This window comes from Theobroma cacao, chromosome 3, assembly GCF_000208745.1.
Source record: "Theobroma cacao cultivar B97-61/B2 chromosome 3, Criollo_cocoa_genome_V2, whole genome shotgun sequence".
In the NCBI taxonomy this organism is placed as follows: Eukaryota; Viridiplantae; Streptophyta; class Magnoliopsida; order Malvales; family Malvaceae; genus Theobroma; species Theobroma cacao.
The window spans coordinates 35545149-35606237 of NC_030852.1; the positions used below are offsets into that span (position 1 = coordinate 35545149).

The window sequence follows — 61089 nt, forward strand, 5'->3', positions numbered from 1 at the left end:
CATGGTGTCTTGTTGATCTCAAGGTTTTATGGGCATTGCAATGAGCAAGGGTTGAGACAATGAAATGCCTCATTTTCAAAATGAGCAGGGTAAAGACAACCCAATGCCTCAATGTTTGCAACATTTTATATGATTAATTTTCAATCTATGTGTTAGTGGCCCTTCTTCTTTATGGTAGCATTATGTTTGGAACAATTTGGACCCTTCCCCAACCCCACCAAGATGTCTAATACCAACTCTAAATAAGCATTTTCTGTCACCAATTATAATATTATTGTTAATACAATATTTATTAAACAATCAAGAGATTACAAAATCAGCAAACGGGTAATAAAACACAGACATTTACTGTTTAATTACTTTATTAATTTCTTTTCGAACTCCAAATATACTGTGAAAAAAGGAATCTGTGATCCCCATGGATTAAGTTTCTTAGACAAATGCTTGTCGTAGGATATGATAACAACATGATGGGATGAGTGAGATGTACTCAAAATTATATTTTTTGAAGCCAAAAAGGGGTTAACTTTGAGAGTCTAATGAATGTGTTTGCTGCTGATTGAATGTTTTGACTGTCTGTTAAATGAATCTGAGTTGGGACCCAAAGTTTATTCCGAAGGAAAGCCATGGATATTGGGAGGAGGATGATGACCCCAAAAAGAAGAAGCAATGGTAATGCTCATCGATGTCTCATAGCCCACACGGTGGGTTAACAAAAGTGCCAAAAAAGCTTTGAATCGTCTTTCTATACATGCTTCAACAGATAATTGTCTTTACCTTTTTCATGAAAAGAGGGCCAAAAACTTGCCTTGCGTGCTATTCAACTCAAATCTAGTATCAAAGTTCAATATACATTTCAAGGGTTTCTTCCTGTTTTTTTGCCATTAATATCAAACCTTTTTGAAATTGATCAAGCAAGGGAGGAAGATCAATACCCTCATCCTTCTCTTTCTCATTTTAAGTAAAGTTTTTTTATTCCATGTTTTTGCAATGTAATTTATAATACGAAACCCATCATTTTAGAGAAATTTTGTTCTAATTTAATGTAAATTTCAATTGAGATTGAGTGCGGTTATATTAAATTTAAGAACTTTAATAAAATCTCTCTCGTATTCTTTTCGGAATTTGAGAATTGACCATGAATAGTAGACTCCACCCATGCACCCAAAACCCATGAATTGCAATCCAAGCACTTACCAATGGCAGAGCAAGCATGGACATGAAATCATTGTCTTAGGAACCCAATAATTTTTTTTCCAATGTTAGTAATTTTCTCTACCTTATATATCTATGCCTAATGGCACATGTTGGGGATGTGGTTAGGTATGCCAATCACTTGTGCGCCAAGTAATAAAGGGTTGATGTGGGAAGGGCTGACCTTTTCCTCTATAAAGCAAACAAACTCGACTGATTTGGGGAAAGTACCTAAAGTATGAATTAATTATAAACAAACTCAAATTTCAAAAAAAATTATAATAATTATAAACAAACTCGAATACCTAAATTATGGATGAATCATAGACAATTGTTCTAAGAAGGTTCCACTCTGTTCTGTTTGCTCTTTTTTAGAGATATTAATTTAATGCACTTATCATTATTCTTACTGTTTCCATAGGTACAAAATTTACTATTCATATTTTCTTAGATAAAATATATTTTATGAATTTAGCAACATTTGCCTTTTCTTATACCTTCTTTAAATCAAAGGTTGGCTTTTGATGTAATTAGGCCCAAATTTATATTCTGTATACATAAAACATTGTAATTAATTAAGAAAATAATAATAATAATATATAGATAGATAGATAGATCTGTCGTAAACTAAAACCTTACACGTCAACTCCCTACACGGGTGAATAACTTCACAGTGTTAGCATCGGCTTAATTAGACCCGTTAATTCGGCTTATTAAGTCATCAATTAAAACACCCTAGGATGATAATACACTAGTAAAAGAATTTAAAAGAAGAAGAATGAAATGACAAATAGCTTATATTAAAAAAAATTGGTGCATAAAGTTATCAAAAATTAAATAAAGTCAAAAGTTAAGATCAACTTTATCTGAATTTGGGAAACACCTAATGTCATTCCAGTTTGTAGATTTGATTAATTTGACAGACCAAAGTAATTTACCGACAAAAAGAGGTCAAGCAAATAGGACCAACTTGTGCCAATATTGCCTCAATCAATCTCCCCTTCAGCTAATTCATTCAACTTGCTCTACTCTTGCCTAAATAGTTACATTATATTTTGGGCTGTCATCGTGACGCAATCTTTACCTTAAACGTTTGACAAAATCTCAATTACAATAATTCATTAAACTCAACAAATCACAATTATGATAATTCATTAAGCTCGAATGTGAACAAATTATTAAGTTTGAATAATTAATAAGTCATTAAACTCGAATGTAATCATTACCATACACGTGTGAGATCTATTAATTAAACTCAAATTAAGTTTTTTTGGACTTTTTGCATTTCTCACTAAATATTGAATTTTTAATATTAATTAAATTAATGGCCAAAGTATAGAACGGGGCCGATTAGGGAAGATTTTTATGAACCTGTTTGATCTGATTTTTTTCTAGTTTAAAAGTTATTATGAAGCTCTTATGAAAAATAATAGTTTTTAAAATTAAGTTAAAGTTGTTTGATAAATTTTTTTTTATAAGTTATAATTTTGATTAAAATTATCGTAGAGGGCTTTTTTTAGAGAGTAATATTGTAATTATTTTTAACAGATGAAGATATTTTTAAAATAAAAATAAAAATTCTCTTGTATTTAAAAAAAAAAGAAAAAAAAGCTCCTTATAGGAGCTTTTCTTAAAGCTTTTTTTTAAAATATTACTCTTAAAAAAAAAGCTATTTTTAAAAAATATTCTCTTAAAAAAAATTATTTTTTAAGAGTTTTTTAAAATTTATGTTTAGTCTGATTTTTGCTTTTAAAAAGTAGATAAGTTAGAAAAAAATCAGACCAAACAAGCACTATATCTATATATCGAAAAGAAATGAGTTATGCCGTATTCAGTCTCTTGTCTGCAATTCAAAACCTAAAGACTTGACCGGCATTTCTTTATAAATCTTAATTAATCAATTAATACAAGATAAACGAAGAAAAATATTTCTAGGACTGTCCTCCTTTTTTGTTTTTTTTTCTCTTTTCCAATTTTTAGGCTTTGGGACTATGGTAAATCCAATTTTCAGCCCAAAAATGAGAAAAAAATCATATTTAATTAAAACATTAATACTTACTGGGGCCCAAGAAATAAGGTTAAAATTCATATATATATATATATATATATATATAAACAGGAAGATGATGAATGATTGTAGAAACATCAGATCAGGGGGCCAGAAATTACTGCTTACAAGGTGCAAGTAGCTCATGGAAAAAAAGGGCAAATGTTGGCCAAGTATTCAGCAAAACTGGGTCACGTCAATTTTTTTAGATTCAATCATTTGGGATCATAATTAATTATCCATGAGATTGAGATATACTATATGTCATGACAACACGTTTCTTTTCTTTTTTTTTTTTTTGGATTTTGGATAACTATTACTGAACAAAGAATGATCAGTCCTTCAACTATTTCCAAAGGAATATTAAAAAGTTTTTCAAAAAGTTGTCGGCTAATTAACTATAAAATTATTGGTACGACGAATTCTCTATACACACCACATGCTTTAGTTGAATGTACCATCGCAAACATTAACTATGTACTTACTTAACTTCGATACAAAAACATATTTAAAAAATAAAATATATCGTTACTCTCGTAATGCTTGAAAGTCTTAATTTAAATTTTAAAGGTGAAATATGTTATCTCCGAGAAATATATATATATATATATATATTGAGATTTAAGTAAAATTTATAAAATAAATTTATGGATCAAAAAAAAAATAGAAATCATTATAGAATATATAGAAAAAGAAGTGATAGTAATTGAAAGTTGCTATATATGGTCGATGTTGGTCTCAAATTAGAATAAAACATGAAGTATGTTGGGCAGTTGTGCATTTCAATGTTGTATGTATGTTTCATTAATTAATCACATGGCTTATGGGGGCATCATACATTCAAAGCAGAGCAAACCTGAACAGAGAAAAACCACTTACATAATTGCTCTTGGTCCCAATTATTCCATGAGCCCATTCAAATTGGTTTGGCAAATATATAATTAACTTTTCTTTTTGGTTTTTTTTCCTTTTTTTCTAGTTCAAAAATAAATTTTATTAAATATAAAGAGTTGATACATAATCATAATTTTCATAAAAAATATCATATGTAAATGTACAAACAAATGTAAAAAAATGAATGATTTAGTACTCGAAAAAAATTTTAAACTATTTAAGACAATTTAAATAGTTTTTTATTTTTTTAAATACATTTAATCAAGTGTATGTATTTTTATTTTAGATTAAATAAGCTTTTTTAACTCATGGTTGATTAATTGTCATTAATTAAAAGATCATTTGTCCTTTTATACTTGTATAGTACCAACATAGACAGTGAAAAATGCAATATGGCCATATCATCATATTACATCAACATGTCACATCATGATATATCAATGACACATGATATAAATGATAAATGATATTTTGAATAAATTAACAATTACTTATAAAAAATTATTTTATAAAAAATAAAAATTTAAAAACTTATTTAAATAATTTAAAATTTTTAAAGTATTATGTCGAAATGAATCATAACAAAGTCTTGAAAAGACATAATTTAAGCAAATCATACCAAATTAACTTTGTTACATAATTCTACTTACTGTTGTAAATGGAGATGGTTATATATTTATATATTTATTATCAAACTACACTTTTAGAATATTAATTAGTTAACAATTAATCAAGAATCTAACGTTTGCAGTTTCATTAATGCAGTAAAATGAAAAGGGTTTCATTAAAAAAAATAATAATAAGCGTCATGAATGGTCCTCCCCATAACAACAGAGCTGCAATGTCTCAACAATTTCAGCAAATTGAATAAACCCCCGCAATCTCCACATCTCTGTTTGGAAATTCATCACGTGTCTTTTGCTTTATCATTTTTAATTTTTCTTCTAAAAAGAAACTTCACACCCTCTACATACATACATATATATATATATCAAAGTTTTAATTTCTCCTCAATATTCTTTCCATTGCAAACTCCAATCCCTATTTTTAACTATTATTTTGTCATATTTTATTAAAGGGAAAGATGGGTGATATGGCCAAAAATAGTTGATCTCTTCTTCGGGCTTAAATTAAAATAACTACCGCATTTACATTTCCAAATTTGATGTTTATTGTTCCATACACGACAAAAACTCTTAAACAAACAGCTACGAGTCACCACACCTGTTCGATTGTTCGGATAATTATGTTAATTTGATGATTTTGTAATTTATAATTGATTGTTCGCATGTTATATATCTTAATTTGCCTTTGAAAATTTTTAATCTTTGTGCCATTTTCGGGTTTTTTTTTTTTATAAATTAAAAAGTTATAGAATTCGTACTAATTATTCCGTTAACAAAACGCATTTAATAACAAATACATCATTTGAACAAATCAGAAAAACCATCTAAAAGGGTTACAACGTTTTCCAATTTGGTGAAGTCAAAGAGAGAAAAGGGGGTTGTCATTAAAATGATAATTATTTAATTAAATTGGTTAAAAAAGGGTTTTGAGGAGGGGGAAGGAAATTAATTTGCACATGAAAAAACAGGGAAAGAAATCGTGGAAGCCAAACATGTCCTTGCAAGATAAGGTACATGTCTAAAATAGACTGTTGTCTTTGAAGATGATTTACTCCACTCAACATTTTGTCCATGGAACATTTGGGCAGCGACCGGTGTCTCGGGGGGTGGCCTTTATATGAAATGACCTGTTTACCCTTGGAGTTGAGTGCCTCTACCCTCGGGTAGGGGAAAGGGTTGTTTTGACTTTTCCCGGCTCCCATTAGGAGGGCCATCTATGTAACTACCCAAAATTATTATAGCTTTCAATTTCTCACGAGAAAAATGTACGTATCTATGGAAAGAGAAAGTGAAATTGAGAAATTGAATGGTGGGCCCGGAATTTGCAGAAAGTAAAAATTTGGGAATTAGGGTTTTCATCATGCCCAAATGAGTGGTTGGAATCAAGGCATTAAGAGACACCCTTATGATTTGGGGAATAGTGTACAAGATCTTGTGTTGTGTATGTTTTCGTCCGTAAAGAGCACATATTACCTGAACAGTCTCTTTTTCATATTATAACTTTATTTTTAAAAATTTCTTATATTAAAAAATATAAAATATATCAACATCAAAATTTTTATCTTAATTTCCGAAAAAAATAAAAAAGAAACAAAAAAAGTAGTATTAATTTTAGCACGAATTACCATTTAAATTGGATCAAAATAAGTAAGTATACGTAGCCAGAAACCATAAAACATTTTGATATCTGAATCAAAATTTTTGGCATTAGATAATATATAGTGCATTTATACAATAATAAATTACACAATTTTGTAAGCTTTTTCTTTGTAAATTTAGTGAATAGAGGAATGGTGAAAAGGAGGAGGAGCCAGGCAGGGTTGAGTTTTGAGTTAAAAAGAAGGGTGCGTGTGGGTGTGGGCGTGGGGTTAGAAAGGTTAGTATGAGTTGTTGAGTTTGAGGGACAAATGCACACGTTAAAGTATTATAACACATAAAATCTTCCCTCTTTTTTTTTTTTTTCTTTTTCTCGTCCCAAAGAAAACAAAGGGGGAAAAGAGAAAAGAAAGATAGAAAGCAAGAGAGGAAAGGAAGGGAAAGGAGTAGTAGTAAAAAGGAATCAAGTCCCTCAAAAACTTAATTTACTTTTTCTTTCTCATCTTTTTTTTTTCTCCCTTTCTCGCCCTAGTACCCTACCCCCCACGTCCACAAAAGAAATACTACCTCTCTCTCTCTCTCTCTTTCGTCTCTATAGCTCTCCCTCAAGTGTCATTTTCTCACATATACTTCACACAAAAGAAACAACCATTCACTTCATACCTTGTCATTTCTTCTCTTTCTCTCTCACTTCTCTCTCTCAATCTCCAATCTCTGCAACTACTCCCTTCCCAAAAGAAAAGAAAACTTGATCAAACCCCATCTCAGAGAAAACCCCAGAATTTTTTCACCTGAAAAGTACCTTCAAATTCTTTGCCCTGGATCACCCCCTCTCTTCAAAGCTTCATATATATATATATATATTATAGATAAATAAGACCTAATCCTTTTCGTGGATATATACTTCTTATCCACATCATCAGTACAAGGAGAGCACAGCAAGAGTAAGGAGGAGAAGGAAGGAAGAAAGGGACCGACGGATATAAGCAGAGAGGGGGCCTTCAAACAAAAAAGTGTTTGTCTGGCTGTTAAAGATGGAGCTATTCCCAGCACAACCAGATTTATCCTTGCAAATCAGCCCACCAAACAGCAAACCCTCATCGACATGGAGGAGAACAGAAGAGGATATGGATTTGGGGTTCTGGAAGAGAGCTCTCGACTCGAGAAACTCGGTGTCTTCAATGGCGAAAACTGATAACTGCTTCGAGCTCTCTTTGTCGAATCCGAGGGTTTCAGAATCCAACTCCAACCACCTTCACCTTCTCCAAAACGGTGGCGCCAATTGCAATGGTAATCTTTTCCACACTTATCACCAAAACCAGTTCCCTCACCGTCACAACCAGCTGCAGCACCCGGTACTGTATCAACACCAGCAGCAGCAACAAGGGCTAGGACAAGAGCTTGGTTTCTTGAGACCCATAAGGGGAATTCCCGTCTACCAAAACCCTCCTCCACCCACTCCTTTCCCATTTGCTCAACAGCCTTTGGATTCGTCTTTAGCTTCCTCTCCTTCTTCTTTGGTTACTAACAATACTAGTAACACAAGCTTGAGCCCCTTTCAGTCTCAAGGGTTGATGAGATCAAGATTCATGTCAAGGTTTCCAGCTAAACGAAGCATGAGAGCTCCACGGATGCGGTGGACTACTACACTTCATGCTCGCTTTGTTCACGCTGTTGAGTTATTGGGTGGTCATGAAAGTATGCTTCATTTCTCTTTCTTCCTTCTTTTCTTTCTCTACTATTCACTTTTCAGTCTTTTTTTCCCTTTCACCATTGCTTCCTTTGATTTTCTAGCATCTTTGGGAACAGGGAAAAAAGAAGGATATCATTATGCTTAAGAAAATTGACTTACATATTATATTTACTCTCTTTTGGGGTTTTAGGAGCTACACCCAAGTCAGTTCTTGAGCTAATGGATGTCAAAGATCTTACCTTAGCACATGTTAAATCCCACTTACAGGTAAAACAAACTTTCTGATCCTCTCTGATATAATCTCAACCTGGTTTTCTAGCTTTTCTACTTGCAGGGGTTTCCTTTAAAAGAAAATAATTTTGAAACTATTTTAGTTTGAAGTTTCTGCAACTTTGGGTTTCATCTCCTTATCTTACTTCCTCAACTCAAGCTAATCATAGTACTAGTTTGATGCAGCGTTAATGGCGGTAGTAAGCTGAATTTTGCATATTTAAATAGCCTACATTACCGGAAGCTGTTAATACCATAAATTACAAATTCCAATGTTTCCTTGCAGAGGGTCTCTCAAATCCTCAGCACTTCTTTTTCTACTAGATCTGATGATTCTGCAAGCTAATAAACAGCTTTTTGCTTGGAAGAATGAACCAGCCCATGTAAAAGAAAAAAAATTCAATTAAAGAGAGAGAGAAAGAGTAAGACAAAGCCCAAGGAATTCAAAAAAATGAGTCATAGCCAAGCCGAGACAAGTTTTTCACTAAGTTCCATTATTTTTTTCTTTAAAAACTATTTTCTCTCGCACTCAGAGAGAAAAGTAAAAGGAAAACATATAACCAAGTACAAAAACACTATCATTTCTCAATGATATCTTCCTCAGTTGGGTTTCTTTTTAACCTCCCTTCCTTAACCATGGTTAAAACTCCTCCTTCTATAGTACCTCCATTTATATTTTACTGCTCCTCAATTCCCATTTATACATACATAAAAGCTTCTGTGCGGCTGCATAGTTTATCTCCATTCTTTTTTTTTTTTTTTACAGTTCGTACTTGCATGCACTGTATCTGTATCACACCTTGTCTTTGGTACTGAGAGAACAGTTTATTATTGGTCTACTTTCTGCTTGTTTACTTTATTTCTACATCTTCTTTAGCTACTCAAAGGGCTAAAAGAATTGATGCTAATCAAATTTATTTACCCTATACTTATCTACTCTAATGCCTTCTTATTTGTTCTTAATAATATCTCTTTTTCCTTTTTTTTCCCATGAATTTGCTTGCAGATGTATCGAACGGTGAAGACCACAGACAGAGCAGCTGCATCTTCAGGTTAGTACAGCAATATTCCTTCATCAGGTTGATTTTAGTAGTATAATGCATATAAACTTGTGTTTAATCACATAAACTTAATTGTTTAAGCAGGCCAATCAGATGCTTTTGAAAACGGATCATCTGGGGATACTTCAGAAGATTTGATGTTTGACATTCAAAACCCAAGAAGATCTGAGATATCGGTTCAGCAGGGAAGACCATCATCAAATGCTCATCAAGACAAGGAGTACCATGGCCTCTGGAGCAATTCATCAAGGTTTGTCTGCTGTGCTAACAATAACACTACTACAACTACTACTAGGAATGGTTTGGCTTGTTTATCAGTGTGTCTGTCCTTTCTGTTTCAGTTGTTTCCTACCTATATATTCCATTGTTTCGTAACTCAGAAAATTTCTTCTTTTTCTAAAATGAAAATAAAAGGACAAACGAATGATACTGCGATCGATGTCACAACAACCACATAGACCTAATGTAGTACGATCCTTCAGTTTTGTTTTGATTTATCATCTTGGTTCCCTTTTGTTTGATCGTTTGGCATTGCATTCATATATACATGCATTCGTCAGCACAGTCCTCTAATACAAGAATTAGATAACAGTTTATATCTTACAAAGTCGTATTCTCATTGGGAACTTTTGCTTTCTTGATGTAGGGCGGCCATGATAGTGATGAGAATGTTTGTATTAGAAAACTTCGATTTTGTTGGTTTATAAATTAAAAGACCCTTTCTCTCTCTCTCTCTGTGGCCTCGTCTAGGCATTCTCTCTCCACGATCACATGCAAATATATATACAAACATAGTTACATGCAAGAAAATCACAAAAAGAGGGGAAGGTAGTGATTTGGTTGCTTTGTTCTGTCTGTCGACGACCATAGTCCCAATATAAACTCAGAAAACTCCATGATGGGGTAATTATAATACTAGTGATGGAGGTCATGATTTCCCATGGGTGGGTGAAGGTAAAAAGGGAGAATCCCGGGATGACAAATCCACGTAAAAAATGGAGATATCTCTTTCCTTTGGATTTTGTGGGCTCAGATATAGGGCAAATAAATGGGACCTACAAATGGAAAACTTAGTGTCAAAGCTAAAACTCTGTGATGGCCCCATTAGTGGAAATCTTGGCATTAAAGCTACACCCTTTGAACCTTCTTTGTTGTGGTCTGTTGTTATGGGTAATGGGCAATCACATGGGGTTTTTTTCTTTCTTTTTTTTCACTTTATTTTCAATCAGGGCATAAAATGTAAAGTGTGAGCAACTATAAACAAGACAGCAAAAGATGGCTTTCTTTTCTCAGTTTGCTTTTTTCTTCTGCATGGCTTCCACTGATAGGAAATATTCTCTCATTGTGTTGGTTTCTAACAGGGAAGCTTGGTTGCATGGGAAACCAAAGGATTCTGCTCGAAACTTACCATCTCTCGAGGTACTAATTTCAAACTTTTATTTCCCCAAATAACCTTCACTTTGAAAACTTTTGTCCAACATTCTGATGCTAACAGTAATAGGATTGAACCGAATCAAAGGTAGCAGTAAAAAAAAAGAAGAAAGGAACAAACTACTTTTTTTTTTTCTGCTCTCTTCTTTCTTCTTCGAGCCATGCACATTTCAAATTGCCATTATTATTTCCCGGAATTATGACCTTTAATTTTGAGCGAAACGAAACAGAAAGCAAAACCCAAAAGCTGGTTTAGTACTAACACTGATTCACAGAACTCAACCATGTGGGCTGTTTAGTCATTAGCCTGAGAAAAAGAAAGGGTATTGTTTTTTTTTGGCTCTTTAAAGAACCCGCTCTCAGGCCTCATCATCAATTTTACTGCACTTTTTTCTTTATTATACCTTAAAACCTAATCCCTTGACCCAACAAGCTCATTCCTTTGACCTTGTAATAGATTCATGGTTTTAGATCAATCAGTTAGTAGGGTCAACATGATGGAAAAATGCAGCAGAAGAGGTCATAATTTTAGCGCTGAAGGAATAATAATGATAATAATAATGGAGAATGGTCTTGGGAGTAGCACACAAGGGGATGGACTGTAGCAGGCTTTGAAATGCTGTACTCTAGCTAGCAATGTCTCTTTTCCCATTTTTTTTCTAACATAAATATTCTATTATTCCCTGAGTCAAAGTGTCCTTTGATTCCCCCATATCCTCTCTCTCTCTCTCTCTCTCTCTCACACACACACACACGCTTCCCTTGTGGCTACTGCTCATACTAGTAATAATTTATTGTCTTAGCTTTATTTTTCTTTTCTGCAGAAGGATATGGATCCAAAGTGCTTGAGCTATGAGAGAATATCAGATGTAAGCTCATCAAGCCTTTCTGGGACAAGCCCCAAGAAGCCAAATTTGGAGTTCACCTTGGGGGTGCCACATTGATATAATTAAACATTTATAACTATTACATCTTTGTGTGTTGTACTACTCATTTTGAAATGATTTCATCTCTGAAGAAGAGGAAGGAAGGAGGGAGGGCAGCCGGTGAAGAGAATCAGGTACCCTCTCGGAAATATCAGAGAAAAAAAAAGAAAAAGAAAAGAAAAGGTAAAAGAGAGAGAGAGAGAGAGAGAGAGAGAGCTAAAGAAAGACAAGGAGACAAGAAAGACAGAAAGCAACAAAAGGGAGAAGGGTGGGAGAAAGAAAAAAAAAAAGGCACACGTCCTTCCTATCAAGCTCTTGTGAGAGATCCAAATCAACATATTATATTCCTACGTAAATATGAAATCTAATTGATTTTGTATGTTTTCCACTTAGAGACAGAGAGCGAGAGAGAAGAGAAGAAGAAGAAGAAGAAGAAGAAGAAGAAGAAGAAAAAGAAAGAGATAAAGAGAGAGAGTGACCTTTAACTATCTTTTAAAGTATGAAGTGATCCTTGGTAATTGTAATGGAGCACTTTTACATTTATAAAATATTTTTAGCACATTTTTACCAAAGAATGAGTTTTTTTTTTTTTTTTTGCTCTCTATTCTTTCCTAGGCAATGTCACATGCTTTGTCAACTTTTGTGAACAAAAGGTGAAAAAAAAAATACTAAAAAGGCTTTGAGATTATGAGCTTAGGGTGAAAGGAAATAAAAGGTAAAATTATTACCTTAAAAATTAATTGTGTAAAATACAAAAAGAAAGAGGAAAATGAAAAGCGAAAAGCTTTCAATTCCCTTTCTAAAAGAAATCACATATCATAAAGAAAAAAAATATCTTGTCAGAAGCAAAATGGGAAATTTCAAATTAAATAAAAACACCCTTGTTGATTTTTTAAAATACAGAGTAGAGTCGTATTAAGATAAGTGATCTTTTGAGAAATTCTTGTGTTATATTTTTTAAAAATATAGGTGATTTCGGTGTTATTTTTCAACGAACTTCATTGCTTAGAGTATTTCCGACGGGAAATTTTTTATTTAAAATGCTACAAATTATGTTTTTGAAATTTTTTTAGGGTTAGATAATGACGAAATTCTAATCCTTTGAAGGAAAGCAATATTTCTCGTAATCATTGCCCTTTGTCATTGCACTTTAAATTTAAGAATGGATAAAGCATAGACTTTGATGTTTAGCTTTTCGAAAAGATGATTTGAAGCCTTGTAAGTTGCAAAGGGAATTGCCATGTCTTATTGCCGAGGGGGAAGCTTCGTTGAAAGTGTAGCTAAAAACATTGTTGCCACAATAAAGGAGAATTAATCCTTTAAATCTGCTTTTAATCCACTCATGACCAAGGTCCTGGAATTTTTAGCAGTATTATTCCATATATAGCCTCTGGCATATAAGACAATCCTGCATGTTTTGCATGGAGAATTAATCAATTTATAAATCTTAGAATTTTGGGAAAGCCAAAATTTTCATATCAAGTTGCAAAAACGTAAACCCAAAAAAGATATATTTTTTAAAAAATAAATAAAATATTTCATTTCAATCATATATCATATTATATTAAGTAATTCGAAATTTAAAATGTTAGTCCCGGGAGTTATCCCTATATATAAATTATTACTTCGCCGTTGCTTTAATAAAATATTTGTTGTTCCTATTAAGACTTAACCAGTATCATATGATCAATTTGAAGAAAAAATAAATTTTATAGGTAAGTTTTTTGTGATTTTTCGGGATCGGAAAAAATGATATATAAAAACAAAGTAAACTTGCCTCAATTAGGGTTCCTTTTACAAGAATATATTGAAGGACTGGTAAGTCTAAAAGCCGAAAAATGTTGAAATCAACAGGGAGTGAAGAACCCCACAAAGCTCCTTTAAACACAAAAATCAAACAGAATGATTGGAAAAAAGCCGAGAAAAAAGTATATATAGAGAAGGATAGGGAATTTAAGACAAGAACATGTAGTCTTTCTGTGTAGAAAGATTCCTACCAAAAATTTGTTCTCTAGTCAGATGTTTCCTTCTATAAGCACAAAATTTTATGCCTTTGGCTTATACCTTATTAGGCTGAATAATTTTGTTTTCCAATTTGCGAAGGAAAGCCCCCCTCATGTTACAATGTTAGCTTTATCAAGTTATGATTACCAGGTAGCAGAAAAATGGGTCCAAATTATTTGCTGTTTGGTCACAATCGAGGGCAAAGGACCGCAACTTTGACGTGTTAAATGACTAAAATACCCTTAGAATCGAGCAAGAATATGGTGAGATGGAATCCTTTATGGAGCTAGGTTTGTGGTGAGAGATTAAGGGGTTTTAGGTCAGTCGGGGGAAAGAACCAAAGATTGATTTCGCCCCCCATACCAGTAGGTCCACAAAATGTTGCTAGTAATCTTTCAATCTCCTCCGGAATTCGTCAATCCTAAAACAAGTAAAGGCTACAAGACTGGCAGCTTTCAGATATGCAGGATTAGTGCAAGACAAGGTGACATCACTGGAGAAACCATGGTGGAAATTTATGGTAAGTTACATCCACACTTTCATAAGAAAGAATGCATGGTCCAAAAGCTTGAATTGTACAATAATGACATGCTTTTTTCCTTTCAACCATTATTCCCCTTACTAAAAAGACCACTCATGGGCTCAACGAGAGCAGAGCTTTTGCCAGGTTTTACTATTAGACAAACAAAATTATGTTAAATGAAGCAAACACCATTAGAGTAAACATTTTGCTTGGATTTCAATTAATTAAAACATCTCCTGAAAAAGGGTAACATCTAGATCAAAAACTCTTGCAAACTCTAGTCTTAAACTTTCAGCTAGATGAGCAAATGCCACAGCCTTTTTGAGAGGATACTGCATATAGGCTTACAACTTTTGTCTAGAAGGCAAAAAAAGAAAGGAAAATGGACAAGGTATGAAATCTCTCCCCCCTTGGGGAAAAATGGGAATAATTCTTTTGCCTTTGCCTTTGGTAGGTTGGTTGAGGACTTTAAGCTTAGCACAATTGGGTGAGGGAAGAAAAAGTGATTTGATGAAAAGCACCAAAAAAAAAAAAAAAAAAGAAAGGAAGGTGGGGGAGAGAGGGTGTTAAAATCCAGGAGAACAAAAGAAGGAATAACTTTTCCTTTATTTTTGTTTTCACTTTTTATTTGCTTTGCTGAGGTTTTACACAAAGGGGGGGTTTGGCTAAAGCTTTGCTGAGGCCCCATTGACACACACGAGACACATCCATCTCTGCCACTTGAAAGCCTTATGAATAGCAGCAAAGATATTAATGGAGCAGACAGATTAACAAATCAAATTAAAGTATAATTATTACTTGATCATAAAAAAACAATTCAAAACTGAGTAAGAAGGAAGAGACATAATGGGGGACTTAACTTTAACCAGACAACCCATAAGAATCAAATAAAGTCTTGGCCAAATAATATAAAAGCAACCAAAAGTTATTAGGATTTTAATAAATTTCAACCGTGCAACCTATAAAACATCAATTCATGATATTTTTACCAAGAAAATTTAAAGTGAATGTCCTCCCACTCACTCTCTACTATACATCTTTCCCCTACCCACTTGTTTTATTTGTTTTGGTAGACCCCATATATTTTAACTGCTCTAAACCTAATTAAACACCTGTAGAAGATTTAGAAACCCTGGTAATCATCTTATAAATTACGATTATAATCAAGCTGCCCGGCTCTATTCGATAACCTAAAACTTAAATTTATTACTAATATAATCACTTTGTTCTTAATTATTTATCTATGTAATTAAATTTTTATTTATCGGTACTTAATAATTTAAATTTAATGTGTGAAGAAAAAAACACCTTAAATTCAATTATCTAATGAACTGAATATTCATAAATAATGTTTATATTATGAATGATGATTAATCCAAGCAACCCCAAAGCATGATTGGATTCAAAATTGACTTAATTACTTGAAAGTTTGTTAGTTAAAATTAATAATCAAACTTAAACAATAAGTTTAAACAAGTAACAACCCTAGGAAACAACTTTGCACAGAGAAAAAAAAAAAGATTTGATTCAAAGTAAAAGGAAGCAAAAAGCCTTTCATGCAGGCCAATACCTGCGTCGCATGGAATTTAGCTTTATCTTTTGCTTTTGCATGGACAAGTGAATGACTGAATAACCCACTTGCTTGACATAATATTTCATGGAAAAAATTGTTTTTTTACTTTCAACTAAGAAATTTTGTCAGTCTTTCCTTTTCAAAGTCATATGGGACAATAAATAAACCAGAGGAATGGACCCCCCAATTTCCCTTCACTCTTGTATCTCGGCCCCCCCTCCTCCCAGGCGCGTGCAGTGACCTACAATGGCGCATGAAGGGTAGAGGGGGGGGGGGGGTTCTTACACCTTTTGTAGTGGACAGAATGAAACAAAGGAAGAACCGGCTGTCTTAATTTGTAACGTGATGATTGTGCTGTTGCATGCCACGTTGCTATCTTACGACTCCTCCCTCCCTTCCCTTCTCCCTCTCTGCATGGTACCTTTTTAGCAATTATTGCCGTCATGATTACAGCTCTCTCCCCCCTACTTGTTTTTCACTTTGGGTTTTCTTTTTTTTAATGGAAAATTATGGATAATTCATGTTTTACTAATAAAATAACTCAAAATGAGGACATCGAGCTTGACTTTTGAGGCTCAAGCTGATCTCTTTTCACAAGCCATATTGTTGGCTTGAGGCACGTGCGAGTCACATATTTGATAGTGCTAATTAATGGCTAAGTTAGGAAATTTTTATTTTTTTATTTTTTCATCTTTGTCAATTTGACTACAAGGTTTCATGTGTGTCCAAAGATTTGTTAGCAACATGGTTCTTTTGAAAAACCAATTTCTTTTTCCTTTTTTGTTTTTTGATCACACGAAAAGAAAAAATATGTGCATGCCAGTTAAGATTTTCAAACTATTAAAAAGATAACGATAAGAGAAATTGACATTTAAGTACGTAGATTCAATCTACACTTTCAAAATAATTTAACGTTTAGAAAAATCAAAGAGTTTAAATACCGTCATTCTTCTTTCATTTCTTTAATTTTTAAGTACTGATCAGACAACAAAATTTGTCAAATATTGCATTAATTAGAAGAGTAATTATCTCAAGGTCGAACCTAGTTACGTGTGGCTAGGTTTTTCCATTTTGTTGACTTGTTTTTGATATTTCAAACTCAATGGATAGTTATTGTTTAGGGTTTTGGGTCAATTAAGTGGTTCGGGGCTTGCAAGTGGGATTGTATTTTGTTTTTCTTTCCTATTAATTTAAGAAAAATGAAGAAATTTAGAATTTTTTGGGCAAATTGGACTATGCTTGATTCGAAAGTACTCCCAATATTGCCGTACCTCGCACAAGGAAATTTCAGTATTATGCTGCATTGTGGAAAATGTGTATAAACAGTGTTTTACGCCACAAACGACAGCACAAATTGGAAGAATCTAATGCCTGAAAGGCAATTTGCAAGACTTTTTTTAAACACTAATCACCTTGATCGTGGCAAATCAAACGGAAAATCCGTACTTAAAAAGAGATTAATTAATTTAATTATATGTGCATAGTTTTCCATAAACATATGGTTCTCATTTTGCTAGTATGGAATTCTTCCCGACACAATTATGAGGGGAATTGGCAGTGCCATGCTTACAATTATCAAACGTCTCATACATTTCACATCAAGGTATATGAAGCACTAAATTATCACTACTCAGAAATCCCACCAATGATAATTCAAAGAAACCTTCAATTGTGTAAGGGGTATTCTACTTCCATTTCTGCTGTTTTTTCCTTTATTTTGTTTTGAAGGGTATTGAAACTTTTATTAAGATAATAAAAGGAAAATCAAGATCGAGATAACAATTAAACAGAAATCTTGATTTCACCGACTTATTAACGAACGAGTATGTCTCTTTTAATACTAACTTACGAATGTGAGGATCATTATCGAAATCATTTCTGTCACGCATTTATATATTATAGCAAAGCATTGCAATTCTAAAGATGCATCTCCCTAAAGATTTGGCTAAAGATGATAGAAAGTTCACCTAATGATGTATATATACCTTTTGTAAGCTTTGGGATTGGACTCATAGACATGATTTGATCATCCCACACTTTTTTAATTGCCTCCCCATCATCTCTAATCGGATTGTGATTCTCTGATCAGTGTGAGCCCTCTACAACCATCAATTTAAATAGTCCTTGATTTGATGTTTTCCTGAAAATAGTTGAAGTTTCAGTTCATTCATGAGTATTGTGACAGAACCGCTAAGAGCCGTAATGCTGGATGATAATTAGGGCATTAATTAATTCTCTTTTTGGTGGCCATAACTAAATCAAGTTAGGTTATCTTAATTTAAAGTGTCAAACTCAAAGAAAAGAGTGCCTTGCTTCCGATTTAACTAACTAACTACTCCTCTTTTTGATTTGAGGTCATGAATAAATGTTGATTAGTGCTAATAAAATTTGACAAAAAGGGCAAGGCCGATTTCAATTTAAAAAATAAGGAAAGAGTTCAGTGTTAGCGTACTGCCGAACAACAAAATTCGATCTGTAAGGCACTCAAAACAAATTGTCTTATATGTTTAGTGTGATGGAAACCCTAGATCAAATCCCCCAACAACTCATTCAATCTCAACTTTTCGAGTATTTCGATTCTCTTTTTCAATCATGTGAAAGAGAACATACACGCGCGCACAAACACGGCCTTAAATTTCGCCTATGTATCTATTCGATTAAACATGTCTCCAAACTCTCTCGTACCAATTATATTGCACCGGCAAGTTTGATATTTAAATGTGTGAACACAAAAATTAACAATAATGTATACCAAAATTTTCCAACCCTAGACGGCATATGCCACACCTTCACATTTAAGTTGAAAACTATTCACCTTGAAATTGAATGCTTACAACTTTAAGGACAAAAAAACAACTAATACCCTAATAGGAGCATTGAATTAAAAGAGCTGGGTGAACCATTTTAATATACGTATATGTAACTCCTGACAAAAAGGGGAGGAAGAAGAATTAAAGTATACTAACTATTCTTTATTCTTTTCTACAATTCCGTCTTGCTGAGCTGCCTCTACTTCTGAAATGTCTCATATTCTTTAACCCCAACACCCCTCCTCCCATGGCCCCAACTATCACTATATAGGCAGAGTACCACAGCCTTAAGTTTCAAATTGACCAACACAATAAAGAAATGTATCACAGATTCACACTGTTTGCCGCCCCTACTAGTTGCGTATAACACAGTATAGGGCAGTACCCAATGCCCTAAAACAAAGACCAAATTCAATAAAAATGGTCATAGATGTAAGGGTTGAAAGAAAAAGCAGACTCACCCACCTAAAAGCATAAATAAGGTAGTAGATGTTTTGAAATTTCAAAGAGAAAGGGTGTGGTAGGAAATAAAGAGAAAGTGTACAAAGACAGAGGAGCAAAGGGAGTAGTGTAGCAGTGGTACAAGTAAAACAATAGACAGAGACTGAGGCTAAAAGCCTTGAGCTACTCAAACCCATCAGCATAGGGAAGAGAGGCCGTATACTGTGTTTGAGGGGGGTGTTTTTATTTTTTCTTTTTGGGGTTTTCCTTCTTCTTCTTCTCCTTCTTTTTCTGTGGTCAGATCAGATCAGTAAATTCATTCATTCATTCATTCATAGCATCACTGCACTGCACTCAGCACTGTCATCAGGCACATATATTCACAAAATACACACAGTCCACAGAATGTCAAAAAAATTATTTTATCATCATTACACTATCATTCATTCACTCATTCATCCTCGGTCCACGATCTTTACACGCGTCAACATCAGGTTGGCTTGATGTGGACGAGTAGAGACGCTGCCAGCCCTCGAATTCATGGCGTCTGTTTCTCGAGCGAGGGAGGGGAAAGTGTCATGTGAAAGGCTGTGACGCTATGTATTGTATTCCTACTTTTTATTTGTTTTTATTTTCGAAGCACCTTGTTTTCACCTCCAAAACTATCCCCCTCTCCAAAAGAAATGCTACCAAAAAGGAAAAAAAAAAAGAAACAAGCTTTTTTTTTTTTTTTCTTTCATGAATAAATGTTTTGCAGTGATTGAGTAGCTCGAGAACTTTTGCATGAAAAAGTTGTAGCCAAGGGCCCATGTTTTGTCATACTTTCACAGCAGGATGCATGGTATATTCATGCAATAAAAACTTCTTTTATTGCTTTTTGCAGCTGGTTGCTCTTTACAACTTCAATTATATATCCTTAACCCACCTTCAAGTTTTCCATTTTTTTTAACTTTCGATCTCACACAACAAATTCGGGCTTTAATGACACATCTAAGAGGCAACCTGTTTTTAAATTTTTAAGTAACTTTTGTCATATTTAGTAATACTATAAAAATATATAATCTTTGGATAGCGTACGTAATTTTTAAAATTATATTTTACTCATAATAGGCTGTTAAATTGCAATCAACTAGGGGTTTTGATCAGTACCCAAAATCGACATGGGGGGGTTTTCTTTGTTGGTTACCAAAATATCTCTTCTTTCTGACCATTAACCAAACTAGCAAAAAGGCTAGAATCACTTGGAAATCTCAAAACTTCAAACAAGACAAGTGTATCTAAATTTACTTCAACAATATAGCTAGTACCTTCTTCTCATCAACAATGTCATATCAACAAAGTAGTAAAGTATGCAATCCCTTACCTTTATACTTTAATTAATTAAAATCGATTCAAAAAGAATGATCTTGGGTTTTTTTTACTAGTGCAATTGACATGAAATTAATACTCATAAAGCTCAATTTTGAAAAATAAAGTTACTTTTTTATTCATTTAGAAACACGCATATCGGTACGTAAATATATTAAAATTAGTATCGTTATTTGCAATCGATGTATGAATAATTATAATTAATAAAATGTAATTCCGATGCAAAAGTAAAAAAAAATTGTACCAGTAATGAAAGAGTATCAATTGTATGGTCAAAACTCGAAATAATTGACAACAATCCCAAAGAGTTTAATATCCTAATACACTTATTGTAATTAGAAAATGTAGCTATATGCTAGGCTTAGAGCATATTGGTCCAACAACAACTTTATGTGTCGGATTTTTTTTTTTCAATTTCATCAAGCATTAAATAATTTTGACTTGTTCTTTGGATGCCAGCGAATGTGTTGTTTCTCGAAACTGGAAAATTAGCTGGACGTATAGATATCTATGCTTTTATTATTCCGCACAGAAATTTGGATAATATTTTATCGTGCAAATTGAAATCTCGAGTGAATGATTTAAAAATATTATATACTTCTCGAGTAACAAATGAATTGATTGATGGATTTAGCAAGGAAGATGCTTTTTGTTGATAAAAATTATTTTTAGTGATTAATTAGATTAGGGATGTATAAATATGGGAATTTGTTGAATATTAGCCATTGATGCCAATCTTGAAGTAAAGTGTATATATATATATATATATGTATTGAATAAAATAAACATAAATGGAAAAAGACAAAAATACAAGAGAAATCATGCAAATAAGAAAGTAACAAAATCTCACAACAAAGGAATATCATTCTCCCATAGGAAGTAGGTTTTCTTTCTTACAACACAACGAATAATAAGGCGAGAATCTCGCGGGAGCCAACGGTACCATTCTTCTTCTCCATGAGAGAACAAAAGGCATGTAATAATAATACAATACTAATATTCCCATAAAAAGATTTCCTTTTATCAAAATTTATATATACACTTTCACACGTGTCAAAGGAATGCCATGTGGTTGGACCCACAGGGCTAGGAAGGTAGGGATACGGTCAAAGACATACGGTCACTGTCAGGACCAATAGGAAGAAGAGAGAGCGGAGAGAGTGGGAGAGAGAGGGGAAAAAAAAAAAAGGGCGCGAGGATTGAGGCAAAATCATTTTGCAATCCATTGCTTTATGATTGACGCCTCGCTGACAGCGCTGTCAGCGTAAGCAGAAGAGTCAGCTGCCAGCAGCAGCAGCAGCAGCAGTAGTAGCAGAAAACCAGAAGCAAGAAGCAGAAGGGCGGGCAGCGGCAGCAGCAAAAGCTCTGTCGTTTCATTCATCCACCAACGGGCAGGACGGGCAAAGTGATGGCGACCATACCTCCACCTTTCGACTTTGGCTAAGGGCAGTGCTGTCTTTGTCTGCCCGGCACTCAAGACGGGCTACTACTATATACCATGACTTTGCTGGAACGTACTAATGAACTAAATATAGATCCCCCCCCCCCCCTCCCCAACAATCTTTGATACAGTCAAGAAACATTTTCTTTTCTTATTGTTTCACCCACTCTTTTTCCCCTTTTTTACTGCCATGAAAACCCACTTTTACTGCTCAACATTAGTAAAAAACAATACCCTTTACGCTATATTAATGATATAGAACAATAATGTTCTCTTGTCCCATAAAACTCCTTTCGATATTGTGTATGTACCTAATGTTAGCTTTAAAACTCTTTAATTGCTATGTTTTTTGATTTACATGTTCCTCATGCTGACAGCCAAGAGAATATTCCCAAAGGAAATACTATCTACATTTGACAGAGGGTGATATCCACTTAGCCAGGTAAAGGCAAAAGGCAAAGAAAAAGGGGGTATTATTTTTCGAACTGCATTGATGATACTCATGCCATAAATAAACGACACCAACTTTTACTATGGAGGGATAAATACAAACTTACCTACTCGGTCCCTTTTGTTAGCAATAAAGTTTCATTGATTGTAAGGTAGTATTAATCACCAACAAAATCTAAAAGTTGGGAAGGGATGAATTAGATGAGAAGAAGGAAGGCTAGGGGTGTGGTTTTGAATAATGTGAGAGGAAGGGGGAAGTGAAGAAGTCAGGAGAGGGAGGGGAGGGCACTGAAACCTGATTCAGACTGGGAGTTTTTTCTTTTATCTTTTTATCCGAAAGTCTGAAATGAATCATTCATTCATAATTAGGGAGCTTTTAATGCATGGTGATAGCATGATGTGACTTATGGTGAAACATTTTATCTCTGGTGGTCCGGGGGACTACCACAACCACAACACTGTCTCATTGACTCTTCCACCACAGGGACAGGACCATTCTCTGTCTCTCTCTCTTTCCCCCACTTTTTCCTCGTATTTTTGTTATTTTCCCATCTCTTTTTGGAAAAAAGATTTTCAATTTGATATCAATAGACTAGCTGCTTGATTCTTTTGGTCTCTGTTTGTTATAGATTTTTTTTTCTTTTTAACTGTCCAAGAAAACCTTTATGAGTAAATTTGGATATTTGCACCCATCTCTTAGAATATGACTCTGAGATTATCTATTTTGCAAAAGACTTTTCTAAACCTAAAAAAGGTGCAAACAAACAAGAGAATCTCTCATAGTTTACCATGCATGTAGATAAATAGCAATTGATTTTTTTTCGCATTCTTTCTTTACAGTTTACTCTCTCCCAAACCAACAAGGCAAATCTGTAAAGGTGCTTACAGAAAGTGCTCTGTCCCCTTTCCAAAAACAAATGTTTTTTTTTCGTATGTACTACATTCTTGGAAATACTTCTTTCTTAACATGGCCAGATACTCTTCTGGTAAATAACCAAACCCAATAACCCAAATGAGGTCTAGCCATTTTCTTTCTTGTCCCACGTCCTGTCTTACAGACTGAAGTCCAAAGCAGTTGTTTGGGTTGAAAGTTCAGCCCATGGTTAACATGTTTTTTAGGCAGAACCCCAACCCATGAACCCAATTTTGATTTGTTGGAATGGGCTTATGACCCCAATAATTTTAATAAAGTACTGGTAACACTTATCTGCTCTGTTTCTCTCTCTTCATTTCTAGATCAGATGAAGTAAGCAATGGCTGGTGCAATTGCTAGCGCCGGTGCCACGCTCTGCTTCTCATCGCAAAACCCTATCAAAACCCTTCATTTCTCTACCAAAACACATTCTTTTTACTTCCCAAAACCTAAAGTTTCTGCCTTCAGATGGAACTCTGTGAGACCCATCAGCCCACTCCATGGCTTCTCCTGCAACTGTTTCTCCACCGTCTCCACCAACACTACCCACTATGAGGTTTATTTTCTTTGAATGTATTTATAGGCGTATTTTTGTGGTCTTTTTTTGGATCTTTCTTTCTTCTGATAACTAGATAGACTAGGCCAATTAGTTTAATTAAGCTTGATATTTGAAATTGTAAAGGTTTTTCTTTGTCCATTGAGGCTTTTGATTTTGGTCTCAATTTTCAATTTTTCCCTTATTTTTTTGGGACTCTAATTGTGTAATAATCCAATTAAGAAATCCAGATTAGAATCTGAAGGTTGTTTACCTGTATAGAGTTGCAATTCGTCTCTAGAAAAGCAGATTCTTCTTTTCAGGAAGAGAATGTTATAAATACAGTTATCAGTTAAACCAAATAACTATGCCAATCTAATTCTATCGATGCCATTGTCTGTTCAGACTCATTTGTTGGGATTGAAACTCTGCCCCCATGTATGCTAATACTAAACTTGTGACAATATCTTGGACTAGAAGGAAACTTCCCCAAGGCCATCCGTACTTACATAAGTCATGAATTTGAGAATGTTTTCTTTTGATTTTCCAGTCATTTTTATCATTAGTGTCTGTTGTCGGGCCTTACTTAATTCGATGGAGCATGTTACAGTTCTCCGATGGGTCTTCTGAAGTGGAACTAAGGTTGCAACTTGGCGGCCAAGATGTTCCAAGTGCCAAAGATATATTTGTGGATGCGGATGGTACTTCTCTAACTGTAAAAGTACGGCAGGCTGGGTCCTTCGTCATACTTATAGAAACTAATAGTCTCTTTGAGAAAATAAAGCCTGCTGAAACAATATGGTTCGTGGCACTGAGTATTAATGAACTTAAATCTATTAAGATCTTTACACATTTAGATTTACCGTCTTGTCTTGAACAGGTATATAGATGATGATCAACTCGTTATTAACTTAAAAAAGCAGGACCTGGATTTGGAATGGCCAGATATTGTGGAGTCATGGGAGTCCTTGTCAGCAGGTTCTATGCAACTCCTTAAAGGAACTTCAATTTACATTGTTGGGGATTCCACTGAAATTAACCAAAAAGTGGCTCGTGAACTTGCTGTTGCTCTTGGGTATTTGATCTACATTTCACCAATCCCACTTCTCTCTTTTTTTCCCCTTGTTTCTTGTTACATACCTGTTGATTATTCTTCTTGATACTTGACTTTCTCATTACATGTGTTGTTACTTGTTATTGTGAATCTTCATCCTTCTTGCATGTTGTCCTAATTTCAGCAGATAGAAAAAGAATAGTTCTTGTTCCTCAGGTTCACGACCTTCATTGGAATAGTCGTAATCTAGGTTAAGTCATTAAAAGCAAGAATTGTATCATAACTATCTATATTGTAACTTGATTTGCTAATAGATGATTACAAATCAACTTTGATTTCATGTGTCCTCTGATGATTTGATTGGTTGAAATGATTTCAGGTACACACCACTTGATACAAAAGAGTTGTTAGAAACTTTCACCAAGCAAACTGTTGATTCATGTGAGTACAATTTTTTGACCTTTTCAGTGAATGTCAGTTACTAGTAGCTGCCCCTGGCCCAAACATATACACATGACTGGATCTCAATGTCCTCCCTTGCTTTCCCTCGTACATAGTTACATACATTCATTCCATGTCTATAGCACTACAAGTCAGTATATTTTCCTCCAGAAGCACCTCAAGTCTGTTTTACAATTTACTTTGGATGATGTCACCCTGATAAATGTATGATATATATTTGGGGATGTGTTTGTGCTCACATGTGTGAAGAGTCACATTGTATCGACTCTTGAATCTGTGTACCATTGAATCACTGATGGGATAAGTAGTTGTCATTCTTGATATTGCCTCGTGCATTATAGCCAGTACAAATCGTTATCAGAGATGAACTCTTGCACACCTTTTTCCGTAATGAATTTACTGGACACTTGCCTTGACATTCTACATCATAAGGCAAAAGAGATGCACTATGATCTACTTCATATCTTGTCAATGTCAAATGACTTAAAGAGCCAGTGCTCACAAGCTCAGAGAGATTTCTGTTAAACAGCTTGCAGCTATTAATTGGTGTGATCTTTCCAGGGGTGCTGGCCGAAGGTTCTGACTCTGTGGCTGAAGCAGAAAGCGCTATATTGGAAAGCTTAAGTAGGTAAGGCATATGCCTTTTATTACTTCTTTTAATTTGCTTGTCATCAAATACATATTGTAATGCCTTCCTTTTGCTTGCTTGTTCTGGCAGTCATGTCCGGGCCGTTGTTGCAACATTAGGAGGGTCGCATGGAGCTGCTGGAAGGACCGATAAATGGAGGCATCTTTATTCAGGGTTTACCGTCTGGTTGTCACAAACTGAAGCTATAGGTACAGTTTTGTTTGCCCTTTATCCATTAATTTATTTCAGACAAGCTACTCTCATCTGTATTTCTCTTGCTGATAATTTGTTTCCAACAACTTTGGGACCAATACGTTTGCACATGAACATACTAGGTGAAAGAATCCCCTAACATTGTGCAACCGTTATGTACACAACCCAGGCTTCACTTGAAGCTATCATGATATATGCTTTGGGTGCATTAAAATACATTCCGTGTATCTCATTTTAGCTGGTGATCCTTACTTATAACTGTAAATAGGCCTTTAGTTATTCTGCGACCAAGTAGCTGCTCCACGAGTCAGGACAAAGTGCCTGCATACCTAATTTCAGGTTAAAGGTGCAGATAAAAAGTAGCTATTAAAATAATTTTCAGTTAACTCCCGAAATCCCGATGCAGATGAGGATTCAGCAAAGGAGGAAGCCAGAAGGCATGTTCAAGACGGTAGTCTTGGCTACTCCAATGCAGATGTGGTTGTGAAGCTCCAGGGTTGGGACGCTGACCATGCCAAAAGCTTAGCACAAGCATCGTTAAGTGCCCTCAAACAGTTAATTCTATCGGACAAGAAACTTCCAGGTATTGCTCTTCATGTGTAGGTAAGAGGAAACAGATGTATAAACAGACATTACCAGGTTAGGGGGTTGGGGAAAGGGACGGGACGGGAAGGGAAGGTGTTGATGTGAAATTGCAGTAGGGCATTCTATTCTAACCAACCTGTTAACTCGCTATTGTTTTTTCTGCTTTGTGTTTGAAGGTAAGAAGAGCCTTTATATAAGGTTAGGATGTCGTGGGCATAGGCCAAACATCAAGCCACCAGGGTGGGATCCATCAACTCCCAACTGATGTACAGCCTGCTACATTGGAAATTTGATTATTGTACAGACACAAATTGGATTTGTGTCGGGAAATTTACCGCTTGATTTCTTTTGGTCAAGCTGCCTGGTTCAAGCAGAAAATTTTCTTGTAACTTTAGCACATTTGAAGTTGGGATTCTAACACAGACAAAAACGCACCTTCAAACACTTTATTCAACTTATGACCGATTCCTCAACTACACAGTAAGTGATATTCATCTCCGTGTTCGCAATTGTCACCACTCAGCAGCAACAGCTGGTAAAAAAAAACTGAAAATAGTTTTCTTGTTTCTTTTCGGTGGGGTGGGGTAGATTTGGTTTGAATTTTGAAGCTTCTCCGCCCTCTTCGGTATTTGAATAGAAACCCCAGATGGGAAACTCAACAAGCGCCAGGGTATCAAATATTGATTACAACAGTCCACATTAAGAACAAGTACCATAAAAACAAGTTCAGATCGAAATCCTCCTCGCTACTTACGAAAATTACTTAACAATTACACGATCATAACAAAAATCTAAGTCCTACAGTACCTTAAATGTCGACGCATTTTAACTGACAGTCTCTGGATAACACCAAACTGAAGGACTCCGCAAGGACACAAACGCAGCAGACTACCAAACATATAAAATGATAATTCAGCGGCTGCCAGGACCCTTCATGTTCTGCTTCACCACCTGCAAGTCCTGCCTAGATGGTATCTGCAAATCACAGAAAAGTGAATTAGTATATGGTTAAATCATACCAAACTATTCTAGTGCTATTGCATTGCAGAGCCATTAAATCATCCCACAAAGGTTTTAACTCATACCTTGCATTGCAAAGATGTTATTGTTGACCTCAACAAATCATCTCCAACTAAAAACCTCAACTTCTTCACAAAGGCATCACGACTTATCTTCTTTGCCTGATGAAGCATCCGAAAAGAAAATAACACAGAAGAATCAGAAAACTTTAATAAAAACTGAGGGAAACTAACAATTAAACATCTTATTGAACATACCCTGAATAGTTCATAATGATTAGTAACTTGGTCCATATCTACACGAGGAATTTTAGTTGAAATAGCAGCAAACAACATAGGGAAAGGCATCCAGGGGGATTTAGGGGTCTTCGAAGTGTTTGAACCCAGGCTAGGATCATTTTCTTGGGATCCCCCCGAATCTGAAGTTTGGTGATTAATACTCCCCTAAATGACAAAAGAATCACCAGTTAACATAAGTAAATCTCACCTAAAAAAGTAATATCAAAACCCACATATATATCACGAGTACAAAGGTTATCTGAGTTGCTGTACGGCAGAAAACATGGGCATAAGGATTGCCTCATAATGCAGAAACTGATAAATTACTCAGTTCCATTCTAAATTTCTTCTAAATGTGCGCCTTTCCCTCCACCAGTTTGATGACATAAGTCAAAATTACTTATATCATATAGATACTATAGAAACATGTCACACTGAATCACACAAAATAATTTGTTGCATCTACCGCTCCAGAATGCAGATTTCAAAGCTTTAAGAATCTGAGTGCTCAAATAGCAACCACCTAACGAACACTGTTGCAGGACGAAAAAGCAGACCACATATATTACTCACCAATTCACCAGCAGATGGCACTACTGGAAAACGACCCTGAAGTGCTTGCGAAGATGCAGTGACGCCTGAAACAGCATTATTAGTTTCACTTCCAATCAAATGCCCTGTCAGAACAACATAAAGTTGGAGAGCTAAAGAACTGAAAATATTTCAAAAAAGGAAACATATGATAGCCATACAGAATTTGCAGAAGACACAGCCAACTAACTCATTGAACCAGTAGTTGGAGTGATGAGTGATCTCTTGAATGAAAAAACAAAAAGCCCCACCAAGAGGAGATATCAACGCATCATGGAAGAAGCCTTGTTTCTTAAATTAACAAACTTAAAACTCTTGTCATCCAAGTTTGAAATGAAGATTGGACGGTTGAGGCCGTTTAGTTGATTGGCAACCATCCAAATTTACTCCCCAGGTTCCATGAGTTGCGTAGAGTATCCAATTTGATGTAAGATAAAAGAAATTAAGAATGAATATATTCATCAAATAAACATTTTAAAGGAGAAATATACCACCTTTAGCAATGGAGGAGAGCTTGAAACTAACAACAAATTCTGGATATATGTGAGTGTTGATATTCATGTCCCAGATTATATAGTACTTTGGATGCTGAAGATCATCCACTCCACTATCAACATCCTCACTGCTAGGAAGATCTTGTGTACTTCCAGGGCTAAGACGCTCCATCTTTCCCATTATTACACGACAGAAAACCATGTATTGTATTCCATTTTCGTCAACATCACAATACTTTGCACTGCACAAATAAGTAGCAAGTGTTCAGTCCTAAAAATCACCACAGTATGGAAAATAAAACTTGAATATTTTATATGAGATGGATAAGGAAACGTTTATCTGGTTGGGATTATTAAACACGTGGCAGATAAAGGAAGCAGTGAAGAAAATAGAAGACCACTACCCAGTAGCAATTAGTGCTTAAAATATTGAAGAGATTAATGACAAAAAGAAAAGAAAGTAACTTTTTTTCACAAGAGTAAGAAGTATGCATTCAGAGTGAGCCTGATAAGAACATGAATAAAAAAAGTTCAACCAAAACATTTTCCCTAAATTTCAATAGAGAAAACAATTTATGTGAATCATAAGATAATGTACTTTTGGGACACTTACAACAAAGAGAAGAAGAAAAATACAGCAACAAAACAGTTCTATTCACTACATTGTACGCAACTAAACAGCCAAGTGTCATTATAAGGTAAAAATGAACCGTTAACTTCTCCATTTGCTGTCTTCATGTTTACTTAATCTATTTCTCAAAAGTAGGTAGCTCTAACCCTTATGTAATCACAAGGGCCTAAGCATTTATCTTTGGAAGGCAAGAAGAAAGGTACTTCTCTTGATATACAAAAAATTACTTAATTAACAAAATTACAATAAAGCCTAGCAGAATTTTCTTCACAGAAAATTTAAAAAAAAAGAAAACGAAAAAGGACTTGCATATTCAAAAGTATTCACACGGAAAACAATGAAACAAATCTCCAACCTGGTATTAGTTAATTCAGCCGCAGCAAGATGAACACCAGCACCATATTTGTGTGGAATTTTGGACAGCTTAGAATGCCCAACCCCATGCATCCTGATGGTAGGCAGTGCAGCTTTTGACGAAGCAAGCCAAGCATATTGAACATTCGCACTCCCCCGATACTTCTTCACAATTTGAACCTGCTTCTGGAAACACTCAAATCGGTATTGCTTTGATGCACCGAAGCAGGTTTCCACATCAAGAATATCCACACCTCCACAAGGGTGCATACCCTTACGAAACATCTTCTCAACCAACTGTTCATCCAACTCTACACCTGCAAACTCCTTTTCAGGTACTAAGTTTCTCCTATCCTCCAAAGCTTTGCTGGGTTTTGCATCAGCATTCCTGTCACAACTATCCTCAACTTCTACAGCACAATGGCTGGATGCAGGTTTCTGAGCAATTTGAAAATGTCTATCGAAAGAACTTGACTCCCCACTACATTCCTTCAACTTTGATTGCTCAACGCCATTAATGTCAATCTCAAGCTGTAGCTTGATCTCAGGGGGGGCATACGATTCACTAAAAATGGATTCTTTATCATTCTCAAATTCATGCTCACAGCACTGGTATGGCCCGTCCTCACCAGCAAATGTTTCTGGGAAGAAACAGCCATCTGCTTCATCAATCCAAGCAATTGGTTGTTTCAAGCCAGTTTTACAATCCAGTCGAAACATATGCAAAAAATCAAGCACAAAAGATTGACCATCTTTCTCAAGCTGAATAGCTGGCATCTTTGCGTCAAGATCTTTCCTAATTGAGGAAATGAGATCCTTGGGAAAATTGTTCCATTCACCATTTTCAAAGAACATTAGGCGCTTTGGAACGCCTGTTTTCCTAAAATTGGAATAGCAAAGCAGCAAAGATCTTTTGGAAGGATAACCACAACTCACAACTTTGCCATTGCAATCCTCTAGTCTCCTCCGCTTGCCATGTTTCTGGGATGGTAAACTCAAACTGGGCAATTGTGGTAATACCACATGCGAAGCTCCAGGAAAATATGTTGCTTGCTGCACTGCCCGTTTTCTCTTCATGCCATGAAGAACCCCAGGTTGACTATCCAATACCATGGCGTTCTGTGCTTCCATTTCTACCTAGATCAATCCCTATCGACAACTTTAAAACCCAAACTTCTAGCGTAAAAGCGAATATTAAATCCAGCCACTACCAAACTGAAAGAAACTGTCCCCTAAAAGTTGACAAGCAAATCCTGTAAGGAAAAAAAAAAGAAGTCAGGACATTAATAGACACAGATATCAGTTAAACATAACTAACAAAACTTCAGACTTAACAGAACCAACCAGTCAAACAAGTGGCTCAAAGCATATCAAACCAAACGTATTAGAATTACCGTGCAGTAAGAGGAATGCATACCTAGAACTGCAGTTAGTGTCGATCCTGTACATGTTCATGTTGCACATGTTCCTCTTCTTTTTTTTACAAGGTTAATTCCGGAAGAGAAAGCCACTTCCTTATTTACCCTACAGCATTAAGTAGCCCTGCCTTCTATTGCATCAAATAACAGCACCTAAAAATATTGTGGCAAACAAATTTCAAAATTATGGTTCAACAATTCGTTGGATTCTTTTTTTCTTTAATACGTTCAAATGAATAAAAAATGTACAGATTTCTTTAATTTTTTCCCCTTTTCTTTCTTTCCTTCTTTTGAGTTTCTGAGCAACAAATTTTACAGATCAAACGCCACGTTGACCTTCATTAATCACACGAATTTTCACTAAAACCACAAAATTTACTCGGATCTGAGTAAATATTATTAATCACATAAATCTTGAGACACCAAACAGCGTTGACCTGAAAAAAATGAACAAAATTTTTTTAAAAAAAAAATAACTACGAAAATCTGTAAATCAACAAAATGAAACCCCGTTGACCACAAACAGCAAAATGAACAAGCAAAATTATTCCGAAAATTTAAATCTTACAATGAATCCTGTCAAGAAATCAGAGTAAAAAAATCAACACAACCAAAGAAATCAAGATCCAGAAAAACTGGTAAATTCTCGCAAATACTTCCAGTCTGGAGATCAAAAAAATTAAAATGGAAAAATAAAATACAAAATCAACCTTAAAACATATTTTCTCCAAATTAACAAACTATATATTTTTTTCTAAAACTGAGCCAAAATATATATAAATAAGATTTCAGGAATTCTTGTAATTTCACGTAAAAAACAGCGAGATCAGGNATATATATATATATATATATATATATATATATATATTATATTCCCCAAATTAACAAACTAAATTGTTTTCTTGGCCCAAAAATCTAAGTCAAACAACGAAAATTAGGAATTTAAGAAATCTTGTAATTTCTCGCAAAATCTAAGAGTATCCTTCTTGATCCTCCAAAAAAACAAAACATTCACAGAAATCAACCGTCCAAAAAATTAATTATCCAACAAAATCAAATGAACGCCCTGCAGAAGCCAAGATCTAGCCAGATCTAAGCGATCCGGACTCAAAAATAACCCACAGAAACCTAAAACTAAAAGAAAATGAACGATATTACCTGAGAATGAGATAAATTTGTAGTGATTCTTTTATGATAAGAGAGGGTTTTTCGTTTATTTTTATTTGTTTTATTTATCTTTTTTATTTTTTGAGAGAAAGAAAGATAGTGAGAATGGGGAGGGGGCTGGAGAGAGGGAGAGAGAAAAAAGAAAAAAAAAAAGAGAAAATTCGAAAACCCAAAACTCAAATGAAATACGACGCCGTTAATAAGAATGAACCTGTCTCTCATCCCTCAGCGTTGACGGCGTTTCCAGAGTCGGTGGTCTTCTCACCTTTCTCTCTCTCATTGCTTTCCCGTGAATTCTTTTTTTTCCTTTTTCTCTCTCTCTATCTCCCTTTCTTGGAAGAAAAGCAAGGGCAAATCCAACCATCCAACGATAATGGCGGGGATTGATAAAGTTACCAGCTGTCTGTCACCGTGTCGATTTTGATTGGACCTTCGCTTTGGTTGACTCAGAAACTACACACGGGAGGGAAAACATTTGATTGGTTTTGGTAGAAAAGGGTCATTTTCGACATTCAAAAAAAAAATCCTAAAGGCGGTTGTTAGAAACATTGTTCTCGTTCTTATTGCATTGTCATAAGTATGTCATGTTTATGTAACTTACTAATATTTATAATATATGTTATCACATAATTAATATATTTATTAAATAAATTTAATTAAATTAAATTAAATTTTATATGATATAATATTTAATAAATTTATTTAAACACTATTAATACAAATCTATTTAATAAATAACATAAATAAATTAAACAAATCTTATTAATCAAATTAACATAATTACATGATAAATTAAACTTATTTAAAAAATGAAATACAATACCCTTAAATTCAAACTCACACCAAGAATATTCAAAGAATTATCGAGTTTCATTGAGAAGGGTAATTTTGAAAATCAATAACTCTAGTAGGGTACAATCGGGAAATCGGATAACGTATACTGTTGACTTGATATGATTTTGTTTGGTATGCAAGTGTAGAATAATTGAGAGGGTGGGACCGAATTTCAAAAGAAGATAAAGTTCGTGAGGTTCGTGTCAATCTTTAATATTTGGGTGCGTGGAAGCACACCAGCACAAGGCTTGTCTCCTAGCCATAGTGGGGCCCCGTTGTGTAGGTACTAACTAAGTATTTATTTGTTGTTATGGTACTATCTTTATTGGCACTTAAATTATTTGGTAGCAATGGGAAACTTCCTCAACCTAAAGAATACAGAAATGTTTAGCACATCAACTGCCGGATTGAGACTGGGTAAATGGAAACTGCCTTTAATATTACTTGTCGAAGAAGGTGTTAGTGGTACTACAACCTCAACTACATTATTCAAGTCATGAAAAAAACGAGTCACGATGATACTTACTGAATATCAATATTGATCAGTTTAGTTTTAAAAATTTTAAAAATCGAATTAATTGAATTCGTGTGAAAAACAATTGAAATTGACCGAATTATAATAGAAATTGAAATCATTGATTCAATTAATTATAAAATTGATTATATTTAAGAATATTATTAATGATCAATTTTTTGATTGATTTATTTGCAAATTATAGATATCGAAATTTGACTTAAATTAACTAAATTCAATCGGATTCGATGAATTATTTTGTTTTGAGTCGATTAATGCTCACTCGGATTATTAGTGGTACTTAGTCTATAAAATTAAGTCTCTTTTATTTCTTTTTTTTCATTTAGATAAATCTCCTTAATTAGGGTTTTTTTTTTTCTCAAACTTTGAAGAACTAGCCCAAGATCACTAAAATTCTTGATTATTTTTTAATTTTTTGAAAATTTAAAATAAGAAAAATACTTTTGATATTTTGGAACATATTTAAAAATAATAAAAAAGAAGAAGATTATTTTAAGAGAATAATGATTTGGAACCGGCTGGGCTTGGTCTTAAAAATCCAAGCCCAACATAAAATGGCCCCGGGCTAGGATTCCAATGTCGAAACCCAACCCATGAACAAGTATACCGTTGGTCTACGCCTCTATGGGAAACGTTTCCACGTTTGGCTGGCGGCTGCAGCTTCCGGGAATCATTAAGAAAGTAGTGAGAAAAGTAAAAGGCATCTGATTCGATCAAAACCTTAAAATTCCAACACCCAAACGCTGTCTGCTTTGATCATGGTGGTCTGAGAATAACCTTAATATCAGTATATTTTCTTTACTGCCCCCGAATTCAGACTTCCCCTATTAAGTTCTGTTTTTCTATTTGCCTTTGGAATCTGAATTAGCATCAAATTTACGGAATTTTTAAGTTATTGGGATTCATCCGCATCAGATTTTTATTCTTGTTGAACCCGATACTTACGTTACCTTTTAATAGATGTCCTATAAGCAACAACATCTAAATAGATTCGACTTAATAATCAAAATTAATGTAAAAAAATCGTTCTAATTAAAAACATGCACTAAAGATGAATTTCGGGTTATATTAAAAAAAATTAAGAAGAATTGAAGTAATTGATTCGTAAAAGTTTTTAAATTTATATTTGTTAATGTGCAGATTGAATTACTCAAGAGGATGAAGAATAGATATTGTGTTTTTAATTGATTTATTGAATTTGATTAGGTAAAGATGTAGAAGGAGGCTTTCTTTTTCTGGTTGGAAGATTCCATGGACAATATTCAGCATCAATAACTTGTTGGCCAAGTAGATGACTTCTGCGCCGGCCATGACTGGGAATGAGCATTTGATTTTGTAATACTACCAAAGAAAGTATGAATGGTGGTTTGAATTAATAGAAGAATAAGCTATTTTCTTCAAGTGTCTCGATATGCCTTTTGATTTTGGGACAAGGGTGTGGGGTCTGATTCAATCACTTCTCTCTTTTGTTTTCTGGGATCTTTCTTGGAGCAGTGGGCTTGAAGATTTATAGAAACTCCCTTCACTCTAAGTAACTCTAGGATTCATACTACAGCTAGATTATGACTCTGCTTTGATCTTTTCAAGGTTATCAATTCAAGAACATGACCAAGTTTTCTGTCCTTATTGGGTTAAAAAAACAAAAGCATACCAGGTCCTAGTAAAGAAAGACTTTGTGTTATTCATTCAGGAAACCATAGCAAGAAAAGAAAAAGATATATATATAGTTATTGAAGGGAAGGGGACAGATGCACAACCATCTGTGGGTGCAGGCATATGATTGATTGCTACAGTCTGTCCTCTCCTCTTAAAAGTGAAAGTGAAGCTGTGACTTTTCTTTGCAGCAGAGCAATGAACAAGGCGTTCCCCTTTTCCACTTGACCTTAATATATGGTCTTGGTCTTCCAACTCTTTCTTTGTAGGAAGAAGATGCTTTCCAAGAAAAACAAGTATCACCAAGCTCCATGCTAATTGTCACAAAGCAATCAATTATGTAGTAAAAGATGTACCGCTAAGCCTCTTGATGCATAAAATCCTTAAGTTTACTTAGTCCCAACATAGTCATCGAGCTCTTCGTTCAACTTACCAATTATGTTTCATTTAAATCTAAATTATGAAAATATATACACGTTAAAAGGTCTTTAAAAGAATCAAGATGATTGTTTTTAGTTTTAATCTATGTTGTGTTCAAGTAAACTTATTATATCAGTCATCAATGCGTCTCGATTAAGTTGCATAACTTACTTGAACATAATAATCAACAAATTGTTATTCTTTTTTTAATTATTTATAAACTATTACCTCGAACTCAAAGAGATAATTATTTTTCTATTTAGTATTTTAACTTGAAATACCATCTGCGGCCCTAAATCGGGAAATGGCATCGCTGCATTGGGCTAATGGCTGGGTTCAGACTCGAGCACTCCAATGCTTGGGCTTTCTTTAACATGTTATAGTGTGCTTGCTTTGGGGTTTAGGCCCAAATGAAATAAAAATGGGGAAGGGTTTAAGTTTTAGTCCTTGTCTGGCTGTCCCTCCAGTGGTTCTAAGAACCGGGGAAATCCTTTGACAGAAGAAGAAAACATGGGCAAAGAAGGTGATCTTTGGGACGACTCTGCCCTCGTCGACGCCTTCGACAGCGCTATGTCCAAATACAAGGTTCCCTTCTCTCTTCTTGACGTTTACTTTTGTTTGGGTTTTCTCAGTTTTCAGCTGCAATTAAAACTTTTTAAGTGCGTAATTGGATTTTGTTTTATTGTTATTTGCATTTTTGTTCTGCAGAGGATGCATGGCAAGAAAACCAGTGAGGAAAATGTCTCTGTTGTTGATCAATGCGGTGATGAAGCTATGAAGTAAGCCTTCTTTCCTGGTTTTTAGAAGTTATGAATATTAGTACATTGTTTTCTCAGAAATGCAATTTTTGTGTAATTTTCAGAAACTGTTGTTGAATGAATATGCTGTTGATGATGGGATTTTTTTGTTTTAAGGAAAATGTCATGGTTTCTATTGCTGATTGAATGAATCGTTTACATGAAGTTCAATTTTGATGATTTTCAGATATGTTGTTTGGGGGTAGAATCTTGTCATCTGCATTTTCTTTCTGCTTCTTTACTGTTATTCGAGTTTTCTTGTTTCATTGTTGGCCTGAGACTTGAATATTAAGTTTTTACTTTCACTTCGTATGCTTCATGAAGACATAGGGATGCAGGAGAGAACAGCAATGCTACATCAGATACTGGAACAGAATCGGCTGAGGCAAAGGATCTTCAACCGGATGAAGAAAATGATAACATAAATTCACAGACGCCTGAACGTTATATAGATTCATCAAATAATCTGCCAATGCAGGATAAGCAAGATGGCCATAAAGGCTATTCAGATGTGCAAGGTACAGAAGACTATAACCAATTGCTTAGCCAGTATTATGAGGTTGAAGAGAAGAGACAAAAGCTTCTGCAGCAGATGCAGCAATTTGGTAGCTGGAATTACCAATATCCTGCTGAGGGTTCTAGTGCAGCTGCGCAATGGGGTACCTCTTGTACTTCTCAGGAATATCCAATTCATACAAGTCAAGCTTCACACTCAACTGTCGTCTGTTCGTGTTGCCCATATGTATCTCAATCTTTGGTGACTCCATGCACATCATACCCTTGCTGTTCCTTGGGTGGGACATGTGTTGGCAAAACTAGCACTAACACAAATAATGCAGTGGCTCACGGAACCTTATCCACGGCCATAGACTGTGACATTGTCAAAACAGCTATGGGAGCTGCAGAAAGAGCAATATCCTCCATGACGAATAAAGCTTCTGTTAATCCTAATATAAATGAGGGTAAGGATGGCTTTTCCCAAGTGTTCTTAGGAGTTATCAGGCAATTGTTTATTGTTTGAAGCAGATTTTTATGCTTGTCAATTTATCATCGTTACAACTAAACATGTAATTGATAATATTATGCTCATAACTTTAGCCTGATTTGATGATCATACTCTGCTTGTATTGTTCTTTGATAATGTGAAATTTTTGCCTAGGACATTTTAATGTCCTTGTTCAAATTTCTCATTGATTTTACATTTTCCTTGAGTGCAGACAACAAGGAGAAGAAAGACGGTGAAGGGGAAACGAATCAAAGTACTACCTTTGAAACTGATCTCGCTGTACTTTTAAATGCATGGTATTCTGCAGGCTTTTACACGGGGAAGTAAGTAATTCTGTTATTCCCCTTTTTCTAATGATTATGGTAAATGAGCATCTATGAAAATACATCTTTAAGCTGACCCAGCCTTTTGCTAATCTAGTGCTGATTGAGGGCTCACAAGGATCAGGCATATATAAATTTGTCTTGATGGGCTACTATACATATTTGTGATAAATGGCTAGAATCTAATTCATTAAGTATCAGATATCCAGTCTAATGTGATCTCTAAGAGTATTGCCTTATTAGTTATTTTCATATGTACATGCCTGCTGGATGTTTCATCCATTTCTTTCATTTGAGTTATGCCTATGCATTGCCTTTCATCAGACTCTATTAAGTAACTTTAGCTATTGGTATATCTCCGCAAGTATGCCTTTAAATTTGTATATCAAATAATGAAGTTACATTGAACGCTCCTGATCATGGAAGTTTGACATTGAGGTGCAGGTATCTTATGGAGCAGAATATTGCAAGGAAACGGCAGTGATAAGCATTCTTCTGGAATGTGGAACAGAGCTGTTACAAGTTTGGCTCATATAAAAACGAAGAATCTGGTGTGTTGCAAGTTTTATACTGTATTTTGACATGGCTTACAGTGACAAAGTCACCCAATCACCGCTTGCTTTGTATCTCATTTCAGCTCTCGCTGTATAATTGCTTAAAATCTAAATATATCAAGTTTTTATTTGTTGAGAGAGAGCTGTTTCCCTTGCTCTAGGGCAAGGAAGGCTTGCTGTAAAACTTTTTATGGTTAATTGCTTCTTTTTATTACTTCAGGACCTTTGGGGTTTGCTGCCTTTTTTTTAAAAAAAATATTTCTCATGAATAAATTTGAAACACTTTACAACAGCTGAACTTTGCAATTAGTCAATTTGAACGATCAAGGACAACATGAAGGATGTTAAAACAAGTAACATTTGTTATCCAGGTGCTGTGTATAGGTTACTAACAACTAGTTTAATATATTGAAGTGATTCAAGCTTTCACTTTTGCAGCAGCTTCCTTGATTTGTTCAATTGTGAAAATGCCGAAGAAGTCGTCATCTTTTACTGCATTTATGACTGCGTATGCAACATCATCTACACTAACAGGCGGTGCCAAGAGCAGATCAGATGCTGGAAGAGAACTTAAAGGCTTGGTTAAGTTCTCCGTAGCACTAAGAATTCTCTCCAGTGGCTCCCCAACCAGATCCAGTGGAAGCTCAAAACCATCCACTCTCCTCTTTCCATATATGAAAGCTGGCCTTAGGACAACGCCTGAAGTCCAAAGTCAAAAAAAGTTAAAGGACACTTAGTAGAGAAGGACAAGTACCTTAAAAAGACGAGAAGCAGAGGATGTTTGATGGCAAAATAGGATCAATTGAAAGGGTTAAAGTTCAAAAAATAATCCACACATGGCATTAGGTACATGAGTCTCCCCTTTTCCCTTGCCTTAGTGGGACCAAGGCTTGTTCATCCTGAAGTGGCTTTTGACATAACTGACCTCCCCTACCATTGTTCGCAAGAAATCTCTTTCTTGCTACTAGTTTTAAATCGTTAGACAGGCATCTAAAATATCTTCCCAAACATAAGCAAAAGCCAATAAGGTTAGTCATTGTAGATTACCAGAGTTTGGATATTTCGAAAGAACTTCTGATTCAGCTTTCCTCTTTCCTGTGAAGTATCCAGATGATAGTAAAAATGATGGTAGGTTGTAATCATGTACTGAGATTAAGATAAACTTGGGAATCCCTGCAAGGAAAAGAGACGACATTACAGAGGATATACTCCCTGCCAAAATCCTTTAGCAAGAATTTAACTTAAGGATTTAAATGACTATAAGTTGATCATTAATAATCCTTACCAAAATCCTTTGCAGCATTTACAGCTGTGACATTAGCCTCGCCATTAATTCTTTTCATCTGTTCCTCACTGCCAAAACCTCCCAGAGTCGACACCACAGCTGTAGCCCCAACAAGTACTTCATCCCAGTTTGCATAGAAAACATCTCCTGTGTAACAACAAGATAATTTGTTAAATTGCATTCACAGACAAATGAGGATAAGTGAACTAAGACTAAGATAACCGAACAGCAAAGAAAGACTTTACATAAACCAAAATCTAACATCCTGTGGAGTGGCAATAGTCTACTCAAAGGGTAATAGGACCAATGCACAACCTATGCAACAACAATGGAGACATATAGCTCTCTCTTTTCAGTTGAAGGATGAAACATTTCGAGAGATGTTACATCTTGAACTTCTAAACAAGAACATCGCTAACTGGTTACCAACTATCACGCCATCCTTGATATATTAGCTATCCATTGCAAAAGGAAGAAAAGTTCTAAAAGCAAATTCAGAACCTGGCATTCAATGTTATGGCAAATTCTAAGTCTACAAGCAAGAGAGTTTCTGCACTCTATTGTTGTGAGACTATCTGCATAACAGAACTTTAATAAAAATGGATCTATTCAAAGGAGAACAAAACATGCCTGATATCCAATTAACCTGATTCACCCATGAACCTGGGTAAGTAGGGCGCCCTGACCTGAAAGAAATAATCAAAAAGTTCAAGTTTCTAAACAAATTATTAAGCTCTCAATCACTCACAAAAAAGGCAACATAAGCAAGTCAAATCAGCTGGACAACTTTCAGACCTGCTTAGGCTTATAACCTCTATGCCCTTGGATACCGCAGCCTTGCATATCGCAGAACCAACAAAACCACTGCCTCCTAAGACAACAACCTACAAAGGAAACCATGTTGGTGAGCAATCGGTGCTTATTAACAACCCAAACACGCAGAGTTCAAACGATAATACCTTTTCGCTCTTGACATCAGCCACGACATCTATGGTAGGGGATCTTGAGTCATCTTTGATTCCTGCTTCTGCATATCTACATTTCACACCAAACTTGCACAAGCTGCAATCATATTGAACACAGAGAAAAACCCAATGTCACACTGTTGAATTCGACTTCCAAGTAACTAAGAAAGTGGACAAAAGATTTCAATTTCCACCCCAAAAAAAAAGAAACATTCCTCATTTGACAAGCCGAAACAAGGCAAAAATTGAAAAACAGATGTAAAAGCTTCGACATGCATAAATTCAGATTGAAAAAAGAAAATTACATGAATAATTATCCTTTTTATTGGGGAAAAAAAGACTACACATAAATAGAAATTTATCAATTTTAGTGTTTAGGAAGAAAAAAAATAATTGTGTGGAAGAGAAAGGAAAGGACCGGTTCTGAGGAAGTGAGTTGGGGCGAGTTGGAAAGGAAGCGGTGGTGAGAGAAGAGAGAGGAGCTGTAACGGCAAGGAAGGCCCGAAACGACGTCATGTTGCCGCGAAAGGACTGAGGCAATCAGCGTCAACGGTAAGGCGGTAATCTCGGAGAAAACGTTGCTGGCAATCAAATGGGCCGTCGCGCGATGTACCTGTGGCGTCAAACTCCTACTCTCAAGAGGCTTTAAAATTTTTGATGCCTCAATTTACCATTCAATCCTTTTTTTTTTTTGCAAACCTCTATTTTTTTAAAAAAAATGAAAATGCTAGTTTTATTTTTAAAAAAAAGAATGGACTAATTTAGTGGTTGCTAACCATTTCCTTCCATTTTCTTTAAAAAAATATAAAATTTTTAAACTTTCAGTTTTTTTAATTTAAAAGAATAAAAATTTTGAAAAATTACTATAATTAAAGAAAAAAGAAAAAAATCAATTATCAATAATTGATTAATTTTAATTTTGGTTTCTGATTTTATTACTTTTGACGTGAATTAATGAGATTATAAGTCATGCGGATAAAAAAAACAATTGATATTAAAAATTAGTTTGATTTAAAATAAAAATTTGAAAATTTATTTTAATTAAATAAAATTAAAAATTTTATTAAATAATAAATATAATACAAAGTTTTTGTAAACTTTATATCTTTAATTTTTTATTTTGTTTGTTACAACAAAATTACAGATTCTCAACACATTGCGCTCCGTGCATTTGGGATGGTTAAGATTAAGAGGTTCATTTGTGACCGTTGATTCGTGAAGGGTTTAAAAATAAAAAGAAGCCCTTCGTACTTCATCGATCGGCCGGGGTTGTCGAATCAGGGTATTTTCGTTCCCTCGAATCTCTTACTTTCCCGCTTTCTTCTTCTGTCTCTCAGCTCAAGTCTCAGCTGACACGCCTCCCTAATGGAACCACTGTTAGGGTTCGAAGAAGAAACGATTGCGGCTTATAATGAAGAACTTTCATCATCATCATCATCCAACGGCTACAAATTGGTGCCGTGGTTAAACTGGACCGAGTGGGAATCAGTGAGAAAATCTCTCTTCTCCTCTTCTCCGGCGAAGATTTCCTCTGCTCTCTCGAGAGTAATACCATCTCCTCTATTTGTTTTCCACTTTGCATTTTTTTGTTTACCGGAAAATCTTTTAACGTTCCCGTAATGTTTTCTATGTTAGATATCGGCGTGGCGAAGCCGAGGTTGTTTACCGGTTGTGATTGATGTCACTGCTTCAATCATTGAAATTCAGCAGACCGACCCTTTCTTCCGGTAACCATGATTTCTAATACTATTTGTTTTACATTTAAGATTTCCCCCTTTTTTCCCCGAAGGAGTTATGTTTTCCTTCTAACTGTAGAGGCGACAAATCGAAGGATGATTTGCATTCGGAACAAATGCTAGCTATGGTGTATTGTATGGCAATCTTGAGGTAATTTTCTTTTCTAGTAATTTGGAAAATCTTGGGAGTGAAAAATGGAAGAGTAGTAAAACAATTAGTTTTATGTGTAAAGGTTTTACCTTTCCTAGTTTTATGCTTGTCATGTTTTTGGTGTTGTCTTTGAAGGCTTGTTAACTGTGTGGTTGAGAAGACGCGCAAGAGAACAGGGATTTCCATTGCTGATGCAGCTGACGCCATCGGTATTCCACGTAAGCTGATTGATGTTCGTCATGGTAAGCAGCTTTAATCAATTTGCAGTTCAAAAGGTATTTTCTTTGATGTAGACTTAGAACTCAGATTGCTTTGTTTCTTGATGTTGGTTTGATTGCAGAGGGTTCTCACCGGGAACTCCCAGCACTGGCAGTTGTTCGGGATTCCTCAATTGTGGTAAGCTCTTGACTTATTTTCTTATTCTCTTCATCATCCTTATCTTACAAGCTGTTATTTTTCTTTTTCAAGTTTATGAATTTTCGTTTAATTCTTACTAATTTCAGGCACTTAATTGGCTGAAATCCTATTATTGGGAACCTCAGAAGAAGCAAATTCCATTTCAAAGAGATGGAGCTGTTAATGTTAGAAAAGAAATCAAATCCAAACTCCGTGAATTGGATTTCTGCATAAAAGCTCAGCAGAGTTCTGAACTTGGATCTTTGCTCGTCAAAGGAGAAGGTGCTTGTGAAGTTTTTCCCTTCTCTTCAGTAGTTGTGGAGATGTCAACATTAGAGCTTTTGTCTCTTCTTTCAGTTGTGATTATAACCCAATAGTTTGATGCTAAAAATTTGATTTTTTTTTCCTGTAACTAATATATGTGTAAACAATATATTTCCATGGATTATTTATCAGACAATCTTTCTGACTTGCATCAAGTATAGCATGGTTTGGATTATGTGTTGGGCCACATTATCTGGTGCCATTTCATAATCTTTTCCTTTTCAACCTTTAGGGTCTGTTCTTCTGAAAATAGCATGCATCATTATTTCTTAACAGGTAGCAGACAGTTCAATCACCTTTGCTGCCGTAGTAAATTTTTCTCACTTATGGCGGGCAAGGTCCTTTTATCCCAATCTGGAGGTAAGATATTCTCCCTGATTGTATTTGTTTGGTACATGTGGGGATGAGTGGGAATACTTAACATGTTTGGATGCTGTTACGTTTGATATGAATTCTCCATCCAAAAAAATATGAAGGGTGTATATATTGTATGCAGAATTTTCAGGTTTTCTCTCTTTTTGTGTTCTGGCTTGAGATATTGTTGTGGAAAATTTATGAAGAGACATCTGTTCATGTCTATATTAACATTATAAATTTTCTGATATTTCAGGTCTTAAGAAACAGATTGCTAAAACCTTGAAAAGTCTTGTAAGCTTATATTCTACATCATCCTCAGAAGTAGTATCAGTTTTATTGGAATTCTTGCTGAAGGCTTTAGATTCCTCAAGCTTTTTGGACCTTGCAAAAGATTCCAAAGCAGGCCGAGATAAACATGCTTCATGGGATGATTGGGAGCTTGTGATAACAAAATTCTCAAAGAAGGAACCAGACTTCCTTTTGGCCCTTCTTCAGAGGGTTCTTGATATGATTGGGTCAAACGAAGCATTGAAATATCAAACAGGTAAATATGTAGTTATTGACTTGGTTGTACCTCCTTTTGAATTTTCTCTAGGTTTTTGCATTCTGTCTTCTAGCTTAGTGAAAGAGTTCAACCTCGGTCTACCTGTATTTATTCTCTTTTTTGCCTTTCTCTTTTCCTGATTCTTATTTAGAAGGGCATCTGACATCATCAGACTGTAGCAAGGAGGCTCGCCAAGTAGAACATCTTTCATCTTTGTTTGCATGGCTGGTCAGACATCTTTTGGAATTAAAGCCTGCCAAAGGTTCTGGAGGAAAAAGCATGTCAAACGAAAATTTCACAGAGCTCCTTCGTAAATGTCTCTTGGTGTCAGCTTTTGGTAACAAGCATCTCATGGATTCAGCCCTTCATCTTGCACAGCTGGTTGGAAACAGTGTGTTGATGGAGAAACTCAACAAACTCCGGTCACTAGGTTTGTCAAGTACAGGGGACATTGGAGAAAATTCTTCACTCGAGATTTCGAAAACTGTTAGGCAAGAGCAGGAATCTGCTAATCAAGCTGCTAAGAAGCTAGAACTGGTTAAACTTCGCCGAATGAAGAGCACGTTTGTCAAAACAGCAGATGATGTTAGAAATTCAAACAGATGGGTTGTGGCAAAATCATGGAACCCATGTCCTCTGGGTATGTTGCCTCGTGCTCTCGGGTCTTCAGGTCGTATGCCAGTGCTTGACTGTCATAACGACTGCCAAAGGGATACAGAATTAGTGGAAGGAAAGGAGAACCGTGAACTTAACCCTTGCAGTGGCAAGAGAAAAGCTAGTGATGATATCCGGTTGCTGGATTTGTCGAGCCCTAAGAAAGTAAAGGAAACAATAGGGAACCACGAATCAGGTGGCGAAGATGTTTCTTCACCAGACACCTCTGGCCTTCTTATGATGGATGGTGTTTGGAAGAAGGTTGCGCAAACAGAGCTCCAGTCTATATCATCTGCTGTAAGGATTTTGGTGTAGGAACTGCGTAGTGTTTAGTGTTGCTGTGCTTATATTCAATTGTATTCAAAACTGTGGCTGATACAGCCATTGCCATCAATTTTGTCAAATTTTTTCTCGTTTTGTGAAATCCTTTTCCAATCGTTCTTTAGAATCCATTGCTTAGAGTATACTGGTTGGTACCAATCTAAGTACCAATAAAATTAAATTCCCAAACTGAAATTAACATGTAATTTTTTTATTTTATCTCATTTTTTGGGTTGGATTCAACATCTAAAGTTCAAATTTAATTACTTTAACATCATTTGTTAATTGTTATAAATTATTATCAAATTAAATAACTTTTTATATATAATTTCTTAACTCTTTCGGTCTTTTCTTTTTATATTTTATTTTCGGGATGTTTCAAAATAGATTTTTTCTAACACTTGTCTTTGACCTTTTTATATTATAAATTTATTTTTCATATTAACAATTATTAAACATTTATAATATAATAAAATGTCAAATTTTAATAGAAATAAGGGATGAAAGGACTGAAAATAGACTTAGATTGAAATGAACGATCGAGATTCAATCCTGAGATCCAATCACTGTTGACCCAATGCAGTATTAGACTCAGACGACTCGTTAGAGTTAACCAGTTTAGCAGTCGGGGACTTTTTAATTAGCGAGAAGTGAGAAAGGAGGCGAAGCAAATCGGGAGAGAAAAAGACAATGGGGAGATCATCATCAACCAAGGACGCTCAAGCCCTTTTCCATTCTCTTCGCTCTGCTTACGCCGCCACTCCGGTCAATCTCAAGGTCTCTTTCTCTTTCTTCCCTCTCCTATGAAGTACCCGTTATTTCTTGGAATTATCCGAATCTGAATTTCTAATTCTTTCTTTTTTGGGGGTTTTCTGTGAAACAGATCATTGATCTATATGTGGGTTTCGCAGTCTTCACAGCTCTGATTCAGGTACCTCCATTGATTTTGAGAAATCTGAGTTCGTTTTTTTAAAATGGGGTTTTCAATTCTTTGATTTCTTTCTATAATTTCATGTTGGTTGGACATCCTGTACTTTATCATTAGCAGAAGTTTTGATTAGAAATGCAAGTATAGATTGAATGAATTCTTGGGTTTATCAGCAAAAGTAGTGAAAATTTTCCATGAAAACCAGTTTAGAATAGAATGTGAATAAGACTACTGACTATTTAATTGTTGGATCAAGGTCATGTATCTTGTGATTTTTGCTCTGTTACTCTTAATGCTTCTCCCTCCACCCCTGGTTGCAGCCCCATTTTTGTTTGAGTATTTGTAGCCAAATTTTGTTTAATTTAGTTGCATATATGATCCACAGGTAGTTTACATGGCTATTGTGGGATCATTTCCTTTCAACTCATTTCTTTCTGGAGTGCTTTCTTGTGTTGGGACAGCAGTCCTTGCTGGTAAGTGGACTTTGTATAACTCTTTGTCAGGTTAAAAGACTTATTCTTACACTGATTTGGATTGGTTTCATTGGATACAGTTTGTCTTCGTATTCAAGTGAACAAGGAAAACAAGGAATTCAAGGTAAGCTTTTTCCATATTTTCTGTCTTATACTCGGGTAGTTACCGAGGAAGGGGAGAGAGAAACAAAATCTTTTGAAATTCAGATGATTTGAGTAGTTCAAATCTCTCTTACAATAGTTTTGAAATGCCTTAAACCCTACAAAAAGAGTTATTTTTTCTCTTTATTGCCCTGAGGGTGAGGTGGGAACTGGGGTGTATATAGGAGTGAGCATCCTCTGCAGGTTAAATCCTTAACCCAATGTTCATATCAATTGCAGGATCTGCCACCTGAGCGGGCTTTTGCGGATTTTGTTCTTTGCAACTTGGTGCTCCATTTAGTGATCATGAATTTCCTTGGATAAGATCGTGCCCCCGGGTTTACTGGACCGCAGTTTTCTCAGTTTCGGGCAATGATTCTAGTTATATCATGAAACTAAGTTCTTAGGTCGTTATTATGAGCCTATGCATACAGCATACGTAATGCGGAACTGTAGTTGATACTTTATGTTTGTCTTTGTCTAAAGGGTTTTGAAATTACTTGGAGGGAAACAGAAGACATTTGAGTGTCAATTTGCTTGTTCTGATTACTTTCTGTGTTTATCTTTTGCACAAGGCATTTTAGATTTTGGACCCGTCTACTGATATTAGTTTTCAAGTTCTACCTGGAATTTCTAAAAGTAAAATTCAGTTTCAACTTAAGTTCTGCTTAAGTTTACCACTCCCGAGCGCATGGACTTGATCATATCTAGGAATATTATTCTTCTTCTGGGTAAAGAAGCAGGGGGAACTTGAAGGCAGTCTGCGGAATTGCTTTGAATTGACTTATCTGGCTAGGGTAATTAGTTGGTGTCAATAATGGCCACAATTATACTTGAGTTTGTGTCTTTAGGTCGGATAGTCAAGGTTTGTACTGCCAGTTTGCATTTTGTACATGATGTCAAGGTGTCTTATGTACTGTTCAAACGGACAAACTCTGGTCCTTCTTTGCCCTTTTGTTCTTCCTGGATTCTTCCAGGTTCTCCCTTTTGGGATGATTAATTGAATATATTCTCTGATTGAGCGAAAAAAAAAAAAATAATGGCCACAATTGTGGTTAGCATGTCGACGGGGATGACAATGGAGAAAGTCGATTGTGGGATCGAAGATGGTGGAATCAGGATTCAACCAAAGGAGTCAGGAACCAAGTTAAGATGTCAACTTACATTTACATATTCATGTGATTGAATTGTTGGCTCATTGTGTCAAATCTAATTCAAGCCCCTAGGGAGCTGGAGTCTCGTGAATCTTCACAAGCCGGTTTTGTGATAAACTCGGGTTTGAATACAAAGATCATGCACTGATTATTGAGTTCGAAAACCAAGGATCATTGCAATTGCAAAGAGTCACCAAGGAACCATTTGATTATCCTTTGAAAAATGCCTTAAATGCTGCGTGCATTAATCTAAATGAAAGAGTTTCATGGAAGTTAAATTCCTAGTCCGACCGTCACGTACCGCTAAAATGCTCAATTCGTGCTCGTGAAAGAGTAGTTGTTGCAACTTCAGAACCAGAAAAGCAACCTATAAAATTAGCCGAAAGGAGCAAATCCGTCAGAAAATTAGGGGCGAGGAGTTGCCTATGTTTTGGATAAGATTGGGTTCCATGTCAATTACATGATTCGATTGATCCATTTATGACAAACTTGGCTCTATATTGAACATCTTCCATGACTCTTTTTTGTAATAAATTTGTAATATCCAAAAAATGACAACTGAAATATTTTTCATGATGTTAATTAGACTTGACGATAAACATGGGCTGCTTGGATGGACCCAACGGCATATGCACATTTCCAAGCTATAATTGTCTCTTCCTTGGAAAAAAAGAAAAAAGAGACAAATATAGTGGCTCTTGTCAAATCCAATTATAATGCACCGCTACCGCTACTATTTCTTTGCAGTTTCCTATCATATGCTTTGTTTTTATAATTTTAAACAGTATGGGTCGAGTTCATTTATTTCAACATTTGTCTTCCTTTTCTCTCATCAATGAAATCTCTTGTCTCGTAAGTATTCTCACATTTCATTATATAAATATAACATGTTTTAAAGACTATATTTTTGACTTTATCGATGTATTTGAAATTCATTTGGCTTTATCAATGCATTTTGAATTCGTTAATTGCACCAAAAAACTCAATAATTTTCATAGAGATACGCACAAAATACGAGCATTTAATGTAATAAAATATCATACATTTTATGCATAGAATAGTCTAGATGATCAAATATTTATACCTTATTAACATTTTTTTTATCATTGAAAAAGAAAGCATAAAAAAATTACCCTTTCATTGTTTCATCGAATACAACAATATATATATATATATATAAGTATGTATATATTATATACGAAATAAAATACACCAGCCCAACTGAGAAAAAAGGGCTTTTTTCCATAGATTGCCCATAATATAAATACACCGATCTTAAAGGGCGAATAGGCCGAATCATTTCCTAAAATCAAGAAAAAAAAAAAGGAAAATCTTATAGGATATATTTGGATAATTGAGAGCAGAAAAAAATAAAATTAAAAAAGAATAGTTAACATTGGATGACACGCGTCCCGGTAAACCCCTTCCCCTCCCCAATCCATACCCGTACACGTCAGCAATCTGCATCTATTCCCCTATTCGTCCGCTCTTCGGGCGATGTAAATCACGTGCTACCAACACCCAAACAGAAAAAAAAATAAAATTAAATAAAAAAGAAAAAAAAAGGAAATTTCACATTTCCACTTTCAGAGGGGGATAACAAAAGAGAGGAGGATTTACGTTTTTTTCCGTTCTTTCTTTCTTTTCTTTCACTCAAAATTTATTTCTCTCTTTTTGCATTCAAAAACCAAAACACTAATGTCTACTTTGCCTCTCCCATTCTTCAGCGGCACTTCCACCAGAGCTCCGTTTTCGTTCTCACTCAAATCTTCTCCTCCTTCTGCTGCTTCTTCTTCGTCTTCTTCTTCTTTGGTTCCGTTTCAGCGAGTCGAGCTCTTTCGATCTACTTCCACAAGAACGACGAGGAGTTTCTCTTGCGTGTTTTACTCCTTGAAAGCTAAGGCAATGGCTGAGCTCGTTCAAGATAAGGAATCGGGCGTGGCCGCCACTGGTAGCAGTGGAGGCGGGAGGCCGGAGGTTGAGCATTCCCGTACTTTCCTCGAAGCTCGCTCCGAGCAAGGTTCGTTTTCTTTTTTAGCTTTTTTTTTCTTCCTTTTTCTGATATTTATTAAACATATGAAGTTTCGAATATTGTACTCTACATATTATGATGCTTTTCTTTTTTTTCTTGTTTATTAGCAAAAAGCGGAAAAAGGTATTATATATATATATATATGAGTATAATTGTTTCTTATTCTTTTTTTTTTTTTTTTCCTTCTGAGGAAGGAAAAGGAATTAGTAATTAAAATTATAAGTTGTAAAGAATTAGAAATCGTAGAGATTACGTGATCCGTCAACTGCTTTTAGTATTTAATTAACGCTTTAATGGATTACGTTAGTGCTGATACTGTATCCCTGGTTTTAGATGGTTTATATGCAGCTAAAATAATGATTTAATTTGAGCTTGTTTTTATTTAGGATTGACGGTAAATCTCTTTATGGTTTTTCAAGAAGCTTGGACTAGAACAATTTTGCTCATTTTGAACCTGTTGCTGGAAAACATGAAAAAATAATTTAAATAAATATTAACGCTCAAAAGATCTTCATGTGAAAAGTTTTCTGCAGAAATAGATTTTGATGGAATCTGTTATTGATAAGAGCTGTTCATTCATCAAGAACATGTTTAATTATTAGAATTGTTTCATTTAGCCAAATTGTTGTTGTTGGTTCTGCATGAATCTGTGTGAAGAGTAAGATATTGTGGAAATCAAAACTGTTAATTTCTTCTGTTGGGATATGGACCAGCCACTGCAAATAGTATTTAAAGCAATCCAATCTTTCAGTTAAGGCCCATTTTCCCTGATTTCTGTCAATGGGGAGAGACAGCAAGCACTTGTCCCGTTAGTTGCTGCATTCATCTCAGATTCCTAAAGCTGTTAACCTTTGTTTCTTAAACCTACAATGAAGAAAGATAACCATGATTAAGTGGAGCTGGAGTAAGGTTCTTATGAACCTCTTAAACCTGGAAGGTTGATTAAAGGATAAGTCTAATGCAACAACAATCAAAGAATGAGGCAAACCATTAGACTTTAAGACTTTAGGAGAAGAATACTTGGAGATTGTCTCCTCTGCATTGGAATATAATGAATAATGTCTTGAAGGTTCCGGAGAAGAAAAATAATGGACTCAGTATTTAGAGCGGAGCACAAAGATGGAGGATGAATTGGAAAGGAGGGTTGGACATGGAGAAGAGTTGAAAAGGTTTGGTTTATTGATAGAATAAGTGACCATGAAAATAAAAGAAAACATTTCCTCTCTTTGAATGCATCCTGCTGTTTACTTTTAACTAGAGCCTTTTGTAGTTCCAAAGTTAAACTGGAGGACTGGTTTAATTCTCTCGTGTGCTTATTTGTCTACAGAACTTCTATCTGGAATTAGGAAGGAAGTAGAAGCAGGAAGGCTACCTCCAAACGTCGCAGCAGGAATGGAAGAATTATATCAGAATTATAGAAATGCAGTAAACTGATATACTTGAACCCTTACTTTAGTGCATGTTAATGTATGTTCAAGATATGATAGGTTCTCCTCTGCATAGACTATGTTGGTTTAGTAGGCAGCAAAAATCTTCTTCTAGAAAATGTTTATAGTCTTTTATGTCTTTATAAGCTCATATTATTAGATCTACCCTCATCTATTTTTAAATCTTTATATTCTTACATTCAATGCATGATTTATGCTTGGCTTAAGATACATTTTTTGTTGTGAGAGCCAGGTGCATAATCCTCATAGATGTTAAATAATGTGATATTACTTCTTTATAAGTTCTAGTTTTTCTTTTTTTGTTTAAAAGAAAAAATCTCATTAATGTTTGAACCTGAATTTTAAAAAAGAAAAAAAAGGTGTCTGCACTTAAAAATCTTGGTGGAAGAAAGCTATTTTACTGAGTATTCTGTCTAACTGCATGGTTTTAATATTTTATCGCTTAATAAATGCAATATTTGGGCAAACCTTATCACTTAATGTTTGCATTTTACCTTTACCACTGAAAATTTAGAGAGAAAAGTCACTTACTCTAGCACTCTATTTACATAATCTACATGAAGGCAAAGAATTTTATTTCTCTTTTTAATCTACGGTAGTATCCTGGCATCTGACATTCTGTATAGCACCTTTGCTTCTTTTTTCGTTTATCTGTTATCCACATTGAGATCCTTCTTTTTTTTTCTTTTTTTTTTTTGCATGTGGCAACATTTTAGGTCTTCCAAAGTGGAGATCCCTCAGCTGTTGAGATTGTGCTGTCAAACATGGCTGTTGCATTTGACCGTATGCTTTTGGATGTGGAGGTAATTGTACTACAATGCTCTGTCAAGATGTGTAACATATATGAACTTCCATTTTCAGATATTGCATACAGATTACGAGTTTTTATAAACTTCTGCATGAAATATGACAGTAATTTTTCAGGATCCTTTTGTCTTTGAACCCTACCACAAAGCTTTGCGAGAGCCATTCGACTACTACATGTTTGGCCAAAATTATATTCGGCCTTTGACGGATTTCAGGTGAGTGGATGACTCGACACTATCCTCTTATTCTGGTTTCATTACTTGTACCGATTTAGTTTGCAAAAAGCTTACCTGAAAATTCAAGATGTGCTTTGGTGAAGGAATTTGTAGTTTTTCATTTTCACAACTTTTTGAAGGTAAACTGAGATGCTAGATTTTCAGTTTAGTGGTTAGGACATATATGAATCCAATAAGGATTATAAATCAGTTGCTTAATTATTAGTTTCTTTTTGAGACCATCTAATCTTATGGATGCTCTATGTTTCTTATTTTTTGCATTCTGTTTGGTAGTCCATTCATAAATGCCATGAGGTTCTCTTGACCAGCTAGTGATTATTCTATTAGAATGAAGTAATATTTACATTTAGAAATTGTCAAAAAAGCAAAGGCTGGTCTGCTACAGGATGAAAGCACCCTAATTGTTATAGGGTCTCAACTAGTTTTTCTTGTCGTCATGTTTAATTGTTTATCATCAACAATGGAGAGATTCACTCCCTTCCCCCTTCCCAGCAGCATCTTATTTTGCTTGTTGCTTGCAGTTTAATTCTTATCAACTACTCATAATCTATTAATTTATTATTGGTAGTATTTGAATGTGCTTCATATAAAATTTATGTTACTCATATTTCAATCACCCCAAAGACACGTTTGGTGTACTGGGGATTTTTTTTCCAGACTTCTGATACTTCTCGTAACATCTCTCTATCATCTCCATTGCAGAAATTCATACGTTGGCAATCTCTCTCTTTTCTATGAAATAGAAGAGAAGCTTAAGCAGGTGCCTATGCTCAGACTTTTCCCCCCCTTTCCTGGGATTCTTCTGCAATTACTTCTGAACATAACTGAGTTTTGCTCAATCATTTGTTTCACAATGATGCAGCAGGATGTTGTTATCATGACATTTGAAAAGACATACTGTTAAAGATCATAAATCCATAATAGAGCTTGGTAGGAAGTTGAAGAAGTTTTTTGTTCTGACTGCTATAATACTTATATGCTCTCTATTTAATAACTAATAAGAGCATGTACCAAGAAACAAATACAGATGACAGGTTTTCATATGTTTAAATTTTTTTATTTTGCCATTATCCTTTTATTTCTTAGTTTTCATTAGTTTTAGGTCATTATAATTATAATAAGCAAACAAAGCTGAACTTATATCACAGTGATCACATTCATTGGGAACATTTAGGGTGTTTTACTTGCAATTGTATTGTTGGCAAGCTAAAAGTGGTATAACTAAGTTTTCAACATTCAGGAGTTTTTGACATGCAAGTGGTACTTGACAAGTGCTAGTGCTGGGTAAATATTTACATTTAGGTGGCTTTTGTGGATATAATTCTTAGCAACTGGTGCAGGGTCACAATGTTGTACTTATATCAAACCACCAGACTGAAGCTGACCCAGCCATCATCACATTGTTGCTTGAGAAAACAAATCCACATGTTGCTGAGAACATGGTGATTCACCCTTAAATCAACTTTCCATTGGAGTCTGCCATAGTTGCCATTATCTATGCACTTAATCAATATTTATGTTTTATGCTGCAGATCTATGTTGCAGGTGACAGAGTCATAACAGATCCTCTTTGCAAGCCTTTCAGCATGGGAAGGTACTCAAAGAGTTACTACTCGTATTGAATTGATTATGCCAAAATATGCTCAAGGATCACTTAAGAAAAAAGTTTTTCCAATTCTTTTTAGGAATCTTATATGTGTGTACTCCAAAAAGCACATGTATGATGTTCCTGAGCTTGTTGAGATGAAAAGAAAAGCAAACACCCAAAGCTTGAAACAGATGGCTTTGTTGCTGAGGTACCTTAATGTCCTTTGGCATACTTTTAGAATGATAACTTATATTAACATGCTTGAATCTGCATGTGTTTTACCATAATTGGCAGCCTTAGACCAAAATTTTGTTTCAATATAGGGGTGGATCAAAAATAGTATGGATTGCACCAAGTGGTGGTAGGGATCGCCCAGATCCCCTTACAGAAGAATGGTATCCTGTAAGTTTTTTGCAGCCTTTCTCTTTAATTGTTTACCATTAGTTTTGGAAAAGTTCTATATCAATTTCATCTTGTAAAATAAGGAACTGTTAGGCATAAAGCTAGCTATGGGTAAAAAGCTGCTTTCATTAGCTTATCTGAGTCCAATTGAGACACTTAAACAGGACCTCTTATTAGTTTAACTATAAGAGAAATTCTTTGGAAGAGCCAACCTTAACAATGAGCCTTTGTAGTCTCCATTTGGATTTGAAACAAAACGTTTACGGCTTGAGTAGAAGATAGAATCACAGAATCTTGTTGCTACTCTTTTAAACATTCATGGCTATATTGAGATAGAGAGAGAGAGGTGACGGAAAAAACTGGAGAAACATTGGTATGCCTTTGTCTGCTACTGTGTTTATATTAGATCAAATAAGCACATAAAGGCTAATATGCCCTTTAACCTAAGTCCTTAATACTGCCAATCACTTCATATCCTTGCAGCTTAATGTCTGATTTATGATCAGTTCAAAGTTAAGTATGAAGCGTTATTCTTCTTTATGAGTTGACAGCAATTGGAATCTTAAATAATCTGGATTTGCATGCATGCCAACATATTAAGTGTGTCTAGACAGGGTTAGTTCTCTGAGTGAGGTTATACTCTTGGGAATCAACATTGTAGTTGACCCTTTCCCCCCCTTTCTAACTGTTTAATATTTAACTCTCTATGTTATCCTTTAAAATGTCTTGAGGAGGTCAGATCTTCAGCTCTATGCACAGATATGATTGGCATGTAATGTTGTGGGTAACAAAATGAAGGAATTGTGTTTATTGGCATGTTCTAAGTATTACATTGTTAACTGTAGAGTTTATTGTGTAGATTGGGAGATTTTGTTTAGCCAACAAGTAATAGTGATTCTTCTGTTTTAATTGTGTCTGTCTTTATTAGATCCCCAAAAATATCTGGACCTTTTGACCGCACATATGCTGTCACCTTATTTTTGTGATAAGCTTGTGTTCATTCATGCTAATATAAGGGGGGTCAGGCACCCTTTGATTCTTCTTCAGTGGACAATATGAGAAGGCTTATAGAACATTCAGGTGCTCCAGGGCATATATATCCCTTGGCTCTATTGTGCTATAACATCATGCCCCCTCCACCCCAGGTGTGTCTTTGTATGTCGGTTTCTGTTATATAAATTTTTTTCCTCTTGTGACTCAATGGTTTTTTTGCAGGTAGAAAAACAAATTGGAGAAAGAAGAAACATCTCCTTTCATGGGGCTGGATTATCAGTAGCACCAAAAATCAGCTTCCAAGAAATTGCTGCTGCTTGTGAAAAGTCTGAAGAGGTTGGTTGTGTTATGTTTTATACATATAGTTTCTGATACTTTACGACAATATAGTATTTGAAAAGTTAATCCAGTTCTCTAAAATGAGAAAAGTAATATCTTGGCTATGCATGATACAGCATCCCATCAGTGCAGACTTAACTTTATCACTATGATTTTTACACTAACTTTTCTATCATCTATGTTAGATGGTCCACCACAGTTGCAGAAATTGACTGTCACATCAAACTTACTTCATGTTGTTGAAATGAATATACCAAAAACACATTCATAGTTAGGTTTAGCCACACCATGTATTTCCATGGGAATATGAATCTTTCATCCAGCCACAACAACTGTTTGCATAAAATTAGCCAAGACTTTCGAACCTGGCTCATACTATCTCATCAGCAATGGTCTTCGTCAGTTTTAGTAGAATGTTCATACATTGCTATGTCACATATATTTTTGCTTGTTGATTGCTTTAGTATGAGTTGGCTTTCCTTTTGTGCAGGCTAAGGATGTATACTCACAAGCTTTGTATAAGTCTGTGACCAAGCAATACAATGTCCTCAAATCTGCAGTACATGGCAAACAAGGGTTAGAGGCATCAACTGCAGGTGTCTCTTTGTCACAGCCATGGAACTAGTCATAACCTTTTCATGATTTCAAAAGCTGCTAGTCGGTAATCTCTTAATTTTGTGGTGTACCAAGTGTACACCTAATGCTTTCTGCAGTGTTAGAATGAGAACCTCACAATGTTATAATTTAGTCCATTTGGTTTGATTTGTTGCAGGCCTAGTCTTTTCCTCGCAAAATTTTTGACTCCTTAACAAGAAGCCATCAGATTCATAGATAGAAGAATGCCCTGCAAGAGAAACCCTATTTATTGATACGTATTGATGACATCAACAGTGGATTACAATCATCTTCTCTTTTTCTTTTTATGCCTTTAATGGGAGCCGAATCCATCAGAAACTGAAGCTATCCCAAAGATTCTGCTTCAGGTTTGTACTGTACAGATCTTATTTCCTAGAAAGACTTAAAGCCAGTAGTCCATAGGTGATTTTTATGTGTACACTATCTATTCAAATTTGATGTATCACATCATATTTTAGAGTTAAATTCCAATTATTATTCATTCTATTTGAATGAAGATGACACAAATAACCAATTTGCCTGGAAACTGATAGGAACAGTGTTCCAGAAGCAAATCAAAAGAAAGACTCAGGCCAAGTAGTCCATGCCTGATTTCTGTAACTGTTGCGTATTTCAGTGAAATGTTTAGTTCCATTGCTGTTTATACCATAGCTGTATGTCTGCTCTTCTATTGATTTTGCATTCAATTTTGTCTCCTATATGTCTACATTTCACAGGTAAGTATGGGCTGCAAACGTATACAAATTTGTAACAATTTCACTACGAACATGTCATCTGTTGACACTCTTTTTTTGGTTTAAAAATTTTGAGACAGATAGGCTACTCCAACCTTCAGGTTAGGATGCAGATGTGCAGTTTTCCACTTGTTTTGTCAGGAGCTTTCATTTTGGATAGCATGAACGAGAGTTACTGGTACTTGAACCAAAAACTTTTTACTATTAAATCGATCGAATAAACTGATTGAAGTCAAATTTTATCAATTTGCAAATTCCTCCTCAATTAAAAGAATCATATTGGCTGATACTATGACGATACTAGATAACATAGATGTCACTACGCGAGAACTTGTATGGTTAGAAAGTAAAATAACTGCACGAATACAACAACGCATCCGTCCTTCTACCAAGAATAGAGAAAGATCCGAACGGTTCTCTTAGGAAACCTCCTATACAAACCTAGATTCATCAACTTGTGTTCGGTTTGGACAGATCTAGGGAGGTGTAATACTTGATAGGTTAGTTAAGTACAAAAAGAACTGACGTGTAATGTACCTTTGCTTCTGTCTCGTGTTTCTTCTTTATGTTTATTGTTTGTTGTGCAAAGGGGGAAGATGAAGATCTCAAGCACTTTCCCCGCTGCATTTTTTCCCATTTGTTTAACTGACTGAAAAAACAAAGCACGAGAATGCTTTCCCCTTTCACTCTTCTTGTGTTTGTTTTCCATGTCGACTACAAACAAGTGGAAAGCCAATTAATACTTAAACTAAGAAACTCTATTTCCCCCCCTGTCAAGGCACGCCTTTGTTTTTATTAACTTATCGTTATCTGATTAACCTTTTATTTTTTTTTTAACCATTTGATTATTGATGCATGCACGAGGTTTTGGAATCATCTCACATTCTTAGATGGCCAAAATCTATTTGTTTTTTGTTTTAATTGCGTATAACGATACTGAGACACAGCATTTCTTGTAGTGAAGAGAGTGCCGGTGAGTACTCTACCAATGTTTTAAAATTATGCTAGTTTCTTGGAAATTAAACCTAATTTATGATGCTGTCTCTCTGATTTTTTCTTTCACCGTCAACGTATGATCTGATTGTCTTCGAAGAAAACGTTACAGTTTAAGCTTAAGATTTTTTTTTATAAAAAAAATATTACAGTTCGAACTTAAGATATTTTTCTGTTTCTTTGTACATTTTCGATATTGATGTTTACATAATGTTGCTAGAAATTTAGCCAAAAAACGAAGAATGATGGTATCTCTTAAAAGTTGCTGACCGGACAATAATTTCCAAATCCATGTAAACATAATTAAAGTATAGTACTACACCAGGAAAGCATGGGAAATAATTTTTATTTTTTTGGCTTTTAGGCATGCATGCGATGCTATTACTGCCAATTAATCCTTGTTACTCTTGCAAACTAATTATGTCCTTTACGAGGACGTGAACTAATTGTGTCCTCCACCATCTCCCTCTTATTTTTTTTTCCCCTTCCACCTTAATTATGATTATTCATTATCTCCTCCTAATTTGATTTAGGCCCAAAGCTAATCGTCCTTTCTTTTGGCTGTTGGAACCGGTTTTTCTCTTGCAAAATATCTAATCTTATGGTTAATTAATTAAATTATCATTGATTTAATTTATAATACAACTTATTAATGGGTTTACTCTATACCAATACACCAAAGAAATTGGTCTCTCTTTTGTTGTTCCTTTTTGACGGGGAATAATTTCATTCCCTAATTGTTATTTAAAAAAAATTAATGGGTTTACTTTTTGTTGAAAGATTTTGGAAGGATAAGAATAAGATCCTAGCTAAGCTAGTGCTAGCTACTAAAAAAGGTTGGGAAATTCCTGCCGAACTTTTATTATTGTTGCAAGGACAGGATCGACCCTATGGAGGCACGTGGCGCACAATGATTGGTAGGAAAGTGGGGTATCGAGAGCCGTCAGATGCACAAAATGTGAAGTTGGGTGAGGTATCACCATCGGATAAGCTGATTGGGGTCCCTTTTGACTCGGACTTTTCCCAAAGTCAAATGAGAAATCAAGGTTGGGATTGAAACCCCCTCCGGATGGCAACGTCGACTGACGAGTGGGATGTGAGGCCCACGCGCCACCCCCTCTCCTCTCATCGGCCCCTCCACTGGGAAACTAGTGCTGCTTTCAGGTGGAGGAGCTGTTGAGAAATTATCAAACAACACATCATCACAAGGTGGCCCTGATTTTGGGTCCCACCTTTTGTTTGATTTGCAACATTTGTAGGTCCCTCGGTCCTTTTTTTTTTATTAACTATCATTAAGGAATCGGATGGGAAAGAATGGATATAGCCATATAGGCATGTACTTATCTTGCGGATAAAATTTATGATTTTTACTAATTTGTTCTAATAATTCATTTCTTTATTACATTTTTTCGTTAATAATTGAGAAAAAATCCGTACAGAATGTTCACGATATGTGTTTTGTAATTTTTATAACATGAATATTACATCGGTTTTAAATTAAAAAGTTATAAGAGTTAAATAACATTTTTTAAAAAATAAAAAATAAAAATTAATGTGAACTCGAAATAAAAAATTAAAGACATCGGAAACGAAAACTTAATTGACAATCTCTTTGAAGAAAATCAAACTAATTAATTCTCAAAAATGCATCGTAAATGTGATCTTTTACCCCATTTATAAGCTTTGCTAAGCACTAAATTGTTTCTTTCAATTTGGGTAGGTGGGAGTAATCGAGTTATACTCTGGTTTTCAGGTGCACCCACATACCATCTCATCTCATCTCATCTCATCATAGTAATACTTCGAAAGAGTACCACAAAGATCCATCTGTCACCAAAATTCAGCCAGTTTTGGCACGTGCCATTAATGTTTTTGTTTTTCAATTCCATCCCAAAGAGATTTGATGAAGAAAATTTGTTGGTTCATTTTTTCGGAAACGTGTTACAATTTTACGCGTTAGCTTTTAACTTCATTTTGAATCGACATCGTTAAGCTCTTATGAAAAAAATCGAAAGAAATAATAGTAAAGGGTTAGATCTAATCCAAAGCAAAGTCACTGTTTTCGTATAGTACTATTTACTAAGCTCCACAAGTGTGAACTGAACTTGGGTTCAAAGCATAATCTGCATTGAAATTCAAGAACCCTAGGTTTCAATAAATTAATGGTAATTAGCCTTAAGTTGATTTTTCCAATCTTTAATGATTTAGGCAAATAAAAGGAAGGAAAGGGGTTGGTTTCTCTTTCACGAGTTCTGATACATTGCATGCATTTTTTGACTTAATCGGCAGCTAAAGTTCACTTTTGCATGATTATGTCTTGAAATCTAAGTGCATTTAAAAGCAAAAAGAGAAGAGATTTTGCGTTTAAAGTATTTAATAGTTGCAATTATATCGTAATTTCATATGATTTAATAATGTAATTTATTTTATACTAACTGTCATGTAATTACATCAATTATCACATTATATATATATATATAGTGAAAAGATTATATCAACTAATGTGAAATTTGATTATTGTTAATTTTTTATTATATTACTGGCCATTTGGACTAGGAAAGCATGGTCATATATATCAAAGTTAGGCCAAATAGAAGAATAAGCCATTGAAGTTGTGCCAATTTGCATGTAAGCCAGCA

At 35.0% G+C, this 61089-nt stretch overlaps 8 protein-coding genes across 16 annotated transcripts; 6 read left to right on the forward strand and 2 right to left on the reverse strand.

The window, feature by feature from the left end:
• Positions 6978 to 12310, forward strand: LOC18606815 (probable transcription factor KAN2). Its single transcript, XM_007040630.2, has 6 exons — positions 6978 to 8055; positions 8241 to 8317; positions 9327 to 9372; positions 9466 to 9631; positions 10743 to 10800; positions 11637 to 12310. The coding sequence occupies exons 1-6, from the start codon at positions 7392 to 7394 to the stop codon at positions 11754 to 11756; spliced, it is 1131 nt and encodes a 376-aa protein (XP_007040692.2). The 5' UTR covers positions 6978 to 7391; the 3' UTR covers positions 11757 to 12310.
• On the forward strand, positions 23545 to 27211 carry LOC18606817 (probable inactive shikimate kinase like 2, chloroplastic). Of its 3 annotated transcripts, none has more exons than XM_018117703.1 (8): positions 23545 to 23817; positions 24407 to 24597; positions 24677 to 24871; positions 25230 to 25291; positions 25874 to 25940; positions 26031 to 26149; positions 26560 to 26736; positions 26915 to 27211. In XM_018117703.1, exons 1-8 carry the CDS (start codon positions 23602 to 23604, stop codon positions 27001 to 27003), a joined length of 1116 nt encoding a protein of 371 aa, XP_017973192.1. In that variant the 5' UTR covers positions 23545 to 23601; the 3' UTR covers positions 27004 to 27211. The 3 variants fall into 3 exon arrangements, with proteins under 3 accessions (XP_017973192.1, XP_017973193.1, XP_007040696.2); XM_018117704.1 differs by having other exon boundaries at positions 24407 to 24517; positions 24720 to 24871; XM_007040634.2 differs by having other exon boundaries at positions 26560 to 26756; positions 26915 to 27192.
• LOC18606818 (inactive poly [ADP-ribose] polymerase RCD1) lies at positions 27339 to 32921 on the reverse strand. Of its 4 annotated transcripts, none has more exons than XM_007040635.2 (8): positions 32903 to 32921; positions 31524 to 31677; positions 30108 to 31359; positions 29122 to 29363; positions 28610 to 28713; positions 28016 to 28201; positions 27824 to 27919; positions 27339 to 27713 (listed from the first exon to the last, which is right to left on the reverse strand). In XM_007040635.2, exons 3-8 carry the CDS (start codon positions 31235 to 31237, stop codon positions 27651 to 27653), a joined length of 1821 nt encoding a protein of 606 aa, XP_007040697.2. In that variant the 5' UTR covers positions 31238 to 31359; positions 31524 to 31677; positions 32903 to 32921; the 3' UTR covers positions 27339 to 27650. The 4 variants fall into 4 exon arrangements, with proteins under 4 accessions (XP_007040697.2, XP_007040701.2, XP_007040702.2 ...); XM_007040639.2 differs by lacking the exon at positions 32903 to 32921 and adding an exon at positions 32683 to 32896; XM_007040640.2 differs by lacking the exon at positions 32903 to 32921 and adding an exon at positions 32683 to 32854 and having other exon boundaries at positions 28610 to 28674; positions 31524 to 31961.
• LOC18606819 lies at positions 36587 to 38949 on the forward strand. Its single transcript, XM_007040644.2, has 5 exons — positions 36587 to 36718; positions 36842 to 36912; positions 37255 to 37892; positions 38148 to 38259; positions 38704 to 38949. Exons 1-5 carry the CDS (start codon positions 36644 to 36646, stop codon positions 38741 to 38743), a joined length of 936 nt encoding a protein of 311 aa, XP_007040706.1. The 5' UTR covers positions 36587 to 36643; the 3' UTR covers positions 38744 to 38949.
• Positions 39079 to 41729, reverse strand: LOC18606820 (uncharacterized protein At1g32220, chloroplastic). The gene is made up of 7 exons (XM_007040645.2): positions 41482 to 41729; positions 41058 to 41160; positions 40894 to 40982; positions 40729 to 40784; positions 40099 to 40245; positions 39861 to 39986; positions 39079 to 39512 (listed from the first exon to the last, which is right to left on the reverse strand). The coding sequence occupies exons 1-7, from the start codon at positions 41577 to 41579 to the stop codon at positions 39232 to 39234; spliced, it is 900 nt and encodes a 299-aa protein (XP_007040707.2). The 5' UTR covers positions 41580 to 41729; the 3' UTR covers positions 39079 to 39231.
• Positions 42311 to 45673, forward strand: LOC18606821. 2 transcript variants are annotated; one of them, XM_007040648.2, is made up of 9 exons: positions 42311 to 42608; positions 42699 to 42790; positions 42879 to 42950; positions 43086 to 43192; positions 43291 to 43346; positions 43454 to 43628; positions 43947 to 44030; positions 44281 to 44571; positions 44723 to 45673. In XM_007040648.2, exons 1-9 carry the CDS (start codon positions 42429 to 42431, stop codon positions 45538 to 45540), a joined length of 1875 nt encoding a protein of 624 aa, XP_007040710.2. In that variant the 5' UTR covers positions 42311 to 42428; the 3' UTR covers positions 45541 to 45673. The 2 variants fall into 2 exon arrangements, with proteins under 2 accessions (XP_007040710.2, XP_007040711.2); XM_007040649.2 differs by having other exon boundaries at positions 44726 to 45673.
• On the forward strand, positions 46143 to 47682 carry LOC18606822 (dolichyl-diphosphooligosaccharide--protein glycosyltransferase subunit DAD1). The gene is made up of 5 exons (XM_007040650.2): positions 46143 to 46323; positions 46430 to 46477; positions 46860 to 46947; positions 47028 to 47071; positions 47329 to 47682. Exons 1-5 carry the CDS (start codon positions 46237 to 46239, stop codon positions 47410 to 47412), a joined length of 351 nt encoding a protein of 116 aa, XP_007040712.1. The 5' UTR covers positions 46143 to 46236; the 3' UTR covers positions 47413 to 47682.
• On the forward strand, positions 49811 to 57373 carry LOC18606823 (glycerol-3-phosphate acyltransferase, chloroplastic). Of its 3 annotated transcripts, none has more exons than XM_018118205.1 (13): positions 49811 to 50262; positions 51602 to 51699; positions 52439 to 52525; positions 52647 to 52744; positions 53468 to 53525; positions 54106 to 54207; positions 54298 to 54359; positions 54451 to 54561; positions 54677 to 54755; positions 55781 to 55900; positions 55971 to 56084; positions 56578 to 56748; positions 56836 to 57373. In XM_018118205.1, exons 1-12 carry the CDS (start codon positions 49941 to 49943, stop codon positions 56710 to 56712), a joined length of 1386 nt encoding a protein of 461 aa, XP_017973694.1. In that variant the 5' UTR covers positions 49811 to 49940; the 3' UTR covers positions 56713 to 56748; positions 56836 to 57373. The 3 variants fall into 3 exon arrangements, with proteins under 3 accessions (XP_017973694.1, XP_017973695.1, XP_007040715.2); XM_018118206.1 differs by having other exon boundaries at positions 49813 to 50262; positions 56860 to 57373; XM_007040653.2 differs by lacking the exon at positions 55781 to 55900 and having other exon boundaries at positions 49814 to 50262; positions 56860 to 57373.

Coding starts and splice junctions, on each gene's coding strand:
- LOC18606818 (XM_007040635.2), bottom strand. CDS start 31,237: ATGGAAGCACAGAACGCCATGGTATTGGATAGTCAACCTGGGGTTCTT. Junction 28,714..29,121: donor GCTCTCCTCCATTGCTAAAG/GTGGTATATTTC, acceptor TTGTTCTGACAG/GGCATTTGATTGGAAGTGAA. Junction 28,202..28,609: donor TGCCATCTGCTGGTGAATTG/GTGAGTAATATA, acceptor TTTGTCATTTAG/GGGAGTATTAATCACCAAAC.
- LOC18606821 (XM_007040648.2), top strand. CDS start 42,429: ATGGAACCACTGTTAGGGTTCGAAGAAGAAACGATTGCGGCTTATAAT. Junction 43,347..43,453: donor TTCGGGATTCCTCAATTGTG/GTAAGCTCTTGA, acceptor TACTAATTTCAG/GCACTTAATTGGCTGAAATC. Junction 44,031..44,280: donor CCTTTTATCCCAATCTGGAG/GTAAGATATTCT, acceptor CTGATATTTCAG/GTCTTAAGAAACAGATTGCT.
- LOC18606815 (XM_007040630.2), top strand. CDS start 7,392: ATGGAGCTATTCCCAGCACAACCAGATTTATCCTTGCAAATCAGCCCA. Junction 8,318..9,326: donor ATGTTAAATCCCACTTACAG/GTAAAACAAACT, acceptor ATTTGCTTGCAG/ATGTATCGAACGGTGAAGAC. Junction 9,632..10,742: donor CTCTGGAGCAATTCATCAAG/GTTTGTCTGCTG, acceptor GGTTTCTAACAG/GGAAGCTTGGTTGCATGGGA.
- LOC18606819 (XM_007040644.2), top strand. CDS start 36,644: ATGGGCAAAGAAGGTGATCTTTGGGACGACTCTGCCCTCGTCGACGCC. Junction 36,719..36,841: donor GCGCTATGTCCAAATACAAG/GTTCCCTTCTCT, acceptor TTTGTTCTGCAG/AGGATGCATGGCAAGAAAAC. Junction 37,893..38,147: donor TAATCCTAATATAAATGAGG/GTAAGGATGGCT, acceptor CCTTGAGTGCAG/ACAACAAGGAGAAGAAAGAC.
- LOC18606817 (XM_018117703.1), top strand. CDS start 23,602: ATGGCTGGTGCAATTGCTAGCGCCGGTGCCACGCTCTGCTTCTCATCG. Junction 24,872..25,229: donor GAACTTGCTGTTGCTCTTGG/GTATTTGATCTA, acceptor AAATGATTTCAG/GTACACACCACTTGATACAA. Junction 26,150..26,559: donor GTCACAAACTGAAGCTATAG/GTACAGTTTTGT, acceptor ATCCCGATGCAG/ATGAGGATTCAGCAAAGGAG.
- LOC18606823 (XM_018118205.1), top strand. CDS start 49,941: ATGTCTACTTTGCCTCTCCCATTCTTCAGCGGCACTTCCACCAGAGCT. Junction 51,700..52,438: donor ATCAGAATTATAGAAATGCA/GTAAACTGATAT, acceptor GCAACATTTTAG/GTCTTCCAAAGTGGAGATCC. Junction 52,526..52,646: donor GTATGCTTTTGGATGTGGAG/GTAATTGTACTA, acceptor GTAATTTTTCAG/GATCCTTTTGTCTTTGAACC.
- LOC18606822 (XM_007040650.2), top strand. CDS start 46,237: ATGGGGAGATCATCATCAACCAAGGACGCTCAAGCCCTTTTCCATTCT. Junction 46,478..46,859: donor TCTTCACAGCTCTGATTCAG/GTACCTCCATTG, acceptor TATGATCCACAG/GTAGTTTACATGGCTATTGT. Junction 46,948..47,027: donor TGGGACAGCAGTCCTTGCTG/GTAAGTGGACTT, acceptor CATTGGATACAG/TTTGTCTTCGTATTCAAGTG.
- LOC18606820 (XM_007040645.2), bottom strand. CDS start 41,579: ATGACGTCGTTTCGGGCCTTCCTTGCCGTTACAGCTCCTCTCTCTTCT. Junction 40,785..40,893: donor GAGGTTATAAGCCTAAGCAG/GTCTGAAAGTTG, acceptor TATTTCTTTCAG/GTCAGGGCGCCCTACTTACC. Junction 40,246..40,728: donor TCAGGTTAATTGGATATCAG/GCATGTTTTGTT, acceptor GTTGTTACACAG/GAGATGTTTTCTATGCAAAC.